Source organism: Melospiza melodia, chromosome 9, assembly GCF_035770615.1.
Source record: "Melospiza melodia melodia isolate bMelMel2 chromosome 9, bMelMel2.pri, whole genome shotgun sequence".
Classification (NCBI taxonomy): Eukaryota; Metazoa; Chordata; class Aves; order Passeriformes; family Passerellidae; genus Melospiza; species Melospiza melodia.
The window spans coordinates 15,015,895-15,087,983 of NC_086202.1; the positions used below are offsets into that span (position 1 = coordinate 15,015,895).

At 36.4% G+C, this 72,089-nt stretch overlaps 1 protein-coding gene across 4 annotated transcripts; it reads right to left on the reverse strand.

Annotated features, from left to right (window-relative positions):
• Positions 1-671: 671 nt before the first annotated feature.
• LOC134421946 (heparan sulfate glucosamine 3-O-sulfotransferase 1-like) lies at positions 672-41,473 on the reverse strand. 4 transcript variants are annotated; one of them, XM_063163439.1, is made up of 3 exons: positions 40,561-41,122; positions 25,209-25,346; positions 672-2,463 (listed from the first exon to the last, which is right to left on the reverse strand). In XM_063163439.1, the coding sequence occupies exon 3, from the start codon at positions 2,348-2,350 to the stop codon at positions 1,421-1,423; it is 930 nt and encodes a 309-aa protein (XP_063019509.1). In that variant the 5' UTR covers positions 2,351-2,463; positions 25,209-25,346; positions 40,561-41,122; the 3' UTR covers positions 672-1,420. The 4 variants fall into 4 exon arrangements, with proteins under 4 accessions (XP_063019509.1, XP_063019508.1, XP_063019507.1 ...); XM_063163438.1 differs by lacking the exon at positions 40,561-41,122 and adding an exon at positions 25,704-25,843; XM_063163437.1 differs by lacking the exons at positions 25,209-25,346; positions 40,561-41,122 and adding an exon at positions 41,183-41,473.
• Positions 41,474-72,089: the final 30,616 nt, after the last annotated feature.

Sequence of the window (72,089 nt, forward strand, 5' to 3'; positions counted from 1 at the left end):
CATAGAGTCTGATTCTATCCAGCTTCAGAGGAATACCTCTACCTGCCTAAGTAGCCCACTCATAAGGTATTAAAAGCCTAAAAATCAGCCCTGCAATACATACCTCTTAGCCTGGAAAATGGAAGAATCCCACGGTAGGAACATACTCTCCTTTAGGCTGAGCAGTGACTTAGGTAGAAGGACAGAGATGCAGGATCTTCATTGGGTTTGATGCTCAGAGTTGATTTTCTTCTTTGGTATTGATATGTAATAAAATGTTAACATGAAAAAGCAGAAAAATCTGCACAATACTGTTAAAAAATACTGAAAATAAAATCCTGATGCAGGCCTAGAAATGGTTGTAGTTCTTACATATAACCTGAGTATGTCGTGCTGAACACCGTCTGAGATATGTAACACAATAAGAGATTTTTTTAATGTTGAGACTATCCCATGATCTGCATCAGAAATGGCAAAATAAAACTACATCATGCTTCAGGGGCAAGTAAATAATTTTTGTTTTTAACAAGAACCGTTGTGCCAATAGAGGTATATAAACCAAAGTCAGGAGAACAATAGAATAATTAGTCAGAGACATAATAATTCATATGGTAGTACTAAGAGCCTTTCCATTCAAGAACAAAGTGATAAAATTTATGCAATCAAATATTTGCACAGTCACTCGTTAATCATTAATATTTTTTGGCATTGATTTTTATTTTAGTGTATAGAACATTAGTGTTCCTGGGATATTTTAATTTCTTTACATTCAGAACCCTCACTTTAACCTTCTTCCAACAGTTTATATTTTTACTTTGGAGATTTTTTGAAAACACAAGATAGTAAGAGTGTGGTTTAATACCCATGTTATATAGACAGTAGCTTCTAGCTCACCTATTCAAAATTACAGGTGAAATAGATTCCTTCTATTATTAATTAAGTACTTCAGCATATTAAAGATGATGATTTATTTATTGGAGCTACTATGTATGCCCCTATTTTAACATACAATTTAAACTTATTTTATGAAAAATTCTACAAATCAACACCACTATCATGTGGGATATAAAAAATACTAAACAAAAAATACAGAACAGTTAGAATAATACTATTTCCAATATTTACATCTTTTTACAGGTAGATGCATTTTTCCAAAACAGCAGAAATCTTGTAGAGATACACCTTTGCTAAGTTTGCTGAAGTTAATGTATTTGCATGTGAGACAAAGATGATCAGAATATGACTCCCAGTAATCATACAAATACATAAAACTTATTTTCGCCAACATAAAGAGTACCCTTTCAATGAGTAACAGATGTGTTGTTCCAATGAAGCATATAACCAGTGTGTTAATTCTCATAATACGAGTCTTTACAGTTTAGAAAGGTACATCTGAAAGTGTGTCTCAGGGCCTTTTAAAGAAACATTGACCCCTAATGTGTTAATGCCAGTCAAAGGAATGATTAACCATCCTGTAAAATTTTGCATTGTGCTCTCTGAAGTAAGAATAGAGTTGCTCTAAAACAGTGCTGTTAACAAGAGGATGGGGACGTCCTTTGGATTCATGTAAACATCTCTCCCTCCCATCACTTCTGATGCAGTAGAATCCCTTGGTCTGGTTAAAATAAAAATTAGAAGACATAATTCGGGATGGAAGATTTAGAAATCTTTCAACTTTTTGTAATTCAGGAAGAGGGTCCTTGATCAAAGTATTTCCATCCACTATGTGAATCTGATCCAAACTGAAATGCTTAAGCCACTTTTCCATATGGACATCATATAGACTTCTCTGAATAGCTTTGTATTTGGTATTAAGCACTCCATTCTTAATAACAATATCTTCAAAGAGCTGAACAGGCTTGTGACTTTCTACTCTGTTGTAATACACTTGGGTATAGTCAGATATAACTCTCTCAGTGGGATCTCTTAGAATGAGCAGCAGTTTAATGGAGCTATTCATGTCATGAATTCTTCCTGGAGCCTGTGGTGATGTAAAATAGCCTGGTGTTTTCTCAATTGTAATTTGATTTCCATAAGAAAATGGCATCAGATTTCTATACCAGTCTATTCCTTTTACATAATTTTCATCCCAGTCAAAGAAGTGGACTTCTGTAGCTGCCACCACAATGTTAGGATGAATATCCAACATTTCCAGCAAAGCTCTGGTCCCTCCTTTACGAACTCCTATGATGATTGTCTGAGGTATTTGTCTGCTCGTGCCAGGAGGTCTCACCTGTGCTGAATAGTGCTCACTTTTATTGCTGAATAATCCCACTTGTGACTTCAGTGTTTCCAGCAGTGCCCCATTCTCAACAGGAGCACCCCGAGCATGAGTCAGCAGAAGATAAGCTGACACAAGTAGGAAGGCCATGTGGAGAGGAATAATTATTTCAAGATAATGTTTTGCTCAATTAATGAAAGAACAGGTGAGTCCCCTCTGGTTGGCAGAACCTGTGGTAAACACACAGCAAGCTTCTGAAGCATCTGCAAAATAAAACAAGACAAATCAGTGATTCTAAAGTCATCATGAGTTAAAAAATTCAACGCACAATTCAATTCACAAAGCTAATCTGTGATACCAATAGGAAATTAAGAAGGTAATTATTTGTTTCCCCTGAGTTTATATCAGAAGGACAGGAAAGTCCCATGTGTTGGGGCTTTTATCTCCATACCATGAGTGACCATTGATGGTTACTAACCTTTCAACAACTTTTATTTCCTCTAAGCAGATTAGAATTTTTTACCTGATTTTGAATCCTAACCATTTGTTGCTTGCTTTGATTTTCCTAATTATCTTCCATATATAGCACATCTCTTCTTATAAATACTGTACCTCATATGATAGCAATAATTCCAAAGAATATTTGAATGTCAGCACCTTTCCTAAAATTCCCTGCTAGAATAGTACATTCTCATATAAATAACAGACCTGGATGATAGTGCCACCATCTGGGTTTTAGTGAGCTATGAATCATACAAAAATAATTCTGTTTTCTTAGACACAAAAAAGCCAAAACATAGATAGAGGCAAAGTTTTGAAATCTGAGCCCATTAGAGCAGAAAACTAACTCTGTCAAACAAAAGTAAAGTGGCTAAGTGGGATCAGTGTGGGAAAAATAAATGAGGCTGGGTGGATGGATTCTCTGTAACTATCCAAGTGTTGCGCTGCACAGTCATATGCGTGTTGGGAAAGTCTGGGCAAAATCAGATCTTCAGATAATATTCTGCAGTTCCTCCAAAGCTCTGTATAAGACATATCCAGATGCTTTCTTGTCACTGAGAGATTTCTGCAGGGAGGCAAGTCTGTTTGAGGCTGAACAGCTTCTTTCACTTAATCCACACTGCATATGGTCATTTTAAGAAGTGGCAAATGTTAAATATCTTCAAAATTTGCAAAAACTCAAAAACTTCAGGTTTGCAGGTATATGCATGTGCAGATGTAAGTGAAAGAAAACATCTTTGTAACTGTGTTACTAACATTTGAAATCTCCTGGGTAACTTTTGTACATAATATTTGAAACAGATTGTTTATGGATCTGCTATCACAACAACAGTCATAAAAAATTCAGATCAATGCAACACCTGCACTTGAACCACTGTGCTTGGATTGCCTGTTTTTAACTCTAAAAATCCTACAGGACAAATTCCCTTTGAGAGGACTCTTGAGTTTCACTCCATTTCTGAGCAATCACATGATTTAAAGATTTGTGGGATATATCTACATTCTTGTTTTGTTTTCAATGTAGCATGCAAAAACAAGGGGGTTTTGTACAGTGAAGCAGCAGTCATTTAATAAGCAATAACCATTTTTGGAATAATTCTGAATTATGGCACATATTTTAAAGTAGTCTCAGAAATGTTACAACCTTCTCCAGTGTTCACTGTCTCTTTCTTTTTCTGAACATATTGGTCACAGTACTTCATCTCTTAGAAACAACCTTAGAAAACACAGCTGATTCCCATTTGTCATGGCACTGAGGAGCATTCAGCATTTCTATTTAAAAATTGTTTACTTTGAGTCTTACTTTACAGGCTTAAAGACTTTAAATTTTTGATAATAACAGTCTAGGCAATGCAGCAGATTCATTAAATCTATTTTCTAAATTTTATTGAAACCTTCTCCAGCTTCTTGGATATCTAGGGAATGATTTTAGTCAGCCTCAACGAGCACTAAACTCACAGCTATATAGCAAATATTAACCCTAAAATTGTCATTTAAAAAATAAACTATGACCTTTAGTGAAGAAATCTGCAGAGAACATTCCCTGTTATGTCTGAGCAAGACTTAAAGGGCAACTGCTTCTTCAAAAAGAGCATAGTTTCAATAGGAAAAGTGAGTATGTGATTACTAAATATTGGAAAATCCAAGTACAAATTTGCTTTGTAATCACAGAGTGGAATGCTGCTCTTTAGGAACTTGAAAGGAAGTTTCATTTTAAAGATCACCATTTTTTTCACTAGGAACTTAATTCAGAAGTTCTGTTTGAAGTTCCCAAGAGGAAAGAATGTGAGAATTTCTATGGCAGCCACAGGAGGGAAGAACAGGTATGTTTATACCAAAATCATTTATAGTTACTATTCCTTTGGATGGCAAGTTTGGGAAGTGGTAACCATGCTGTTCAGTGCTGCTGGGGATTAAAATACATTTTACAACAATGGCAGCTAATGCTGATTTTGGAAAGATCTTTCGGATGCACAGCACAAAATGTGAAGCATCGCACCCCTGATGATTCCTGGAATGCCAGCTTTCAAAGAAGGGACTCTGCTTTAAGAATTTCCAGCCAAATTTTCCAGAATTCACAAGGTTCCTGAATAGTTCGATCTGAGGAAAGGCACAGCAATGCATAAGATGGTATCAGAAGTAGCAACATTTGACAGCATGGCATCTTCCCAGCCCTGTGATGCCAGCAGGCTGGGATTTGGGAGCAAGGGCCAAGGGAGAAGTTGATCATTCTTTTAACCTGAAATTAATTCTGAAATCCCACTGTTAGTTTGCATTCTATTAATCTTCATTGTTAAATTAAAATTCTTCCAGGAAGACTGAGGAATTGTTTTTATAAAAATCTTACAGGTTTTCTCAATTTACCACTTTCATGATAATACAGCATGTTATACATTATAAATGCATTTACACATCTATACATTAGATTACAAGTACTTTGAACTAAGGGAAGACCTGTCTGAATGTCTGCCAAGCAAGGGATTACTTATAAATACCAAGGTGAAGACTTAAATCAGTTCATTATCTGATTTTAATTCTGGAACTATCCCATTTTGAAACAGTTTCATGAGCTGATTCAAGACAGATATTTTAGGCAATTTTACTTAACTTGAAAGAAAACTATTTTTAGTAGTATTCTTGAGACTAACTAGATTAACAGCTTAAATTGAAAAAATAGAAAGGAAGAGGAAAGAAGCAGGAATTTCTCTGGAATAAACTAAAAGCAGAGTAAAAAAGAGAGAAGTATTTCATACTGGGACTCTGCACTAGTATAGACAGAGATGTGCTCTTCCTAGATCTGGTGACAGGTGAAAAAATTCTCACATTCACTTTTTAATTTTGTTTAAATAATTCAAACACACTAACATTATTTCATCCCTGAGTTTTCTAGTTTCATACACCTAAGAATCAGGTACAAATACTGAAACCCAAAGAAGACTGTAAGCTGTGTGAGAAAATCATACTTATCGCTGAGGAAAGATTGGTCTTCCAAAATATTCTCAGGTTCACTTCTGATATGAGTGAGAGTCTGCTTAATTTACCATCTGAAATCAGCAGTTCTGTATAAGACACATTCAGGCAGCAAGTAGCAGAAGGAATTCTGCATATTCTGTGGCCTGAAGTACTGTTTGAAAAAATAATTAAACTTAATTATTAACCATTTTAACCAGTTTTCAAATTAATTAGTTGTTTTAAAAATTTGTTAGAATCATTGCTAGGAAAAATCCTTACCCAGGAAATACTACAGAAAAAATAAAATTCAAAATGTGCTGTAAAATTGGTTCCTAAATAGATCAAAATTGCCTTTGGGGGCAATTCTATCACAACAACATTTCAGCTTTGGCCTAAGACATTTGATTGATTTCAGTGAAGCTCTGAGATTTTAGATCCTGTGGTTAGGTTATAATTGCTACACAAATGTAAAGGTTTTAAAGCAGATTTATCACATACAATTGGAATGTTATTAGAATAATTTTTGTGTTGTTTTCATGCCTTTATGCAATTACATTTTTAGAAGATATTAACTGCCTTTTATAATGAAAACAATATATTTTACATTGGTGCACTGCACCAATGAAGAATCTGAAAGTATTCTTGTAAAACTAACCCCATGACACATGATCAGAATTACAGTTCCTTACTACCATTTTCCCCTGTTATTTAGTTGTGTTGGTGCTGTTTAGTAACATAAGGAACATCAACAGATATGATACTTATTAAGCAGAAATGTAGTTCAGAAAGAAATTCGTGCTGCAGAAAGGACTAATTAAGTAAATAGTCCTTGGGCTGCTGTTTCTTTTATTTTTTAAAAGCTAGACTAGACTTGAGAAGCTGTTATGCTGGCTGAAAAATCATTTTAATATTACAGAACTGTACTAAACACCCTTAACTGCGGCACTGTATGTACTCTGAAAAAACTTCCAAGTGTCTTATGATTTATCTTGCTTTGGGGTAAAGTACAAAATCATTGGGCAAACCTACCTATATTATTACTAATTTATAACATTATTAGTTCCTAATAATACTTCCTGTATTACAGTGCCTGTAATGCTTTTCATTGGAGAATTCTGCAGCACTCTGTGTTAATGAACTGCCTGCACCTTATTAAGGCACCATTCCCACCTTGCAGGAAATTGCAGCAGACCAATGGATAGATCCAGTTCAGGAGTGCAAATGCTTGGGAAAGTCAGGCTAATCTGATCTGCTCAAGGTCACATAGCAGCTTTATAGTCCAACCAAGAATAAAAACCCCAGGGCTTCTAATTCTCCTTCCAATTCCCTTTTCAATTCTGACTTCGTGCCATTCCATAGCACCATTTCCCAACCCTTATGATAACTTATAGCTGGATTACATGCTGAACTGAAAAGCAAAGAGGTTTCTCATTGTTTCAGCATAAAAATCAATTTTTTTAAAAAATAAATCTGCTTCTTTCCACTTGCTTCTCACCAAAAAAAAAAATAAAAAAAAGAAAAAAAAAGAATCAAGTACTAACTACAAACTCAGGATTTTGTTGTTTCAAGGCTTTTGTGCAGAAATATTTCTGCTGGTGACTGAAAACTGCAGCAATGAGGGGTAGTCAGAGCAAATATAACAAAGCACCAATTTTTGTCTTGATTTTTAAAAATATAATGGGATTCAAAAAAGGGTACAGCTTTTCCTGTTAATTCCTATTAGATACAAACTTATCCCAACACAAAGATCAATCACTGAGAAAAGTACAATACAAACATGTTAAGGCTTACTGGCACACAAACTTGGAACAGCTCAATTATATCTCTATAATTAAGAACATCTCTAATGCTGACAATATAAAAAAACAATTCCAGCCTAAATGTATTCACACCCAAAGGTCAGATAAGGTGAACAGCTTCAGAAATTTATGGAAGGACAATCATAATGTGATGTCAGTTAGACCCATGTAAAGTATCCCTATACAGACTGGGTTATGTAACGAATAATTCTCAACAACAAAAATATAATTCTAAAAGTTTTGGAATCTGAAATTAGACTGGTGATTTTCCTTCAGTAAAACTAGAATTAGTTACATATCATAGCAAATGCAAATCTGCACTCAGTATAGCTTATACATCCTTTAAAAACAGGAAAATGAATTATCCAGAGCATATAGGACACGTTGCTTAAGAGAATCCAGTATCAATGTATTCAAATCCAATAACGTAATGACTAAGTCAATTAATTCTAAGCATTAAATGTTAGAAATAATACTATCATCAAAAGTCCTCTTCATAATACCTTAATTCTGATTATAATATAATTTGTGAAATAATGGACATTTGAAAATACTTGGCACATGTCCAATGGTTGAACAGAAAAGTATCCTTTTTTAATATTAATTCCAAGGAAACACAATTCAGCTACTTCTATCCACACATGTGAGATATGCCTAGGCAGAGTTTAGGGGACAATGAAAGCACATTTCTGAGTGTAAAAAATATAAAAATATTTTGGAAAAGTTTCCTGTGTAGAAACAATTGTGAGTCTTAATTTTATTACAAGCAGAGCAATTACTTTAGGTCTATGTTAGAATGACACCAATCAGGGCCAATTTAATAACTTTAGAGCTGTGCCCTAGAAGTGAGATTTCATTCAGAAGAATCCCAGATTACCTATTCCATGAGACTAAAGACTATGTGGGAAAGGAGAGTTATCCCAGAGAGATAACCCTTTATATGGCATGACACTTCTCTACCACACTTTTATGCTCTGCTCCAAAGGAAGAGTAAAGTAAGAGAGGGTAAAATACAACACTGGAGTTTTGTAACAGCTGCAAGTTGAGCTCACTGATCTCTTTTCATACAAGGAGCAGAGGACAAAGTACAAAAAGGACAACAGACCCAAGGCCAAATAAACATTGCAGCAGTTCGTATTGCTGATTAAGAGTCTTGTGGGGACCTAAGAATTTTGTTCACTTTTGTTTTACTCAGAGTATGGGTGTATTTTTGTTAGGGAGATGCACTAAGATTTCCTAAATGAGGTAGTACTTAAAAACCCATGAACCCACAGACTGTCCAGAAATGCTGCCTTGCTGTTGTAACACCTCTTTGGGTAATGAAAAAGTTTAAAGGTTTCTCTTTAAGCATCAACACAAAATATATGTAAGCACAAAGAAAGACAAAGACATTAACATTTTAAAGTCCTAATCTCATCAGTGAATTTATATGTGTGAGCTTTTTCTAATGAGATTGCAGTTTTATAACGGCCAACAGTTACTACCTTACAGAAATAAAAAAAAAAGGGAATAAAAAAGGAAATAGCTATTTGGTGTGTAATGGTGGGAGCTACAAAGTAGCAGCAGCTGGCTGCAGGCTTCTACCAAGTACACAGACTATAATGGATAAAAAGGAAAGCTAAGAAATGTTAGCATGAACTATAAACACCATTAAATCATTGGCAGGTGATATTAGCAGATAGGAGTTTTAAAGGAAGTTTGCTTCCCTAAGGCTAGCATTACATTTCCTAATTCCTTTTCTGACTGCAAATATGTAGCAGAACAGTAATATATAAAGTATAAACACACTAATAAATTTCTGAGCTAAATAAACCTTCTACAGCTATAGTTTACACACTTATATTTTATGGTATCTTTGAAAAATATCATACTCAAACCTTCCACATAAAAGTCACTGAATTACAGTTTCATAAAGATCTTTAATATGTTTAGCACATAAAACCAGGTACATTCTAGGGATACTTGTAAATGGACAAATAAAAATTCAGCCCTATTAAGATGCAAAGAGTGGATAGTGATCAGATTAGCATAGATGAGAAGGCCAATTTTACTTATCACATTGGCATATTTGAAATGGAATTGCATTAGCATTTTGTTGAATTAAACTTACACCTCTAATTGTTAATTAAGCATCTGAATTAATATAAATTGAGGTAACAAAGATGCCATGCCAGTTCTTCAGCCAAACAAGCAGTAGTCATGTAATTATAAAGCTGTAAAATGTAATGATGTGTGGCTGATAAGTAGCTTTTGTGTGTATTTCTACAGTACAGCAAAAAGGTCAAACTTCAGCCTCTCTGCCTTTGGTACAATTAATTGAATATTATTAATTTTCCCCCGCTCATTTTCACAAAGAATAACTTAATACTCATAGATATTTAGGAAATAAAATTAGAATTTGATGCAGAGGTTTTACTAGAGACCTGTCTTTTAAAGGAAAAAATTCCTCAGAGGGTCAGGATGGCAAATTCTACAGAAAGGACCTCATAGTCCATCTTTTCTCAAAGTAAACAAACAAGTACGACTTGAAGGGACCATAGAAAGCAACTTCTTACCAAGTCTTAACACTGATTAATAAATATATTAGTAAAATAAATTAAAACAAATCAGTAAAATAAATATATTGGCCAAAACTGTGCCTTCTATTGGTAAGCAAATTCTTGCTAATAAAGAAGGCAAATAGACTGCAATACAGAACAGGCAAACATATTAGAAAAGAAACAAATAGATAAAACATTTCTTGAAAAGAAACTTGATGCCTTCAACACATATCCATCATCAAGCTATGTGCACATTCAGCCCAGCAGATAGCTGTAGAGGTGCAGGAATGAAAGCAATTTAGGGAACATTTGGAAATGCCTGACAACTGGAATAAAACACATAAAACAGCCCCGAGTGCAACACTTGTGTCTCTCACACTGCTCCTCAGGCTGCTACTGGGAGACAAAGATGACAGGCTGAACACATGGAGTAAGTAAAAGACAGATTATTTTCTGGCTATTATGGAAAATCAGAAATCAGATCCTTGCTCCTTACCAAACCTTTTTCCAGGGCCAAAGTAGCACATTAAAGTACAGTAAAAGAATACTCACCAGTCTTAAGAGTCCGAGAGCAGACATCTAATACCACAAAATTCTAATTATTTTCTCCAGGACTTCTGACATTTAGTAGGGTCCTACCTGACTGTCTTTTCCACTTTTTAGTTAGGAAAGACAGACCTTAGGAAAGTTTCAGTGCAGTCCAAATTTTTCAAACTTTGATGTACAGCCCAAACCTGTAGTCATGTCAGTAGTACGACCAAAGATTTAGGTACATGTCAAAAACTCCTACACTTCAGTGGAAAACAAAGCAATTCCTTTCCTTCAGTCCAGACTGTTATGATGACTTCCCTGTGCAAAAACATCCTCTGCATCTACAAGTTTAAGGTGTCCTCACAGAAACACTTTCCATTGTTACAGCACTGCATTCCACAGCACAGTGAATTCCAGCAGAACACGCTCCTCAGCACACAGCATCACTTCTGCCCCATAGCTCGGTGCCATGGTGCACCCAAACACCTCTTCCACACCTTTCCTTTAGTGCTGCTTCATTTCAAATCAATTACAGCTTCTCAGAAAGGCTCTTTGATGGCTGAGAGTGCCTACAGCAATTTTTTGGCACCCTTAAGCTCTGTCAATTTTCACCTAAGTCTTAAAGGTAAAATCATATTTAGGAGCCATCACATACATTCAGGATGTGGACTTTAGGACCTCAGATTTGTGAGAATTGTGACAAATGGTGAGAGTTTGTCACATCAGAAACTTTAACTAGAAAGAGCTACAACAGATGTGGTCAGACACAAAATAAAAGCATGGTAAGAGTTGCTCTCAGACTCAAATACTGTGTTTGCTGTTTATGATAATCAATTTTTTTAGTAGCAATTTTTTATTTGAATATGTAGAATCAATTTGGAAAACATCTGTTGCACCTAGGTATCTTATAATGACCTTTTCATATTTTTCACCTCAAATCTGAATGCTCTTATCAGTATTCAGAGTGTTGATGTTAGGAATACCTATAGCAAAGAAAGAGGCAGAGGTAGGGAAGGGCTCTGATATATTCTCATAATTAACTGCATATTAATTAGAGCAATAAAGAGTTAGAATGTTCAAAGCCATTCTCTTAAGACGAGGTAGGCTGTACAACACATGTACTTTAATTGATTCTAATCCCTTGATTTTAGCTCCTCAAGTAGATACAGTCTGACAGCAGACTGGTCTCATTGTGCCACAATAACTGGACATTTCCCCAAGGACCAATCCATCAATGTAGCATAGAGGAGACAGGTACCTCCATTACCTTACATTTTCTCTCTCAGTCTCCTTCCTTCCCAAATAAAAAAGAAAAACCCTCAAAGCATCAAATTTTGTTATTTTAGTTTCAAACTTTACTTTTTCTGTAGGAGGAGATGATCAGTTTTGTGATCCTAGGTCCGTGTTCTAGCTGCAGTTAATTTTTTCCACTTACTATATAGCTTATGAGCCACATATTCCATACTATTCTAGTCCACTTATTTTTTCCCTCAGGAAATCAAAAAAAACCCGAAAAGTTGATGATCAGTACTCATTTCTCTTATCACTGTTCTCTATTACCAGTACAACACTGCTATATAAAGCAAAGATGTAGGTGTTAGTATGTGGTGGTTTTAAACATAAAATACACATCTTGTGCATCCTGATAATTGTTTCTTTGCCCCACGAATACCCTTAGCACTCCCTACCCATGGTGCAATTTTAAAGAAAATCACTATCTCACTGTACATTTTACTTTTGACTACATTTTTTCTCCTGGGGAATGCATTTTGAGTTTTTGCAGAGTTAACAGGACATTACTATAAGATTTTCTGCAGCATCCTTCGTCAGTGTCTCAGCTGCTACTTTAAATGTTTTGAAGAACAAATGTCACCATGTGAATACCAGTTAATTTACAAGTCCAGTGGGATTAATAGATAAAAACCAGAAAATAAAAAGCACCAAACCAACACTTTCACATCAGATTGCCAGAAACCACATAAAATCAGACCGATCTTCTGCTACTGTTTACCACAGAGAATAGGAGTTTATTCCTTTAATAAAATGAAGATGGAATTGGATAGTGCTGAAGCTGAGACTAGAGAATCTTAATTCTCTACATAAACTGTGGTGCAATTTTTAAAGATTTTGAGCACCTGAGGCTTTTTTTTTTTTGCATTTGAGGATGGCTGAGAACTCCACTGAAGGCTGCCTGTTCTCAGGCACTGATACAACAATATTCCAACTCAGCAAGAGGGAAGAAACATATGCCAGTATGTGTAAAGATTCTCTTGCAGACATTTGCAGCCTCCCTCTTTGCAGCTGAGGTTGTGTCCAAACCTTGTACCATTTCATAAGAACTTCAATATTTTGAAAAAGCCTCACATTCACACAGTAGTTCGGAAAGATTAATACGAAATATAGTTAGGGAAAGAGAATCTCTGGTGGAATCTCCAATTTACTTACACAACTATCCATCCTCCTGCTCTCAGGATTTGGTATCTCAGTGTTTGGCCACTGCCACATATAGTGCTTTGAAAATATAGCCACAATACTATTTCCTCCAAGCCCAGTTTGTGAGAAATGTGTATGTCTATTTAAACAACATCATGTTTAATTTCATGACAACAAAGGATTTTTTTTCTGCATTCTGATTATGAGTGTTCATTCCTCTTACCTTAAAATATGTGATCACAAGGGAAAATAAATCTGGATTTGAAATTTAATTTATAGCTATAAAATATGGAATAGTTATTCCTGTTTATAGCATACTAAAAAAGGTAGTGCAAGTATGCAATGTAAACTACTGGTTATTGATGCCAGTTCTGTTTTAAAGCACTGATAATAGCTTTTCCTCTCAAGGGAGGATAGTATTTCTTCTACAAACTGTAAATTGTATAGATTATTTCACATTTTTTAATGCTGAATTTTCATCTTAGATTTGTAGTTTGATATTTCTTAGCTAAAATATTTTCACATTCATGTCCCACTTATTCTCAACGGCATCTATCAATTTCAAGCAGAAAGAACATTAATATTAAGAGAAGGTTCAATTTCCCCTGGAAGGTTTTTTTGTCCAGGGAGGAGATATGGATACACTTGGAAAATTATTACAACTACTAATACCTTAAGAGGAATTATAGTCAACAGAAAAAGTGACTTTGAGTTTATAGATAATAAACAGTTCAGAACAAATTTATGAGATAAGAATCAAGATGCTGGGATCAAACAATACCTGTCAGTGTGTGAGAAATAAGGAATTCAATTACTGAATGTGAAAAAATCATGATTCCTATACTATGGAACTTACCAAAATTATAGAAATTAGGGCATAGCATGGAAAAAAGAAGTAATAAAATAAAGCTATTTCCTCTGACATTTAAAAAATGTAGCTGATATAACTGTCATTCAAGTTCTGGAAATATTTCTGTCAAATATAAACATACCAGGAGAAATAAATCACGAAGTCCAACCTATTTCATAAAACATCATGATCTGCTGTGTATGTATGAGTATGCAAGAGAAATTGAATGTGAAGTACTTTAAATTATAACACAAAACCATCTTCTAGTAAATGGACCACAAAGCCAGTAGTGAAAGAGTAAAGGATTGGAGAAAGCAAGGGAAGTGATGAAAAGCAAAAAATTGAGCATTTGTAGGAAGAAAACAGGTTGTTAATAATTTTATTGAGAACAGTTAAGTTCTATACTTGTGCAAAGACAAACACATATATACATACCACACAGAGAAATATAGAACAGACAGTAATAGAAAATAATATAGACAGATTAAAGAATTCAAGTCATGTAGGTTTATGAGCAATGCAACATATCAAACCTTAAGAAAATTTCGATTCTACTATAGTGCTGGTACAAAGGAGGCAAAGGTTAAGGATGGTATTGCAGTAGATTCAAGTGGAAATTGCATTAATTGGAGTTCAGGTTTCAGATTTTCTTGTGGGGACTGCATCAAACATAACTTGTGCAGTTATGCCATAACAAAGTGAGATGGAGTTTGAATTTACAGTTGATTTCTTGCTTTCCAAACAGAGCAACTTACTCAAACTCTGTTTATTCACATGGGGCGTTAATGTTCAGCAGCTAATGTGTTTTATAAATTACACCTCAGATTTCTCACAGTAATTTCCCCTTGAAGACAAGCCTTGAGATTGAAATTTTTCAGGATCATTTATGCAGGTCTCATTCTAGTCCCACAGAAGTCAGTCATAGTATTTTTTACTTAATAACAAAGTTAAGAAAATTTTGAAAGATTCCTCTCTCTTCCTGATCTTGTGCTTTTCAGAATTGTATTTCTCACCTTGTAGTGATATTACAAAGGCAATTTTAAACACCTTGAATGTCCAGGTGGTAGAAGAATGTAGGAAACCATAAAATTAATTCCTTAAGATTGAAATGCTGAGTTGCATTGCTACAGCTGAATAATAAAGGAAACATCTAATCACTATGCATGTTTAGAAATATATCCAGGTGTTCTGGAGAGATTTTAAACCACAGAGCTGAAAAACTACCAAGCAATATCAACCCACATGTTGAGAGATATTTTAAGCCTATGTACAATAGCAAAAATATCATGGTCGTTGATGTAAATTGAGAGAAATCACACTGAAATTAGTAAGAAAATGGAAAGGAGTGATGATATGCTAAAATTAAATCAATTTGTTTAGATTATGCCTCCCTCCCATATGAACAAACACAAATCCTACTTTGCTGAGCAAAATTTTTACACTGCTTTTGGATTCCATCAGTCATGCAAGCTAAATAACGTGGGGTGAAAAACAGGTTGACAAAGTTTATTTGGCCTTCTGACAAAGCGCTTCACTATTAGTTTCAGGGTAAAAAGGCAAATATTCAATGTGGATTAATGAAATCGCTCAGAAAGCAAAGTGTAGGAATGCACGGGAAATGCTCAACATCCAGCTAATTCACAAGCTTGCACCAGACATCTCTTTAGGAAAAGATACTGGCTGAGAGATTCAGAGCCCAAGGAGCTTCACTTACTGATGCATTTGAAATTTGAATTTCAAATTAGAGATGGACCTAGATCCCTTAGACTTCCTGGAAAGCCCTACCCTTAGGATTCTTTATGAAGCACCCAAAAATCTCAGTGAAAATTTCAGATGGATGCACAGCAGTGGACAAAGGCCAGCACATTATTAGTATGCAAAAGCAGTAAGAGAAAATGACAGCACAGTTTGAATGCATTTGGGTAAACTAATGGTTCAGAGTGACTAGAACAGCGTGTCTCATTCTGGTCAATCACTCTGAAAAGGAAGAGGGAGTTCAGAGGTGGCTGCCAACAAAAGATTGCAAGCATAAATAATTTGTCAATATAAGGAGATAGTAAAAAAATGCAGAGTCTGTAGTTTGACTGCTGCATTAGATAAATGGACTAAGATAACCCTTGCTCATTCCCTCACAAGTTCACAAAACATATTTCAGAGAAACAAAAAGGCAACAAAATTAAAACTGACAAAGTTATATGCTCTGAACAATGCACAATTAATCTAGGAGTGTCATTGCCACTAAATGTTACTGCAGATCTATATAATGCAAACAAAAAGAAAGCAACCACCAACAAAGAAAAAGGACATTTTAAATTGCATTTCAAAATACAGTATTGAATTTCTTATATAAAAAATCTACTATAAAAGTGGATTTTACAAGATTGCAGGTGAAACAGAGATCAATTTGAGAAAACTGCATTTCTAGCTTCATAATACCTCAGAGGTATGTCACACAGAGATATGACTAACCACTTACTAAAGATAATTTTCAAAGAAATTTCACATCAATAAAGTTTAAATAATTTTAAGTGCATTTGGACGTGTTTTCTGAGTTCTGTGGAGAGAGAGAGAGAAAAAAATCTCAATTTCCAACTAAATGACCATAGTTTCCACTCTTAATCTCAAAGCCCAACTTTTGCCTTTCACTAATTTAGTAAAGACTAGGAAATAAACAATCAGAGCATAGACACTGACATTGAAAGTAAAGGCAAATCTGGATCTACAGAGGACAAGGAAAACCAGAGCAGCATGCCAGGTTGGAGTCTCATTCCAGAGGGGAAAAGGCTGCAAATATAAAAAATGAAGCAAGCTAACACAGAAAGTTAGGAACTCATATGGTTCTGGTTTCATAGATGCCCAGACACAAAGTAACAGAATTTAATTTCAGGTTGTGAGTCATGTGTTCTAGACTCGGGCCATTCTCACTGATGGCTAAATTTTCTGTTGCTTCATATTCAATCAAGACACCAAATTCTAGGCCTCTTTACTCAGATCACACCCCACTAACACAGAGAATAACAAGATTATGGTCCATGAAAATACTCCTTCCCTTTTTTCTGCTTTTTTGCTTGGAGGTGGCATATATTCTTGAATGATTTCTATTCCATCAAATCACATGAAATTCTTCAGGGCAGAACTCTTATCTAGGCAAAAACTCCACACCTGGGATTTGTACAGTTAAACATTTATCTTATTTTCTATTTATACTTGTTTCTATTAAACTGCAGCCTATTTTATGCAAACCTTTTCTTGGAGATAGCAACAGCATTTTGACACAGTCTTGTTCTCCAGTATGCTTGAACCCTTCCTGTCTTGAAGTCACCCTTGTCTCCCCCATAACCCAAGTAATTAATAAAAGAAACCACCTACTGTGGTTTTTATGCTTTAAAATTGTGCAGTCTGATGTTGCTTTTTTGCCAATAAACACTCAACTCCTCAGCTTTCATTCAAATGTATTAAAAAGAAAGTACAGGAGTTAAATACAAGGCAAAAGTTTATATGTGATTAAATGAAGAAAAAGAGATATGAATATATGCAGTGAGAAAATTAAAATATAATTAGCCATGAAAGGAACATAATTTCATGTGACAAACAACAAGCATCTATAAATTCATCCCATTCATCTCAATGGAGATGCTAATTTCAGATTAAGTAAAATTAAAACAAACATAGAAGAGACAAAGCCAGCTCTCCATCTCTGAAGCTACAAGCAAATTGGAGCATGTTTGCATCTCAGCAGTGTTTTTAACTGAAACCTTTGTTAAGCTTCATCTCAGACAGCCTGTACTTGGTTGAACCAAGCATTTACTTGTCTCCTATCCCCTTGCCAGCAGTGGCCCTTCAGGGACACTTGAGGGACTGTACAAACCCAAGGCAAACATGCAGCGATTTTTCCAAGCACACTTTCCTGGGCTCCCATGAGTCTGAGCTCCAGTGGCTCTCTGAAACAGAAGTATGAGCTTTATAGTCCTTAATGGACAATATCAGTAATTCTGCAAATTTTACTACTTTTTGAGTGATTGTTAACACAGCTTGCATTGAGGAGTTCCATGGAGAACTACATGAAACTGTAAAAATACTTCCTTTGCTTCAACTCAAACACACCACCTGCTAGTTTCACCTAATGCCCAATGCCCTTGCTGTAAAGAGCCAGTGCACAATCACTCATTATCTATTTACTCACCACTCCTGAGTTAATAAACCTGCCAGAGCCTCCTTCTGTTTTCTTCTTCCCAGACTGAAAGCTTGTAGTTCTACCTGTTCCTTGTTTAAAAGATTTATTTAGTCATCCTTTACTCATCCAACCCATTCTCTCTTTGCCTATTCAAGATGCAGGTGCAGCACTGTGACACTGCTTGTAACCATGATGTTTTCTAATTTATTCTATTTCTTTCTAAAAATGTGTAATACTAAATTTTCTTTTCTTTGCTGCTACTGTTTTCGTAGCTCACAGTGAATACACCGTGAATAGATAATCTCACAGTGAAGTCCTTAAAAAATGGTTGTCAGTTTGAAGTCCATTGTTGTGCACAAATTTATATCTTTTTACCCTTTGAGAACCACTTTAAATTTATTGACAGTGAATTTCACTTGCCACTTTATCACTCAGTATTGCTGAGGTACTTCTTTGCAGTTTGTTTTCATTTCTCCTATTCTAAATAATTTACTATCAGCTGTAAATTTTCCTGTATAAATTTTCCTGTTCTAATGCATTTGAAATAATATTTATGTCTTTAACATGTTGCTTTGTAAGCTGTTTTGTAATCTACACTATTGTGGTTTCATGTTGTGTTTCTGTTATTCTTGAATAATGGAGTAACAGGCATGCCTTAATTTTGTACATACTGATTCGTTGGTGCATCCTTATAAGAAGACTTAGCCAAAATCTGATATTTAGAACAGACTAAATGAATCTCTAAGAGGTATAGCAAAAGTAGCTGAAGAGAGCTATTTAATGTATAATCAAAGGGACTAGAATAAGCCAATTGAAATTTTTGCATTCTAAAGGATCTTAATTTGTTACTGAAGTCCAAGACTAAAACCAGCCACACAGTTCAATATGCCAATACACTGCTTTGGAAGTGGCCTAGATGAAAGCATCAGTTCACTTGCTGAGATCTGCTGATGTTTTTGCAATAAACCTCCTCTACAATAAGCATACAATACAAACCCCACCTGCCAGTGGGAATTATTTGTACTCAGTTTAAAAACTTTGGAACAGCTCATAAGAATGGGTTAAACGTTAATAAACCAATAATGTTTTACACCTGACATTTTATTATTTGGTTAAGGCTATGCAACCTCTCTGACACCAAGCAGTAATTTCTGGAAGATCAGTTGTCAGTATCTCAGCTAAATTTAAGAACTATATTTTCATTTTTCTCTCCATTCAAGACATGATTGAACAGAGATATCAAATAAAGCTCTTAATCGTGTTCTTGAATTTAGGCACACGTTAGAATTCCTGGGGGTAAAAAGCACCATATTTCAGTCTAAAAGTATTTGCTTACATTATTTTGTAATCAAAGAAAACCAGGCAATATATATATATTTTTTTATTTTCCGGTGTCATGCTGCAATTTCAGCAACATCTCCTTCAGCTGGCAGATCTCCCACATCAAGTCCTGGGATATTTTAACGAGATCGTTGTGTCTGGTACTTGAACTTCACTTGAGCAAGGGTAAATCTTCAGGTTCATGTAAACAGCTCCCTTTCTAAATTCATTGGAAATGCTCACACATTCTTAAATACTTGATTAACTGTGACAAATGAGAAAGGAGAACGAAAACAAGCTAGAATAAAAGGCTCAAACTAGTAATTTTCTGTGAAAATTAGATTCTGACACACAACATTTCAAGACTCCATAGGCATGGAAACTTAGGGCAACCTTTTTTAGACATTTTCAGTAAATCTAAATGCATCCCTTCTAAATTAATATTAAAATGCATCCCTACTACATAAACAATCTTTAATATACAAGATTTTGAAGTACAAGACTTCTACAAATACAGCCCATATTAACAAGGGCAGTCAGGTACCTGACTGACACCTGATAATAACTACACCAAACACCTAAGAATAGCAGCATATATAATTAATAAATACTTCAAAATATGTGTGCTAAATATTTTTCAAGGCAAGAGAAAGTATTCTATCCCACTGTTACTTTGAAAGTGGATATTTGCACACGTGCTTACATTATCAGCACTTATTATTTTAATATGTCTACTCAGAATAAGAAAATTAACTGTGCATGTTCATCTGAGGTAAATAACAGCTTATGTTACCTTCATTTTACCAGTATTTAATCTTATTATGAAAAATTTTAAGTACTATGGCAAATAAAGGCAATGCTTTAGTCCTGGGCTGCAGGGACTTTCACTGACCTCTTAATTATTCCTGTTCTAAATTGCTACTTCATTTTTAATGAGTGTTCTATAAATGGTGTAGCTGTTTGTATTCTGAATCTGCAAATGTTGCAAAAACTTCTAAAAATGGGTCAGTTTCAAAACCCTAAAACTCTCAGTCTATTATTACAAGGTAGTATTTAAAGAACATTCTCAAGTGCTCATGTTTAATAGTAGGCATGCATTTTAATGACAGAAATATTAAATAACAATATCAAATAATGTTGACTTAAAAAAATAAGAACTCACTAATATTAAACCCAAAATAAAACCAAGTAAATAAATTAAAATAAATTACTTCAATTGAACAACAAAGAGCAAACACTGACAGGCATATGCACAGATACAAATTGTCATGAAGCTTGAAAGATGACTTAATCGTTAGTCACTGTTCAAGACTCAAGAAACCTGTTCTGTTCTACCAGCAAAACTACTGCTTCACTTCCAAAAGAGATTTAATTTCAGTTAATTCTAGCAAGCTTAGCTTTGCTTGTAATAAAAAGCCATGTTGTGTTTCTTATATCTTCTAAGCTGTATGAACTGTACCTACAACATGGACTGAAGATCACTACTGCAAAGCCACTTACATTCTGAAGTTTCCTAACAGATGCTCCTTCTGCAGAGCCCCAGAACTGAAACACTTAAATATTTAACAAGATTGCCACGTCATTAAGCTGTGTTTGAAGGGCTGCTGTTAGGATACTACTCTGGGCTCAGGGGGAGCAGTCAAGCACTTGATTAGTCTGGCTCAGATCTAATTTGCCATTAGACCAGACCACTGCAAGAGTAACACTTGTGTCCTCTCCTCCTTACCCAGCTTTTCTATCCAGAACGCTCCAACTCCAGTTTAATTAACACCTCCCTTAGGATTTCAGTTTTTGAGATTGGGAAATTGATAAGAAATTGCAGGTGCAGCTGCAGAGGCATGAACATTGTTGTTGTCATCTGCTGGTATCTATAGTTCTGAAGACTCCTGCAGGTAAATCTACCCTCATTGCATCACCAGGACAATTTCAGTCCTGTTGACAAGTGAGAGGCTACAAATGCACATTTTGAACAGCACAGAACAGTCTGAATTAGCATGTGATTTGTATCACCTGTTAGTAAAAGGTTAAAACACTGCTAAACATACCATCAGTTAAATAAGAAAGGTTGATTTAGCAAATTCCAAGTCTTCATCTGTGCTGCTTTGCTTATGTTTTCCTTCCATTCAGTCTCAAGGTAGATCTCAAAATGAATAATCTGATTAAATTGCAAAAATTTCCATAATTAATTAGGAACCATTCTCCTTTCTTTTCTACTTGGGGGTGGGATAAAATAGTAGAAATAAACTTTTCTAAGTGGGTAACTTCTATATACATATCTACAATTTGTGGCATCACAGTGCCACAGAGTCACAGAGCACTGAGGTGGAAGGGACCTCAAGAGGTCACTCAGTTTGCCACTCTGCCCCTAGGCTTGATCAGTACACTGAAACCATTCTTGACAGATGTTTGCATAACCTGAGCTTGTAAAATTTCCAGTGATGGAAAACACATCACTTCCTTAGGCAATCTACAAAAATATTGTTAAAAATTGCAGCTACTATTCAAGATAGCAAAAGTCCTCACTGACACTGGTCTGCAAGATTAATTCTTTCCAGTTTTAATCCACAATACAGCACTCTTGAATTCATGCAGATAATGACTATGCACATATATCTCCATGAATAGGGATATAAAATGTACATTGGATTCCAATTATACAAAAAGAGAAATTCTGCGTAACTGATCACAAATTATCTTAAATTAGTAAATTAGAGAATTTCACAACTAATCAAGCTACAAATACATTGAATTCTCCAATTCTCCAATAGTATATTTTAAATAAATTTATCTTACTTTCATATTATTTTGAAACAGAAGGACACACATTTTCATGTGTATATATATATATATATATATAAATATACACACACACATCCCCTCTGGGTAGACTGTGGATTAATACGAATTTCTAATGCAAACTATTCCCAGGTGTCTAGGTCTGTTGAAGCCAAAGGTTCTAATGATAAAGAAATTAGCACCTTCACAAATGAGGACCTATGGTCAGGCCAAGCCAGATGGCTCTTGACACCTGTCTGCATCCTGACTGGCACTGAAGGGTCAATATTACAGTTTATTCACAAGCAGGAGCTGGGAATCCCTGTTGGTTGCAGTAAGGATGGAGAATTAATTCTCTCCTAACAACACAAAACCCAGCACGATTTTACTTGCAAAGGCAACAACTCTTTCCAGAATATAATACACATTAACTAAGGCTTCTTACTTTTTTCCTGCAAGGTTGTATTTTTTTTCTCCTTTGAGAATAATTTTACTAGACAAATTAAAATTTTCATGGTGGTAGACAGCAAAAGATCTTGCAGTGAAGGGAAAAGGACAGCTTTAAGGCTTTAGTCCCAATATCTGGGAAAAAAAAGAGTAACAAAAATAGATCAAAAACAACTTTTAAAAGTGGAAAAATGGACAATCTCTTTTTTGATTTTATATCCCCTAGAAGAAAAGTTTTGAACTTACTGAGTTAAATATTGACAACATTGTACCAATAAGTGTGTGGGGACCTTTGCAAACAGCTGGAACATTATAGATTTTTGCAAGTTCACAAGCCCTGTGCTCACATTTCCAGTAAAAGCTGCTGTCTAATACAAAGCTAAATGCCCCAGGGACATTGAAGTGAACATATTTTTCTGCTGGTTTAAGCACACCAGCAGTCATTTGTAGAGTTTACATGGCTTTCTTGTCAATACCTGCTGGTCACAGTTGGTGAAGAAGCAGTTTCACTTAGGATCTGCTTGCTAATTAAGCATGGCAGCAGCCATTCAGAGTGAAATTTTCAGCAACCTGACACACAAAAGGAAAGAATCAAATGTATTCTCAGAAGACTTCAATCTTTAAAACATTTGGATTCTGTAGGTACTGGAACTGAAAGATAACAGAAATTACTTTGTCAGATTAACATGCAACTCTTCTGATAAGCTATAATATACTGTATGTAGGATGAATGCTTTAACCCTGATGTTCTACAACAAAATTCTTTAAGAGAAGGAAAATTGAAAGGATTTGAAGTAATCCCAATATAGGCCAAAATTGTGTATAGTCTTCTGCTTCTCCTCATTTTCTTCAGTGGTTCATAATCAATCTTTTCTGTTGACATCTTTCATCATCTAGCTGTCCTTCATGTCTGCTGCCGATTGCTGTCCTTGCAGGAGGATTGCACAGCTGCTGCTCTTCTGCACACAAAACACCCTAGAAAGCATCAGCAAAGCCACTTCATTGCTCTGCTTCAATTCTTTACTTCCCTGACCTTCAAAAGCCAGTTGCTTCTTGCTGAATGATGATCATCTCACATCTCACTGCTGCCTTACATTACTCCTCCTTCTTGGTTTGTATCCATGTGTTGTCTCTTAGCTCATGCTTGTATTGCAAACTTGCAGGCAGAAGTCTTTGACATTTGTACAGCCCCACCCAGTGGTCCCTGGCTTGAATTCCAGGACACATTGCAATATAGTAAATAAAATAACCCCTTAAATATTAGTTTCCTTGAGAGCTCACTCTTATGTTATGCCCCTTGTGTGCAGGGAAGACAAATCTGGAGGGGCTGGTAACCAAATCTTGTAATGAAATAGAACACACCAGTAGAAGTGAACCTTTTCTGATAGAAACCTCAGGATGGCAAAAGCATAAGTGCAACTACCAGAGGTGACTGAAAGGTCACTTCCCACAGAGCAAAAACCGACTCCATAAGGAACACTATCATATCCCAGCTTATTTTTAAGCATTTACAAGCCATGCTCAAATTCTTCAAATAAAACACAATAAATGTTTAATTATATCTAGTTTGCAATTGCAACTTTTCAGTTCTTGTCCACCTATGCTTTATAATTATCCTCTCTAAAATTAGATATTCCACATAATTGAAAAAAAGGGTGCCTTTTGCAATTTTGTTGTGTTCCAAAGGAGTGTTCCTGGTGAGGAAGCAAGGCAGGCAGAGAAGCCCCCAGCCTGGAGCAGGCAGTTTTTAGGCAGTGGCTGTGGTGCCCTGTCACTGTCAGCAGGGATGTCCCTGTGGGTGCTGCAGGGGAGCAGCAGCTCTCCTGCCTGGACACTCTGCAGTGCTCTTCATGTCTCTATTCTGCTCAGCATAACTTCAGCAATAAACTTCTGCAAGGAAAAACATCTGATAGTGTAACTGAAAACCTGCTTTTGAAGAAAATACTTGGAAAACTAGACAGACTTTATTTTGAAGCCTTTTTATCTTATTAGAGACAAACTAAAGATCCTCTGGTGAGATAGTAGCGGGGGGGGAAAGGATTCAGAATATATATATGTAAATTTTAAAGACTGATATTCTTTGCCTGACCTTTGGCCATTTTTCTTTTAGATTCTTAATAACAAATGAGGTTGAGCTATTAAACTCTCTAGAGATAATTCACAAAAGAGCTAAATAAAGAATCAAAACTGAGGCACAGTGAAAAATACATTAGAAAAATAAACTACCAACATTTTTAAGTAAAGTAGTCCAAAGAGTTAGAAAGCCTCTAAATTTCAATTTCATGATGTTGTACTGAAAGTCATCCCTGAGTCCTAATAATTTTCATGCTTTCTTGTTTTGGTTTTTTTGTGTTGTGGCTTGTTTTTCATCACTTCATTGGTATCTATTATTTGAGATGCAGTTCTTGACTAAGATTTTGGCTGCACCTATAATGAAATATTTTCTCCTGTGGAATACTTGCAAAGTGCTGCCAATAATCACTAATAATCAGAAAATGTCACAGCAGGCAGTGCTGTCAGTGCATGAGTAGCCTCACACATGAAATTCTGCATTGGAGAACAAAGAATAAAAAGTCTTTGAGCTTTTTTCAATATGAACTGCTACTTATTAAATATCAAGATTTTACTAAGCATACTTTTAAGAAACACTTCAATGGAAAAAAGGTCACAAGAAAGCCACCAGTACCTTTTTTGTTCAGTTGGAGACTTTTGCGCAAATGTTACTCCTGTGCAAAAATCCAATTCTGTCTATGATGATGCAAGGATGACACAGTATTGTCTGTGAAGCTAGTTCTGCCCTGAGTAAGAACCTTCTGGCATCAAACTAGATTAAAAAGAACAGATGGTTGCAGAAATATAATTAAGAAAAAGAAAAGGAAGAAGAAACAGATATCAAAGCATCAGCATCTCTTTCCCTGAATTTTCCCTGAAAGAAGTAGAAAGGAAGTTTTAAAAAGGTTGGATCATCTAATCCACATAAGATTCTATTCAAAAATTAATATATCAAACACTTGAATCATAAAGAAGAGCCAGATGCTCAACATGAACTTGGACATTGCTAAATGGTCACTATAGGCATTCTCAAGAAATGAATATAGTGAAAAAGTCTTTACAGGTAAATTACCATATTCTTATTCATTAGCATAGAAAGAATCAAACACAGGTTAGCTTTAGGTCTCACCTTGCTGTGTATCTGCCCTGAAGACATGGCACTCCTTGTATTTGATTAAATATGGAACTTTCTGGAGCATTAAGAAAACCTAAACCACTGCCCCAAAAAAACTCTAAGCAAAACAATCCAATCCAATCCAAAGCCAACTGCTAGGCAAAAGACAAAAAGTATTAATAATGAGCACAAAAACAAATGTATTTTTAAAAAAATACAAAGTTTAGGTATTCAAGAGCTGGTTTTGTATAGCTATCAGACAGCAGTGCCTCAGGAGACAGTTTGGGATTACACTTGCCTTCTACATCTTGGCTTGCTGAAAGCTGACATCCTCTGCTAGTGTAAGATACAGTTTATAACCAAAACAGCCCTGAAGAGTCAGAGCTACAAGCACAGCAGCACAGGCAGATACACATGAAGCTGCCAGATCTTCTCACAACAAGCTGCAAAGTTCTCCAGCATCATCTTCAATGCACCCTACACATGAATCTCTCTGTGTGTGCAGGTTCTTTCCTGCAGTTTAGTACCGAGTTGTTTCATATGCACACTCTGATCATGAAGGTTATGCTTAGTATTCTGCAGTAAAACATTTTAATTACTTTAAAAGAATATAAACTTCATTCTAGTCTTTGATGCTCTTAGAAACAACTATAAAGCAGCAAGAATTTCAGAAAACAACTGTTAGTATTATTTAAATTTAATCAGAAATCAAAGTTATGAGAGTAGGTAAAAGCATCAGAAGTTGCTGGGAAAGCTGAAAAACCTCTACATCTGGCTCATTTAAAGTACAATACTCTACAACTCCAACCATGTGCAATATGGACACCTCCAGTAAAAATAGCCTTAGTTTATAATCTATTCTGTGGCACATATTCAGGGGTGCAAAACAACAAAGAAGAGGTACAGGTGTGGGTGAAGGTGTTAATAATTAAACATATTGACTCTTGTTGCTTTATAATAATGAGTCAATATTTTTAATTATTGTTCCTTTATAAATTTATTATAATTGATAATAACTACCTTTAAAGTCCACTTGTGCCACAGGAGTATCTGTACAGTCACCATAAATGGGAGGAAACTAAGAAAAAGGAAACTTGTGGATTGGGATTGAAGAATGTGCAATTAAAGCACGTGTGACCTTTTTGTTTGGCCTGCTCTGAGCCATTGCAAAATGCTTCAGTCTTAGTGAAACCAATGCATTCATCAAGTTCTATCAACTAGATATTAATTTGAAAGTTGAAGGTGTATATATAAATACAAATGAAAGATTACTGTGTAGTGCCTAAAGGGTAGCCTTGTTTGTTGAAACAATAAGACTGCTCTTTAACACCACTGATATGAAATCTTTTTAGCAGCAATGTTTTTATTCAAAATTAGCTATGTGCCTGAAGTTATAAATTGCCTTGTTCTAAGTACAATGTTACAAAACAGATCACTTAGTGAAGCAGCTCAGAAAATGGATGTGCTTCTGACACCTTTAATGTAGGTCCTTTTTCTAAAGAATAAAGAATAAACCCCAAAAACTCAGAATACTTAAAAATTTCTATTTATCAGACAAGGAAAAAGAGCCTACATATATTACATTTAGGCTGTCAAAAAGGTTCATTATAGGAAGCTTATATATTTATTTACTTGTAGAACTGGTAGGGATCACTGTCTGTTACAATTACTGACACAACACTTCATTCCTGACAAGACTTTACCGTGTCTCTGTTAGCCCACAGCACGTCTGTGGAACTCATGGTTATCAATCTGATAAATCTCAATGTGCTGTGTCAGTTTTAAGCACCCCCAACTGCTCAGGCACATAAACATCAGCAGCTACCAGGTGCTCTGTAATACTTTATATCCATGCCCTACACTGTCCTTCCTGATATTCAGTTTTAGAAATCCATTTTCAGTTTCATTGCTCTGGTACCAATAATCAAATGGCAAAAGGTGTTGCCTGAACTGCATCCAGTGTCCCAAAAATATAATCTAAGAGGGCTGAACTAAAACCAATATAAGATATTTAAAAACATTTTTATGATTTACTTGAAACAGAAAGCAACATGACAAAATTTAACATGCTGCTAATAAGAAGGAAGATATATCTCTAATATGAGTTTCTTCAGTTCTCCTGAAAACAAATCCTAAAATATAAAAAACAAATTATGACTCCAGGAGAGACTTTATATTTTTAAAGATGAGATAGAATTAAAGCATTCTTTAGACCTAGTTGCAGGTATAAAAATAACTAAACCAGATGATGAGATACAGGGAAAACAGAACTAATGATTTTATTGTAGTCATGGTTTTTTTTTTTTGGTCTTGTTGTTGTTTCTAAAAATATGTTTACAAAACAAAATTGAAAGAAAGATGCCCATAAAGAAAAGTGGTTTTTTCCCCAAGGACAGTCAGGCGTGGGAACAGGTTGTCCCAGGAGGTGGTACTGTCTCTGTCCTTAGATGTTTTCCAGACCAAATTGGGAAAACCCTGAGTAACCTGGCCTGATTTCAACATTTCTTGAGCAGAAGGCTGGACCAAGATACCTCCTGAGGTACCTTCCAACATGAATTTATTGTATAAGCCTATAATCTGTGAAGTATTTACAGAAGTATTTACAAAAGTATTCATAATTCATTTTAAAGGAACAGAATAAGGTCAGAGCTAGCCCTACCACTGTTAAACAACAACAACAAAAATCCAAACAGGACATCATCTATCTTCTAGAAATACACACATTTGTACGACCACAAATAACACACTGTATGAGAATAAGAAAAAAAGATCTTAGAGTAGATGTAGGTAAGAGAAAGAAATGTTAAATGCTAATTCTGTAACAAGTTTTACACATACAGCAAGAGACAAAACAGTGCAGGAAGTAACACTTTTTGGTGGGCTCTATCATCTTACACACTGCACTTGCTGCAGATTACAGGTTCTCATACTTTTAAGCAAGTGTGGATAAAAAAACCTCTATTACCCACAGCATAAAAAAATCAACATTCCATTCTAAAAGAATTAATCTCTTTCCAGTTCCAATATGACCAGGTTTGGTTTCAACAGTTATAGCTGTTGTTGCTCAACAGCTGTTTAACAAGTCAGGGGCAAGATGTGTGCTCAGACCTCTCCTCATCCAAAGCCCTGTCTGGCTTCTCAGACATTTCAGTGGAAGCAGGTGCAAGTCCTTCAGAAGTGAGTTAGAGTGCACCGTGCAGATTTAATAACTCTTTCCCCAGCTAGAAGACTCAAGTGCTCTAAAAAAATATAAATAAGAAAACTGAAGTTCTCTAGCAATCCCTTGGGCCAATTACACAGACCAGAGATGGAATGATGATCCTGTCTTTTCCATTCTTTTCTTGATTATTTTAGCACGAAAAGAGTTGGTTCTTGCTAAAGGTGGAATCAGCTCAACTACATCTTACCTAGACAGCTGTACATAGAATTACATAGTCCTCCAAGTTTTTTCTGATTAAGAAAAGAAACAGATGATGGAACTTGGTGTCTGGTGCAATCTTGCTTATTTACAGAGGTAAATTTCTGCTTTTCTTAGCACAACAAATCACAAGCAAGCAAGCTTTCTGTTACTTACTATTTTCCTTCATCTACCATTCCATCTAAAACCTCTCACAAAGTAGTGTCTGAATTCACACTTCAAATAGTCATTCACAGAAGGTCACGAGCATTTGCTTCATTTTTCACTTCTGTGGCATTTTCTCATTTCTTCTAAGGTTTATTTCAGCAAAACCCCTCAGCTGCATGAATGAGAGACAGTGGCTAATTCCTCCAGCATCCTTGGTTTTCTCCAGGAATTGGCTATCACTGCTAGAGATTGTTAATTTCTAACCTGAGCTATCTGCTAACACTTGGCTGCAGATGGATTTCAGACACCAATTACATGGATGATAAAGCACTGGCTTTTCACAACAAGGCTCTACAGTTGAGCCCTTTCCACACACAGCTGCTGGCCAACTGTTGGGTTATTCAGAGCAAAAAACTCAGCTTTTCCACTGACAGCCAATCTGAGCCTCATCTATAAAGCCAAGCCCTGTAGATCAAAACAGACTCAGTTCTTGAGTTTTCTGTGCCAAATGAAGAATCAAAGAACACCAAATGAAGGGCAGAGAAGGCTGTACTTGGAAATGCAGTGCAGTGTACAATCACTTTCTGCTCTGCGAAAGAGATGAGCAGGACAATAAATGGCACTGGTCTCTGCAGGCAAAGACAGTTCTCTTTTACACTAGTGTCATATGGAGAAATTGGATTACCACACAATAACAAGTCCAATAAACACAGATTATGAGTGTAGGATAGAAAGTAATTTACCACTAGATTAATCCCAGGCATTCCTCTTACCTAGGCTGCATTAAAACGGGAGCATTTATCTTTTCACCCTATTGTTCAATGTGTTTCATATCCTCTGCTACTCCCAGAAAGAACAGTACATGATTTTTTTAATGATATTCTATTTACTTTTTCTATTCTATTTTTTTATTATTTTCTATTTACTCTCTACAAAATAACAGTTCCACATGCAGCAGATGAAATCTAATTGGCAAGACAATATAACAGTATTTTTAAGTTGCTTGCATTTTCACTGGGAGAAAATGTGAATCTAGGACTTGAGCACATGAAGTAGCTACTCTCAGACAAACACACAGGGTACACCTTACTTTGCCAGCCAGGATCTGAGGTCACATCAATATAAGAAGACTCTGAAATATAAGGCCAAATTAAATCTAAAATATTGATTTGGGTGTACAGATATTTCTTAAAAAATATAATGGCCATTCAGTAAAATACACTGAATGGAGAGAAGAGAGAAGTGTTATATACTTATTGAATTAATAAGATTTTAAAATTATTAAAATTTTAAAATTCTTAGTTCAGTTAAACTTTGAAAGGATTGTGTAGTTATCTTGGAGGAAAACCATTTATAGCTCCTCCCATTTCACTCAGCCTTCCTAAACCCATGCTCTTGATATTAAATAGGAAGAAACTAATGTATAAAACTTCAAATAGAGAAAACGTTTTCCTTATTACCTTAACAATTTGATGGCAATCACTTTTCAGAGCCATTCCCCATTAAACAGGAATGTATTAAAGGTAAGTAGGTATTTACTCAGAGGCAAAATTCAAATAAGTTAGATATTAAAAGGTCAAGATGAAATTATTTCATACTTGAATACTTATCTAATTAACTGGAAGGTAGAATTTGTATTCTGAGGAATTCTGAAGCTCCAGTAGTACAATAAATTAGTTCGTTTAGGAAGCAAAATTCCTCAGGTCATTTGTAGAAAGGTCTTTGTTAAAAAAAAGAAAAAATCCTATTATGTTAGGTGAACCAAACTCCGCTACTTATACAGATTTCCTGCTGCCCGCATTGTAAGCTCTGTCCTACAGCTCAGCTTCCTGAAACCTGTAGTTCTCTTAAACTTAGTTAGGAGTAGGAAGTGAGTAATTCTATTTAAACATAATCAACATTTTCTCAGGTAATATTATGTTGAAATAGTGTGGACAGGTACATTCCCTCCAAAAGTTTCTCACCAAGCCTATGTCAATACCTAAAATTTCTTCATGCCTGACATAAGAACATTTTAAAGCACTAAGAACAAATTCACCTCAATTACACAATACATCTAAACCACGGGACATGGGACACATTCTCATACTGAAAATGTCTCATTCAATGGCTACCAACCCAGAACTTAATTCTGAATCTTACCCAAAGCTTCCTATGTAACGACTCACAGTCTAGGCTTGGTTGCTCCATCTGTTTAAGAAAATGAGATTATAACAAGATGGAAAAAATAAATTTAATCTTGCTATCCACAACAAAAAAATCAACAAAAGAAAAATTTTAAAGTAACTATTGCTATTAATTGCTATGCACAAATAACACATTTCATGGGACCAGGATCAACAGCACATGGCTGAACAGACAGAGAATGTGTCAAAATACTAATGCACTTACAATACACCATATACAGAGACAACTGATATTTTTTGACTCATAATTTAAAAAAATTACTCTGTAATTTGAACATTCTTCTTTTTCTTAACCTTTTAGCAAGGAATCATTCATACATAAATGCAAAATCATCTTAACTGAAACAATACTTGCAATTTAAGACCTATATCATTTTTTCCTTCCATATATATATATATATATACACACATACATAGACACATGATATGATTATTTCCATTTACTAAATGAGAATATCCCAGGATCACAAAAAGTAAAGTAGAAACAATAGAGTAGCCCATATATTTTATTTATAGTATAAAGTAATATGATCAGCTTGTACAGGAATAAACATGTTAAAACATTTATGGTATTATTCCACAATTGGCTGAACAGTTAATTGCCTTAATCAGTATATAGGATATTATCTGACTTTTTTTTAATGGCAATTTTACACACTGAATATTAGAGTTCTTAAAGAAACAAAACAAAATGCTTTAACAGCATTTCCTTCTAGTGCAAGCTAGCACAAATTTAAATATCTCCCAGCAGGCTACAGAGAGCCCTGTTCGATGCTTGTGTATTTCTATTGGCTTCCATTTGATTAAAGGAAAGTGCTTCCCTATAGAAGCAAAGTAGAACAATTCCTTGGAGTATTACAGCACCATGTTCTGTGCCTGTGACCACACAAGGATTCAAAAGAAGAATGATACAGTGTTCTTTTCGGAATAGCAGATTATCTAACTTTGAGTAATGACTATTTAGTCAAGATTTATATTATTTCCCTTTTCTAAAGCTCTATGCATAATTATCATAACAGTTCTCTTTTCAAGATAAATTTAGTTTTGAAACTTTTTCTATCACTGGCACTACTTATACTCTCAGAATAAAGGAGATGAAGTTGCAAGCATAAAAAGCCAACCATTAACCATTGAAATAACTGTCCTAAACTTCCATAATTTTGCAGAGGAGGGATTAAAAAAATAATGAAACAACACAAGTGTTCAGGTCTCTAACTTGCTAAAGAGGCCTAAGTTCTCAGGAGTGTTTGCAGTGTGCAGGCATGAATCTTACTTTAGGATCCAGGAACTTAGAGCTAAGGTAAGAATGCAGCAGAATATGAAAATAATGAGCCTTCTGTTCTTTTTGTGCACATATCAGATTTTGAATTTAGAAAACTCTAGAAGCACGACAAAGTCTACACATAGTAAGGATATTTCATTACTCTACTATAGGAAAGGACGGAAATTACCATAGCCAGGAAATTGGTGATGTGGTTGCTAAAACTACTGGAAGACTTGACATTGTATAGTACAGAACAAAATCAAACCCATACAACAAAATTCTGTAAATTAGGTAGATTTTAAAAGCCCAACAAAACACCATCTAAGTAAATGGAACTATTTATTTACAGAATAAGCTGAAGGTAGCATGTGGTGCAAAGGAAGCTGAGTCATAATTTGTGAGACTGAAATAGCCTAATGTTTGGGGATCAGGTCTAAAAGATTTCTGACTGCAGCAGTCTAGAAAAAGAAAGCCCTTACATGTTTATTTTCATATTGCATCTCAAGAATCTAGCATTAGAAAGTGTCAAAGCTGACAAATGCAAATTATTTTCCATCTTAAACTTGACAGTATTTACCTTTATAAATGGTGCAATGGAAAACACAGTGCTGTGAGGATTAATGTGAGCCAAGTCTGGAAGATGCTCAAGAATCTGGCTGTCATAAGACACAAACTTCTTTCATCCTGAGAATTACCTACATGCCCTTCATATGTGACAAGGTCACCAAAATAAATATTTCATTATAATATCTGTGTAAGGATTATTTTAAACACTTAGTGTATGTGTATGTAAACAATAAATAACAAATTCTGAACTTCCAGTAAAATTTTAATTTTTAGAAATTTTGTGTTACAAGCTATTGTTTGCAAGGCTTGACTGCCTTTATTTAATAAGGTCTGCTGACTGTATAGATTGCAGTGAACAGCTTAGCTGAGTAATATGGCATTTTTGTGGCTATGATTTTAACTAGTTAAGCCATGGAAATAGATGACAGCTACTTTATTTTTAATCTTACTGTTGGAGAAAAGCTGTAAACTTTTTCCTTCCAGAAATAATCCGCAAACTGATTGCTGTCAACTGCTTGCTGGAGGGAAAGTCTGTCAGCCAAGGAGGGTGGAGACAGGAGAGACAAGCTCCCTCTTTCCATGTGTAAATACCTTTCCACAAAATGGAAGCAGAATATTTTAGAATCTTTGTAAATTAGGGATCTATTCTGTGTGAACCTTTAAAAAATGTTCTTTGTAGTATCCAACACTTTTATTCAGAAAAAAACTATGTCTGACTAGACTTTGTTATCAAAGAGACATGATGCTATTCAAGTGTTCTCAATGAAGCCTTGTATCTTTGTTCCTTAAAAATGAAAGCATATCTTGTAAGAGCTGATTCTGGATTCTGAGAGATGTAGTCTGCCCTTTATAAACTTCAAAAGCATTTATACCAAAACTCAAACTCTTAGCAGATTTCTAGGTCTAAAATATCTTGGTCCTATACCATTAATTTGCAGAACACCTACCTGGCTTCAGGTGTAATGAAGATCATTAGTATCTACAAGGAGTTTTTACCTTGTGAACACTATACAAATGCTAAATTATGACAAGGACAGAAGTAGCCCAGTTTATCTCCATCCAGAAGCTAAAATTTTTTGCTTGTATTTGAATTACCTTATTAATTCATGTCTAAAATCCAGTATCTCTACTAACTGATACTTTGCCATTCATCAAAATAATCTAAATCCCCAATATCTCACTTCAATTTTTTTTCAGCTATCCACTGTAAGATCCCATTGTAAATAAATACAACCTCAGAACATATTTTTCTGTTGCCAATTTCATGGAAAAAAAAAGTCTACTCCTTGCAGTTTACTAAAAGTAGAACATGTTTTTTACCTCTCAATTTCTGAAACCCTGAGTTTCTTTTCTTGCAGAAACTTACATGACACAAAATGGTTGGTTAGCAATCTGGAGAACTGTAGTAGGACAAAATATTAAATCATTTTCTCCATTGTTCTGCAGGTAATGTGTAACATTTTACTTAATAACTATATCTGCACCTTTTATAACCTCAGTGGAAAAGGATTTGCTCTGCCTTTCCAAGTTAAACAGATGTACAGTGTTAACAGGAAATTATAGACAACAACAAAAAGAAAAAAAACTAAAGCAATTATTTTTCTGAAATTCAGATGATTAGCATTTATGCACTTACATTGATTTTGGAAATAAAAGTAAAGGCTAGAGCTGCATACTTGCACAGGTGCCCATTCACAATTTTTCAATTCCCACCTATTCACTGCAGCTTGGATGCCAAGGGTCACATCTCTCCAAATTCTGGAGGCCTTAATACCACACAGAGAAGGAAAATTCTCCCATTTTTCTGATGGATTTACTGCAGAATGTCAATTCAGAATCAAACAGCAAAGACTAGATTGCTTCTCAAAATCAGTTTCAAGGTACTAAGTTGTAAGTACAATTAGCTCATCACTGTCCCTAGGACACTATATCCTCATTTCATGGAGAAAGAAAGAGAATCATCATTTTCAGTATTTTAAGTGCTATCATTGCAGTATTCTGTAAATGGAAAGCCATTTGATTACAAAGTTCCTTTTTATCACTCTTCTATATGCATACACACAAATAAAATATATCTTTTTTAGCTAAAAGCAAAAGTATCAGTCACTTGCTAAAGAAACAGAAAACTCCTTCTCTTCAAGCAATATTGAATGAATTTTCCCGCAGCAAAACAGCTTGATCCTAGACCAAACTTAAATATTTCGAGCCAAAACACAGAGCCCTGAGTCTCATCCTAGAAATCTTAAGCATTGCTTGACAATGAGGGTAGTTCAGTGTCTTTTCTCACTGCTGCTGGCAAAGCAGGTGAGTGTGAATAGCAAGAGAAAATATGGAACACCGAAGCAATTTTTCTCAAAACATTTTTTTGCTATTTGAAGGAAACATAAAAAAAACCCTTGCATTTTTTAACATAAGGCACACAATTTCTTCACCTGAATGAAAGACCATTTGGCTTCCGAAAAATCAGCTACAGAGCAATTAATTCACCTGTATTATTTTGCAATCAATTTCAAGTTCACATTTCAAATTCCCTGTAACTATAACAAGCCCAGAGGTTCATTTGACCTATAAAAAATGAGGTGGGGAACTAAATCTAATGCAAAAACAATTGCAGTGCCTCTATGACATGTAAAATAGTATCTTCCTTGTGTCAAACATATGTTATGAGTAATTCACACTCATACACTCAAACACAGACAAACAGACAACTGTCAGCTGGTGCACGTGTGTACACACACGTGCCAGTGCTATGAAACCAGAGCAAGGAAAGATGGTGAAGAGATATTTTTATCTGTTATTTTCCTGGTCACACAGCAGTAGTAAAATTATTACTGATGTTACTAACTATTATTACTAACAATTACACAATTATTAATGAAGCATGAAAGTGAGGTGAAATGGAAAGTAGTGGAATTACTGGGCTCAGAGGATTGTGATCAGTGCCACAAAATATTCAGCTGGGAACATTACTAATTGTGTACCCCTGTTGATATTGGGGCCATTTCCCTTAAAGACCAGAATAATGGGACTGAGGGCACCCTCAGCAAGTTGGAGAGTGTGTGAAATAAGGAGCAGTTGTGCTGCTGTTAAGTGGGACCTCAGCAGGTTGGAGAAATAAAGCTCGGCAAAAGAAAATACACATTCTTCACCCAGAGAGAAATAATTTTGTGGACTGGTAAAAGTCTTAGGACCAGCCAGGGGGAAAGAACTGAGCACTAAAGGATGGGGAATGTCCTAATGGACAAGAAGTTAAACATGAGTCAGCAAAGTGCCCATGTAGGAATGAAAGCCAACACTTTCTGTGTTAGGAAAGGCAGGATGAGAGAGATGACCCTGACCCTCAGCACCAGTGAAGTCGTATCTGGAATATTGCCTCCTGTTCTGGGCTCCCCAGTACAGAATAGACATGGACATGCTGGTGTACATCCAGTATGGCCATTCAGGACACAAAGATAAGGGTCTTGGAGCATCTGTCATTTGAAGAAAGGAAGGGAGAGCTGAACTACTTTTTCCTGGAGAAGGCTCAGAAGGGATCTTAATCAGTATTTATAAATGCTTGGTGGGAGGGAGGGAGAAGCCAATCCTTTGAAAAGCAAATATTATGAGAAAGAACATTCAAAATCCAGTCTCTCCAGATTTCATTAAGGAATTTGACATAGTATCACCCAGCAATTATTTACTGGGTTGGAAATATAAGCATAACACAAAAATAAAGTTGACACAAATGGTAACTATTGAATGATAACTAATGGTAACTATTGATGACTAATGGTAACATATTGAATGGACTTCTTTGAAATCGTTCTTCACACTCACTTTACCACGTCTGTAAACACGGTGAAAAGCAGAGGTGTTTTAATAAAAACTGGTTACAGGAAGCCCTCTTGATACTGGGGAGGTTCTTGCTAACTTACAGAAGAAATTGGAGGAGCATTTGCACAGGATTAGAAATGGGAAAACCTTTAGCTACTTTTCAAAGCCACATGATTACGAATAGCAGAATTTCTGATTATTTCTGTGATGGTCTCTTATAATTTATCTCTCTTGCATTTGAAAGCAACACAAAAAAGATAAATCACCCGCCCATGTTTACTATTAACAGATTAAACTAACCTGGCCTATCTGTAAAACAAACTTGATATTCACCAGTGTCTGACAAAGTATTTTCAAAAGACCAAGTGGAGTATTAGCAGTCTTATTCAAGACTTTGAGCAAACACTTCAGGTACAAGGTTCAAATTCAGGAGAATCAAGTTACTAGCCTCTGTATCTTCCTATTTATTCTGTTTTGCCACACAGACTAAAAGGTGCTTGCTCTGCTTGTTTGATCCTAGCACATAAAAGCTGAGAAGACACATGATCGATGTTTATAATTTATTGAGGGCTACACGCCGAGGAAGGAGTTGGTTTAAAATAACAATATAGAGAGATTAAAAATTAGGAATCAAAGAATATATTTATGTTGAAAGTTCAAAGAAAGCTCTAAGCATTAGGAGAGAGGTTTTGAAATATCTTTAAGATAGAACAGAAAGAACAGAAAGAACAACAGGGCAATGCACTTAAAGGTAGACTGTGATGACTTTATAACTCAAGTTAGATAAGATTGCTGTTTAGCTCAGAAAGGTCTTTTCTTCAGCCCGGAATTACTACTGTGACCAACTGTTCCTGGTTCTGCTCCCCCTGCTTCCCAGACTTCTTGCTTCACACTATTCCCACTAAAATTCAACTAGGGCTGTGAGAGAACCTCATGCCATTTTTATCCTTAAGAGAAAACAATCTTAAGACTTAAACTCCTACCCCTCTAGCTTAAATGTTTTTATGGAATATTGCATCAAAGCAGATGATTAGAAAACCTCCTTGAGATCAGAAGATTTAATCAGCACCTAAACAGAGCAGTGCACTGCAAACATACAGAAATGATATTACCTCTTTGAGTCTTCATTAAATATTTGTCCTCCTGGCCAGTTTAATGGATTCCTGCTTACTATATAAACAGTCAAAGAGAGAATTTGATTGTACTCCAAGCAAATACACCTCAAACGCTGTCACTATTCAGAATCGTGTAATTTAACCTGTCTGTTAAGACATACAATTATCCCCACCCTTTATAACATGGTAACATGTTAATCATTGAACAACCCATTCAGAGGATTTCCATGGCAGTGGGTAAAGCAAAAACAGCTACAGAAAAGAGAGAGGGCGTATTCACATGTCTCTAACTACTGGCCAGTTGTCACATAATCATTTGTGTAGCAGCAAGTGAATACTGAGCAATGTTGCAGACGCCAACTCTTCTCCATTCAGCTCCTTTCAAAGATGTGTCCATCACTAAACAAGCAGCACTCTGCTTTCCTGACCCAAAAAGCATGCTCGGCTTGTTGCAAATATTGAAAATGTAGGCGGGTCTGTCGTTCACCAATCCCACAATCCCCAATCACAAGTCAGTACTGTAAGGCCAATAAAATCTGGTATGACCACATTTCCCGACCTCCCTCTGGCTGACAAATGATTTTTTACACTTTGTTTTAGAAATGGAGCAAATGTTTTTCACATATAAGTGAATCCAACGCTTGACAGACAATTAAAAATTTACACTGGACTGAAATTTACATAGTGACATATATTGTTCAAACCCCAAATCAGAACTCCCATATTTCATTTATGACTTGCAAAGCCAAAGCACTGCCCAGAAGAATGCCAGTTACACAGAAAAAAAGTATTTCTATTTTATTGGTATCTCAGAACAAGAAATGTTCACTAATTAATGAATTTGGACCACTTTGTAGACTGGTGTCCATGACAGCATTTCCAGTTAGACACAGAAGATTTGGAAAAGAAAACAAATTATTCTCCTGTTCCAAGTTCAAAGATGAACTCCACTTTTATTGACTGTCATTTGACCACTACCATCCCTTATTTGGTGACAAACCAGATTCTCAACTACTGAATCTCTTTTAATTGGTTGGTTATAGTCTAGACACCAAGGCTTCTGCCTTAAATGCTATAAAAATGCTGTGTATGTGAGTATGGTTTCATTTAACAATGACCTGCACTCTTGGATCTGACAGAAAGTCTTGATTTCCAAATGTTTTCCCCCACCTGACTAGTCTTCTTTTAGATTTTTGTCTTTATTTCTGGCTTGTGCTTATTTTTGTCTCCCTTATTTTGTTGCTGTAGAACAGGGATGTGAAAACTACTGCATCCAGGCTTGCTTTCAAAGTAAGCATATTGAGTGGCTAGCCTGGCTCATATGTTCTTGCTTACCTCACAGATTTCTGTGTTATTATTAGTTTCTTCTACTAGCATAGCAGTCTTTTGCCACACACATACACATATTTTACAATAAGCTCACAACTTATGAAACTTGCAAATCACACATTCTGTCAAAGCACACAAATTCCTTAGTTTCCTCATTCTGAAGCAATGTACAGGATCCATCTATAACACTTAACATCTTCTTTATCAAAAAGCAGTATTTTTACATAAGTGGAACAAAAAATTTAGTAATATTTGCCATTCATAGTTTGGTCAAAAACATGCTAGGCTACTAAAGCAATTAACCCCAATCTAAATCAGTTCCATTTGAAATGACAAAACCTCAGTCCAGTTTTGCCAGCAACAAACCCAGTGAAATATATGAAAAGTCACAAAATTTAGTATTAATAACTTCTACAATATAAAACCATTATCTCATCAGGCTAAAGCTGTCATTTTGTATTTATGATGAAATACCTGGCACATGAATAACACAAACATCTTACTGAACAGTAGGTCTCCCCAGTTCATCTCATTTAGCAGGCAAGCGTCAAAAACAAATACTGTATTGCCTTAGGGACAGTAAGTGAAATTCTTGGAAGTAGCTTATGACATTTTTAAAGTTTTTCAGAAGGTGGAAATAATAAAAAAAGACATCACACAGATTTTAGTTGCTGTAGTTGAGAAAGTCAACATTTTCAATGGAAGTTGTGCTACCCCTTGTCCAAGTTTTCCCCATCCTGCATCTCAGAAAATACGGGTTTGTGCAGACTAAAAACAAGGTAAACCAGCCTGGTTATTCTCAGTCTTTTCATGTGTGGCAAAAATAAGAGGACACAAATGTGGTTCTAAAGCACCATCCTTACACACCACCACCTTCAACTCTGCAAGAGATTTCAGGCTGTAATGTGTAAATCATTACTACATGCTCTAATAGTACTTTCTATTTAATCAGGGGAGAAGAAAAGCCCCCTCTAGAATTACAATAAATAACTACAGTTTTGTTTTAAATGAAATGATGTAGTTTATATCTGACCTGAGTTTCAGTCTTTTCCTAGTGGGAAATATAAATTCAGCATTTGGATACATAATCCTACAGCTCTCAGAAGAAGCCGACTCCACCGCGAACACTTTACATGATTTATAGCTCTCCTCCAGATTCAGATGACAAGTCTCGGCGGAGCAGGTGCAACGGGGTGTTTTTTCCTTCCTTCAGACATCATTCCCTCGTATGTAAATTAATTAGCAAGTCTTCCTCACTTTCGCGTAAGCGGGGAAGATGAAGCTGATGGAATATCAGCGTTCGGTTCCTCAGGAGGAGCGGGTGACCCGGCGGAGGGAGGGAAGGAGGGAGGGATGCGGGGAGGGGGCTCGCTGTGTTACTGCTGGAGCCACAGCGATTTCGACAGCGTCAGCGGCGATAAAGTGAGCCCGGCTCCCGCGCGCTTGTGCCAAGAGAGCGATTTTTAAACCACGGGCAGGATTTGGAGGAACCTCGGGGACGCGAAGCGAACACACCCCGCACGCCTCCCGCGGCAACCCGAGCCTTCCTGTCCCCCCTGCCGGCAAGTTGGAGCCGCCCTGCCCGCGCCCCCTCCGCCCTGCCCCTTCCTTCCCGGGCTGCCGGGGCACGGGGAGCGCGTCCCGACTCCCGTTACCTCCTCCGGAGCCATGGAGAGCCGCGGCCCAGCGGAGCGGAGGGGCCGGCGCTCCCCGCGCTCCCTCAGCCGCCGCGCCGCCAGCCGCTGGCACAGCCCGCTCCACATAAATGCATTAACAGCAGCCACATCATGATTAATTCATCAGTCCCAGTGACCAGGGGAGGAGGCAGGCGCGGGGGCTGCGGAGAGGCAGGGCGCACGGGACGGTCCCTTCTCCCGGAGTTCGCCCCGGCTCCGGGCCCCGCCGGCGCGGAGGGACGGATGGATGCCGCGCCCGGCTCCCAGCGCGGTGCCCGTGCCTGCCCGGCCTGAGGGAGGCGGGGTCTCCCCTCCCTGGACAGGGCACGGGCGGCGGGACCGCGCTGGGAGCCGGGCGGGGATGGCGCGGCGGCCGTGGGAAGTTGGGGAGGCTCCGCGGCACGGAGCGGGCGGGCTGCAGTCCCCGCTCAGCGGGAGCATCCTCAGCTCCACGGGAGGGAGATGCAGCCCCTCCTGGTCTCCGGGCTGCCAGCGGCCCGCCGGGTGTCCTGGCGGCGGAGCAGGGCCCGAGCTGCCGGCACGGAGGGGCCACCGGGCAGCACAAGCAGCCCGGGCATCCGTGCGGCCGTGATCACGGCAGCAGGACTAAGCTCGTTTGCACAAATGTGTCCAAACCCCTCCTCAGCATCGGTGAAAACAATTGCTCGGCCACGCGCCAGTTGCTGGAGCCAGGTTTTCCCGTGCCACACATCACTGGTGTCCATGTGAGCTTGCCTCGGTCTGCTGAGGCAGCGAGCCCGGCTCCTTCCCCACTCCTCCGGCACAGAGCTTGGCTGCCCCGTCTTCTGAGGGCAGCGCCGACTTCTTCAAACACCACTTGCTAAACTAGCAGTACGCTGGACTTTGAGTTTCTTCACAGAAGTGGCACAATACCACTGTGATTTTAAGAGTTTCAGAACAGCTGTTAAACGTAGGAAACCCTTTGCATTTCTCTGCCTTCATTTTTCACTCCAAACATAGGTAGAAATCCTCTAAGTCCACCATCCCCCTCCAATATTTAACACAAGGCATACTTTGCAACACCAAGTAAGATGCCACCTTAACTTCTTAGTCAGGTAGGTCCCTAGTCAGGAGATGAAATTTGCATAGAACTGATGACTTATCACTTCCTTATCACTGCCTCACTTGATCTGTACAACCATGTTTGCCTACCTATTGTCATACTCCAAGGGAACGTATTTGTATAGGCTATTACCATGGTTTAACAGTTCCTTATGGATCGTGTGCCAGGAGCAAAAATCACCTCTTGTGGATTTTAGATTAGCAAAGAATCTCCAAGCTGACATAGCTATATATAGAGATTGCCAAGTACCAGACAGAGTTCATAAGCTTTACATAGAGAGATCCCCAAATTGTCACAAGCCCTGATAGGTAATCATAGGCAAAGAGGTTTAAAGCTGTGTAAGGAGGAAGCAGAAAATAAATGAAAAAGTAGAGCAGTTTTGTGGGAAAAATTAATTTACATGACACATTAATTTTCCTTTTATATTATGCTCTAGATTTGTGTTGCTCATACACAAAAGAATAATTAACTCCACAGTTAAGGCTGTGTTGTGGTTTCCACTTATAGCGGGAGTAAAAATCTCTAGGTTCAATACTTGAAAGCTGCATTTAGACTACATAGCGCAATAGCACATAAGAATTACAGTTGAATTTTCTTCTAAAACATAATACTTACTTGCCTTCTACAGAGAAAAATCTTAATTGTCCTCTTTTTCGAGATTTTCCCATTTTCATCTGTGAATTCTGAAGGTTCCTGTGCATATTAGAAGCCATTCATCCTGTAGGAAAAGAACACAAATAAAGCTGATTTTGAACTTTTAAGTAGAAATAGGGTAACACAGACTATCCACTATATTATTTCATTGCACTTGGTACTGGCATCCCAAGATAATTACATAATAGCAGATTGAATTGTTCTACTTACTTTTTGTTTTTCTTTTAAAAAAGGATTTTATCAGAATCAAATGTTTCCTGCAAAAACTAATGTACTCATCTGAAAACATAAAAACATGGAACTTGATTAAAACCTCTGAATCATCAGTCCAAAACTCTGCTTTTTAGCAGACATTACCTAATGTCTACTGTAATCCAGTGCTTCATCTTAAAATCAGTTCATTTCACTCTTCTTAGTGAAGGCAGTGCCTGAACATGCACTGGCTCCTCTGATTAGAAATTGTCCCATTTGTTTCTCTCCCCAGAACATTCTAGTATTATTCTCTTCTGTTCACCTATTGCTATATTCATATACAACACTCATGTTTTTCTTCAGTTGAAACAGATTCTCTTTCAATCTCTTTCCATAAATCAAGTTCTGGATTTCCCCTGATGATGTCTACGACCTATTACAATTTGAATTAGTAATTTTTAAACTCTGACAGATGGACAGAGCTTTATACAGGACATTCCAGTAAACTCTTATTAGTAATGCCCACAATGGTCTCTTCACCCTCATTTAAGCACTGATAAAGGTGGGCTTTGCCTCACTTTCTTTCTTGACCTTCCCATGTAATAGCTTTTGGTTTTTCCTGTGCTCCCTACCAACAAGTCTTTCTCATGCCATACAACTTTTGGCTCTCTAATCACCAGATTATACCAGAAGTTCTTATCAGGTTCTGATGCATAATCTTGAATTTTGTTATTGTATTTCTTGGCTCCAGTATTTTGTGTGTGCTATTGACAAGCTGCAAATCAACAGCAAATTACACATTTTTTCATTTTCTATGATTATTAATTAATTTATTAGGGGATACAGAAATAATAAGAACTGAACAAACCTAGCAAATTCCATTTATGCGTTGATCTCTTTTCAGCATAAACTGTCTTCCTCTGCAGGTCCTTACCCACTTCACAATTTTTATACAGGTTTTCTTGTCTTCCATTTCAATAGCTGCCCACACACAGGTGACTGCTTCCAAGTTAAACTCTGGAGAAAGCAAAGGTGTTAAATGAGATGGTGCATGAGGTGTCCACTGTTACAGAGTTTGGGACAAAGATGTAGTACAATTAAAAGCAAAGGATAAAACCACTCATAAGTAGCCTGGTAAAAGTCATCTATCTGCTGTGCTACATTTCCAACTTAAAAATGGCCTAGTACTACAGTTCAAAGAAAAATCACCATGGCTGGAGAGGGGGGAGAGTGGACCTATTCTCTATACTGTTCACTCGTTTCTTCTATTTCTGGAAACTCTCCAGGTTCTTTATTACAGAACTCACTTGCCTGGGCAATTCTATTCACATGTCATCTTACTGAGAGTGGTAGAACTATGTAACTATCAAAGTATGGAAAACTTCAAAGCTGGATTTCTTTTATTATTGTTATTTACTGAAGTACAAATTTATGTTTCTATGAAATGATTAACATCCTTGCTGATACCTTATTGGTATGAAAAGATGGATGCATAGTTCCACTACCACAACATCTCAAGTTATATGGATACAGATTCATTAAAAACATTTCAAGTAGTATTTATTTTTATATTGTGAATCAAGTCTCAGTGCTGCCACATCTACACATTTGGTCTTGGTGTATCTCTGCCTAAGTCTTGGGACGAAATCTCAATCACACAAAAATAGAAGAAATTCTTCTAGTTAATTCATCAGAGCTAGGACTGCATTCACTGATTTTTCTCTGAGGGTCCACTACATTTGTCATGAAATCCTTAATTACAGCAGCTTATATTAAATATAAGCATACATGTGTCTAGGTTTATTTCTAGAAAATAAATCATATTGAAGGAAGAACACTGCACGATAGAATCAATCCTGATACAGTAAAACTAAAAGCAAATGATAATAGTACATCTCTATGAAATATCCCTGGCCTGAAGGCCATATGACATTTTCTTGATTCAAGGCCTAATATTCAAAGCTTGGTCATAGTTATTCATCTGTTAAGGTTCATGCAGTTGGTCTGATTTATGACTAATTCTAGCTACTACATGGAAACTGTGGATGCAGATGAATTATGATTATTTTTTTTTCAGTCTGAGGCACAGACTAAAACTCAAGGCATAAAGAGTGTTTTTTGCCTTGATTTTAAACTAATTTTCAGTGAATTACATATCTGACAAATAAGGGGGCAGGTCTACCTTTTGGAATTCAAAGCACTTGTGTTAATTAAGAGTGAGTTTGACTCAACTTTCCTCATTCTCCAAAGAACTTTTCTTCTCAGCCTTATAAAAGTCAGATTATGTAGACAAATGTGGATTTCAATATCTATAAAACTTATGGGAACTATATCATATAAAAGCTCAGGGCTTGACATAGGCAACCTCTGTTATTCAATAAAGTAACAACTCTGGAATATTCCAGAGAAGTGCACCTTCTCTCATATTTATCTGGTCATTGAGGGTTGTAATTTCTGACATCTTAATTTTCATGAAATGACTTTTTCTTACTGAACTCAGAAAAGCTGTTAGAAATCCTTAGTAGCAGTAAAGCAATAGACACAAAATACTGATAGGACACCAATAACGTTGAAAGATGACAGACGTATTTTCTGAAAGAGGGGAAATTCTGTCATTCTTGAAGGAATGCTGAGGCATTCCAAAAAGTATAGATAATTTTTGAAACGGAAACATTTTGCTATATACATTATTTCTGATTTTTGAAATTGCCCTCAGTTTTAAATACCCTCACTCATATGTCATATGTGCTACCTCAAATTGTGGCACCAGAGGCAGTGAACTGAAGAAAGAGAGAAAATGGGAAAAATCACAGCAAGAAATAAGATGATCCAAAAAACCATATTACTCCAAATTGCTAGTCCAGCTGAGCTGTACCTTTTGCAGTCTCAGAGCAGACTGTAACTAAGGTGCAATTTCTATTGTAGTTCTCTCACCCTGAAAACAGTCCAAAATGATCTATACAAAGCTAGGGCAAGCTGCAGACAAGGCTGGTGTCTACAGTGTACACCCTCTGAGCATCCTCCTGAAGCTGTGCAATTTGCTGAAGAGTAAAGCATGTTGCAGGCTTGCCCTTCAGAACCTCAATGCATTTCCTGCTCCTGAAGGAACAGACATGAAATCAGTGGAAGGAAAACTCACTACACCACAATACTGAACCAAGACCATTATTGTTTTGCTAGCTCTGATGTTTCAGCTGAAATGTGGTTTATAATGCTGTAAAATTATGGGTCAGGTAAACCTCATTGCAGCTCTTGGGTATAGCTGTCCCTCTTCATTTAAGATAGATGTAAGAACTCATTATGCTCCTTTGCTGAAACAGGTAACTGAAATGACTTTAGTCTCTAAACCCCAAACACAATTACACATCTCTGTACAAAACAAAAGCTTGAAAAAGTCAGGTCAGAATGAGAATGAAGTGGGTGGAGTGGTTTTGCTGTTTTTTAAGAAGGATACAAATGAAAGTGACACAATGTATGTAGGCTATGCATGTAGGACATGCATAAATATGGAGAAAGAGGAAATATGTAGAAGCTCATGTCAAATTAATGCCAAAGAACAGGTACCGAGGAACAAATCTAGACAGATTTTGGGCTGCTGGCACAAACTGCCACGGGTTGAATCTCTGAAAAATAAAAAGCTTTTTCAATATGCATAATTTCTGCTATGCTCAAAGAAAGATTTTTTTAATGTTGCTTCCTAGAAATAGGACTGCACTGACAAAAATCAATCTCTATTAACAGCTCCTCTATCTAATGGAAATAATAAAAAACTTCCAAATTTTGACCAGCTGTTGGGCAAAGTGACAAAGCTGTGTGACAGAGTGACAGATCTCAGATGTAAATATACATGCTATTATGAAAGATGTAAATCTCAGCTAGAAATATACATATCATTACTAATTGATTTTCAGAATTCCCACCCTGTATTTTCAGAGATGTGTCTTCCCTTAAGTTCCCTAAACATCATTTACACTTTGGGAGCTGTGACTGCTATATCCAGCTTTCAAATACCCCAAGGACCTGCTAAATCAAAGACATTCCTATACAGGAGAAAAATATTTGAATTCTCAATTTCTATATGAAGATTTAGGTGTCTGTAACCTCCCCAACACAGTTACATCCCTTCTCCAGCAAGTTCAGGAAAAAAATAAAGAGAATGTAGGCAGGTATCTGTCGACTTTGCCCCCAGGTGCCTTGAAAGAAGCTTAGAAAAGGAGAGAGTCTTTTGGGGTAGTGGAGTGAAAGTGGCTTGGAGCAAGAAGTGAAGAAATACTCCAGTGCCTTGTTCAAGGAAATCAGATTTTGTAGTTTTTTGTAAATAAACAGCCATACAAGAGGACCTAGCTTTACAAAAGCCATCAAGTTTTGACCCACTGTTAAGCTCATCAAAGTATAAGTGCGCTCCTGACTTATAAAGACCAGGAAACAGTTATCTCAAATTATCTTTCCCAAAGGAAACTCTGAGAGTAATCCACATAGTGCAAGTGATTAATTTTCTCAGTGCACATGTTACTTCTGACTTCATTATTAATCAGTGGCTTTTTTCTATATCTGCAAATCAATGAACAAACTTAAGTGGAAGATGCAACACAGTCATGAATGAAGCAAAAATATTTAAAATGTCCACCTCTGAGCTCTCTAAATCTCGCAGTATCAGTCAGGACTTACAAAATCCTTAAGGTTAACACCTAAGATTGGAATGCATTTTTTTCACTTTGCTAAATAAATGCACAGTACACTGTAAAATGGTCACATAAGGACAGTTTAAAATAAACACACATTCATATCATGTGCAACAGCAAAAAGAGACATCTTGCAGAAGACAACAGTGATTGCTCAAGTGCTCAATACACAAAAATGGAATACTTCACATGCTGGAACTGATCAAAGGTCCAGTGCTCTGTCTCTGGTGTGCAGTTCATCTACATTCCTATCCTTGGCCAGATGGTTAGAGGCTGTAAGTGAGTGTGTGTACAAAGTGATCCTTTCAGAACATCCTCCTACCTTCATTAAAGTATTAAAAGTATTATTTTCTGAAACAGATTTTCTGCACAGACCTGTCATGTTTCATAGCCATGCATGGATTCAATGGAGGAAGAACAACACAGGCAATGATTTACCCTTTCTGAAGAGGAACTGTCACAGCTCCTGAATCTTCTGTGCACCACATACAGCACCCTGGGCTTTCCTGAGAGGTCTCCTATCTAATTACTCACCGAGTTCAACCTGCTTAGCTCATGAGGTCTGACAAAATCACAGCCTGATGTGAAGCAGCTGGGATTTAACTCTCATTTATAAAATTTAATTGGGAGATTTTTTTCTTTCTTTCCATTTTTTGCACTTCTTCACTCTTAAAATCACATAACATCCCCACATGCACGTACAAACACACAAAACAAAGAGTAAAAGCAAACCACAACAGTCAGTGAAGTTACTTGCTATAGAAATAGCAGTGCTGGAATTAGCACTTCAAAGTGAAAAGCTATTTTAAAATTTAACTGCCTGGCAGATGCAGCAGATATAGGACAGGGACCAAAGAGAGGTAAGGAGAGAGGGAGAGTAGGAAGAGGAGAAAATAAGTGGGGAAGGGTAGGCAAACAGATGAATGGTGCATTAATTAAAGGTAAAAATAGCCAAACTCTATGCTGGCAGTGACATTTTGGCAATGTGGAATCCAATAGCAAAATTCCAATTGACTTCAGAGAATTCTGTTTTTCACTGTGCTTCAATAGTTTTACTCTCGTGTACTGCAATGTGTCAACACAATTCCTCAATGTATTTAGTTACTTTTCATTCATTCTTGCCAGTAATTTATTCTACAAATGTTGTAAAGGCAAGAAGGAAACTAACCTTGACCACTGAGTTTTCAGTATTACATTGGAAAATCAGGATAGTTACAAGCCTGTTAGTTTTTATGGCACAAATTGCTATTCACACAGATGGTATTATACAAACCATAAATAGTCATTCATCATATATTAAACTCCTGTATTTTGAAGGAGCAGCTACAAAGATTCATCCCCATCATTCCTGGGATTTGTTATCATCTTCTACACTGTTGAACTCCAGAGGCCATGATGATTTCAAAGGGAGGGATTTAAAACCATCTGTTTAGTCTGTAATGCAAGATATATGGGATGGTTAGTCAGTCTATACCGATGCACAACTGATTATTACTGAGGATCAAAAAATATTCATGGAAAAGTGTTGTACATACAGTCAGTCTGATTGCTGTGGTAACACTGAATAACCTGAGCTGGCTCATTAAATCCATCCATGATGGAACTTTTTCTGTTTCAGTTCTTTAACAATAGTGGTAATAATCACATAGATAAGTCATTAGTCTATTACAACTCTTTTTAATTTGCTCTTAGATCCATTCTGAACAGAGTTCAGGCAGTGCTGTTAAAAAGTTACTATCCCTGCCACTGTTATTCCAGGAGATTTTTCTGATAAAGGGCATTACAGCAAATATGAAGACATATACTCTTCATATATACATCAAAATAACTTACAGGACCACCTTTGCCTTGATATCAGCAGCCCATTGTGTAAGCACTGTGTGACACCACAGGTTGCTTTGAAAGAAAGGAGATGGATCCTTTCTCAGAGCTCCTAAAAGGTGCAAACATTTTACAGTGGGGAATCAGGCTCCATGAATCAAAGCAAAATTTTCTTGGCATATGGACCTCTAGGATCAGAAAAAAGTTTATAATTCCAAATGTATGACCTTGTGGAGAAGCTCTGAATACAGGGAATACCAAAGGGTAACCCATAAACTTATGGGGTCATAGTTGAAGGACTGTGCTTTGCACTTTATAAGGACTGAGAAAAGATGATGGGCACAATTCCAGGTTAGGGTTTTTTGCAGATGATTTTGTGAGAACATAGACTATTAAGAAAATGAGAACATAGTCTATTAAGAAATAAGAAATTCCTTATCAATTTAGTGTGTTTTCTGAAAGTTGCATTAAAGTTGCATAAAAAAGGAAACTTTCTTCCTATAGGTGCACAAGGAATGTTGCATGAGGATTTTATTTAGCCAAACATTAAGGAATGGTTAGCATGTTCTTATCAGGATAAAAACTGACTATGGCTTTAGACAGTAGAAGAAACAGAAGAGACTAACACTAAGAACTGAGTAAATCTACAGTTTCAAGTGTGTAGTCATACCAATCAGCCGTATGAAACAGAGACTGAGAGATGATTACATTAAAAATAATCATAGAATCATACCTTTATGTTACTCACTCCATCTTTTATGTGTTTTCTTGTACTTCTCCATGTTGGTAAAGTTCAGACCATTTAAAATTCCTTTATCCATATGGCTGGGTTAACAGTTCTTTAATTAGATTTCTAAAAAAATCTGTGGTTTTGCTTTGTGGCCTCAAACTTTGAATTCCTTGGCTGAAAAAAAGGCTTTGTAGCAGATAAGTTTCAGGGAAAAAACACTTAAAATAAAATGTGCATGGTTAGAATAAAGAAATTTATCTAAACAGCCAATTATTTAATGCATAAAACCACGTGGCCTTCATTTTCATATATGTAGCTGTAATCATTCTGGATTAAATAAATCTGAATGAATGTAGAATGTAGAATATGTTTATTCTAAAAATAAAATTATGAAAAAATAATACTTGCAAGACTTCTAGGTAAGGTACTTACACTTTGTTCAGCTCTCAAACTTCTTTATAGGCTTAGTCCATGTTATGGTAGCCTAGAGACTGAATCTGCCACATTTCCCTAAATGCACTGCAGGTTTCAAAGCTAAGAGTTCTCAACTCTGGAAGCCTTGCTTTCACATTGAACACATTTTCATTTGTTTACATGTATATCACATCTCTGTCTGCATTTGTAGAAATCAGCTGAGACTTTTTCATTGAAACCATTGGTCACTGGAGGTGAACAAGGAAATACACACATTTTATATTGAGGAAATTACAGTAATTTTAAAAAGTGTGGCCCTTGACTCATTTAGGTTTTGGTATTAGGTCTCTGCAATAGTTTTAATGTAGTTTTTGAGGTTTCAGTTGGATTTTTTTCTTGGTAAGTATATGCAGTAATTGGGTCATTTTAACACTTCAGAGCACTATGGAATATTTTAACTAAATAGAATCCACCCCTCTTGACCTCTAAGCCACCAAAGACGCTTACTCAGTGATGATTTCAGTTTTTAAAAGAGCAGGTTAACCTTAAAAGAACAACTTACCATACTTGTCAAAGAAAAAGAATTCACTTGAAACAAGAAAATAATGGTATCTCTTTTCTTTTGATGTTAATTATATGCTTTGTTGTTGATTCTACTGTCAAATAATAAACATAATCCTTAGAGACCAACCTGGCTTTCAGTTTGGGATACATAGTTCATGTTACAGTCGATTCTTTAACATCTGTGCCTGTAACAGTGGAGACCTGCTTAATTAGACTCCTCTCCAAAAAACACAAAGAATAATTGCATTCCCAGGTTTTTAGGTACCACATAGTGTTCTGGATGCAAAACTAAACTCATAGGAGCAAATAAACCCTCCACTACTAATATTTCGTAGGTAAAGGCTACCATGCATATTAACACAGAAAATAATGGATCTCTTTGCCTCAGATTCTTTTGCAGACAGATTTAATTGCTTATTAACTCCACAGGTAGAGATAATTACAAAGATTTAAACATATGCCTTCAATTTTGACATATCCAACCTAATTTTGACATATCCAAACTCTCATTTTTCAGACTGGCTAGTGCCTCAAAACCCAGCTGATGTTGAAGTGGTAACTGTAAGTACTCATCCTCATTTAATAAATACATTAAATAATTATTAGAGCAATATTCTTATACTAAGGTAGTTTAACTGTATTAAGCACACATAAAAACTATAAATATAAGTAGTAAAGTTTTAATTTTACTTTGGTTTTTTGTTTCTTTTGTTTTTTTTGTTTGTGTTTGAGAGTTTTGGGTGCTTGAGAGTTTTGAATATGCAAGGCTGTTGTCTTGTGTATTGACAGATAAAAAATCTCCAACAAAAGTAGAACTCTGACTTGAACTAACTAAAAGACTGAGTTCAAATGAACGACTAAATGGCCAAATGAATGACTAAATGAGATTATATTGACAGAGAATATATTGACCCTGTGTTTTACCAACAGACACAGTGTCTGTCTCGTGTGTTTTGAGCTGAATAGAGGAAAGCATCTTCCCAACAGGAGCTGTGCACTGCTGTGATGCAGAGTGCTGGAGCTGCTGAAGCTCTGCAGCTGCCTCATGGCTCATGTTTGGCTCATCTTGCTTCAGAGAAAGGGCAGGAAAAAATCATTTTTGCCTTTAAAGGCTAACATTCATTTATCTAACAGTGGAAGAACCAGCCTCAGAATTTTTGCTGAATATTAATGACCAAAGCTTATTTTTTAATGACGGTTTTTAGAAAAATTATTTATATCCTATTTTTCTGTCTGCTGAGGAAGATGATGTTTTGTTCAAGTAGTAATGTGGGTAATTTAGCTCAAGTTATTCACAGAAGTTTATTTCATGACATATGCAAAATCATGATCTAAAAAAATACTCAGACACTTCAAGAGAAAATTTTTAGGAGTAGATTCCTCCTCTACCCCCAAATTAGCCAAGTTACCAAGGATAAACTGATTATTTCTCCTTGAGATGATATATAATTTATGATGCCAAGCACATATGCCCTGGGGTTGACAATGACTAGTAATATGACATTTTCAGGAATATAACAGCAGTTAGACTGTTACCAAGATGCATTGAATACAATGGGCAATTATGGTAATTATGTAGCTAATCACTAAAACAAAGTGTACTGAAGATGCATTAGTTATTTCATTTATGTACGTAGAATCTGAACAATTTAGAACTCTTGTCTATTTAGAAAATGGGAAAACATTCTATCACTCTGATTCTCAATGCATATTTTAGAACAGTGTCTAAATTTTGTTGGAATATGAAGGAAAACAGGAAGTACTTCCAAATATTTGCACACCACATTCTATAAACAAGTATCTCTAAATTTTCATCATTTCCTCATAAGTGCAGTAACTTTCAATAGGATAGAATGTGATCTACACTGCAATTCACATAATAAGACAAAAGGAACCAAGATAGAGGATGCTGGAGTAAAGCATCTAAGCTGAATACACAAGGCCACTGAAGTCAAGGCAAAAATTGCTTCTTGTACATGGAAGCACCAAGGCTGCTTCTGGACCACGGGGCCTATCAATAACAAATTAAATCTCTTGGGTTTCCACACATATATGTATTCCATATATTTTTCATAGCAGTTTTGCTTTTTAAATATTTCATAACTTGAAATAACTCCTTCTCACTCATATTTTATATGAAAGAAAACCCCTAATAGAAGAGTTTATATAAATTAGTATGTCCCTTTTAGGTATTTGTTTATTTTGCAGTGTCTAGAAGTTACAAAGTACAAATTAAGTGCTTTTAGAAGAGAAGGGTCTGCATCTTAAAGCAGTAATAAACATTCCTGAAGTTTAGGGGGGAGAAGGAGAGGCTTTTTACTTATTTATATTTTTGTGGTTCAGCTAACTAAAGAATTCAAGTTCCAAGGCTGAAGTCTTTTTCTATTGTTTGCGTTTTCTTCTTAAGACTCCTGGGATCTCTAGGAGGGATCTGCACCAAGAAATCTTGCTCACTTCTCAAGGAGAGATTTAAGGCAAAGTTCTCAAACATTGGCAACACTATTCTGTGTTCAGGAAACACAGGAAAAAGCCTGTTTGGGGCACGAGTTCCTCTGTTTGATGGTCTATGCCTGTGGCAAGACCTCATTGTCAGCTGCCTTCTCTGTAGCAGGTGGTGCCAGCAAGCACACTCTGCCTTCCCTTCTTTCACCTGGCAAGAGTATCTTGTCAAAACTAGTTATCTCAGCTGGATTGTCAGGTCAGGGTAGCACCTTGGGCCTGATGATGATGAAGGAAGCAAGATAAATGTTCATGAGGAACTTTTAATAGAAAATTCCAAATACCTTTTACGATATAGCATGTCAAAGCTCTGTTCAAATGATGTTTCAGGAATCTGTCACAAAGCACTCAACCTCAGCAGGTTTTGAGGTACCTTCAGGTACTGTCCTGGCACAAAAGCTTAGAGTAAGACAGAACTTTTGCAGCAATTATTTTTGGCTTTGTAGAAACAACACCTCAGAAAGACTCCCTAGAGTGAGCTGATGATTGTGTGGCCTTTTTTTGTTAAAGTCAGTCTCAACATTTTAAAGTTTTTAATAAGAATTTTAGCATAGGTTGCTAGCATGGAAGCTGCTCATTATGAGCTAATTGTATCAAAGAGTTGCTGAAAGTGCTTGAATGTTAAATATATGCTATTGTAAGCAAATATTCACAAATCTTTCAAAACAGATGTTTGAAAAATAGTAGGCTGTCTGCTCATGGTAGCAGTACACAAAGGACATGAAGAAGAGGGATTTAATAATATGCTCACAGCTACATGGATGCTAATCCACAGTAGGGTTTTTTAAAAAATTTTCAACTAAATGTGTAAACCAGCAGTAACCCAAATACTTTTTGTAAGCAAGTTTACTGCAAACAGGAGTAATTCTTGGCTTTTCTGTGTTCTCCATTCACTTCTCTCCACTGCTTTCCTACCTACCCTGGCTGTGTATGGCCCTCCCAGTCCCAGCACCTACTCACAGCCCTTGTTTTCTTCTGTCAGCTGGGGCTCTGCCTATTTTCAGTCTATGCACACACTCTTTGTCTTTCATTCTTCCTTTCTCTTCCTTCCTTTTTCTTCCTCTTTCTCCCTTTCTTTATGTTTCTATTTCTTTCCTTCTTTGAGAATAATTTTGGTGTCAAAATGTCTTAAATTCTCCAACACAGAGTGGCAAGGTTGGATAGTATGGCATGAATGTGCCACTCATTATGAACTACAGAAATACTAAAGCTGCCAACGCACATATAGCACATTCTGCACCACTGTCCCCTCTTTTGCCTTTTGTTCTTGTTTTACCTCATATATCCTCAAATCAATAGCATTCTGTTGACTGATTCCCGATATTGACTACCTGGGACATTCAGCAGATCCTACTTTACCAAAAATAAAAAAGAAAAAAAATTACATTGTTAAACTGGTCTTACAAATTTAAGTACCGGTATTTCTTACTTTTCTATTTTTACTTTTTATTCTTATGGGTGTCAGCTGTTTTCTTGTTTTACCTTGGATAAGGACAGTTTTATTCAGCAATCTGACATCTGAATAACATATGGTTATATGGTAATTCATGGGGTTTTTTTATGGTGGATACATTTGCTGATATTGAGTCATATCACGTCAAAGTACTCGGTGGTCACTAAAGCATCTGGGGGAGAGATCTCTGCACTAGTGAGCTCAAACAATCAACTGCTACATGAGTGTCACATTTTACTCATCAAACAGAAGGGATTTCTGACCTTAAAGAACTGAAACCCAGATTGAAACAGAACTAATGTCACAAAATTCAAATAAAATCCATTACTAAATAAATACATTTACACAGCATTATACTTATCCTCAATTTATTTTTCTACTTGCTGAACCTGGAGTAGTTTGCTTGGTTGGTTGACACTTGTTTTGATTCTTTTGTTTGTGTTTGTGGATTTTGTTGTTGTTTGGGGGTGAGTTGTTTTGATTTCATTTTTTAACAATAATTTCTTGTTTCTTCCTTCTATCCCCTCAGAATGTTTCTTAGCTTTTTATTATATTGAGTTGGAGCTAAGATGACCCTCCTGATCTTGTTCCAAGAGTGAATTGGAGGCAGCTTTGCACTGACAAGCAAAACCTGACCTTCATCCTCCCTTAGCTATGTTTTTCTGTATTTCTACATTTTAACCAGAATCACTCTCTTACTATAACCTCCTATAGCTTTTGATGCACCCAGAGCTTTTCAGCTTGTCCTCACAAATTCTTCCTGACTCTCTACTTCTGTTCACCAGCATGCCACTGTAATTTTCTACTATTATACCTCTTCTCATAGTGAACCGTCTACAAACTATGCCAGAAACTCGAAACAGGAAAGGGAATTTGCAGAATCAGCAAGTGCCTTGAAAAATGCTATTGGAAAATACTTTGCTGCTAGGGCAACAAAGGAGAGAAGAGTTTCTTCCTTGCCCAAATGTCCAAATTATACTCCTTTGATTCCTTTTCAAATTCACACTCTGGTTTTCTCTGTTTAACACTTACATTAAAGTACACCTTGATCAAATATGCCTTCATTTAACTCTTCCTGGTATCTTTAGAAGATGGGATTATACTGTTACAACTTAATCCTATATTTGATGATTTGTCTTCTGCAAAGCTGCAGAAAACGAGTCATCTTTTGCAGGCAGAATTTACCCATCACCATGACACAGGAACTCCTTTTTTTCCTTAAATTTGAAAATACCAGTCTTCAAAGCACAGTTTGAATAGCAGGGATGAATCAGGAACTCCAGCCATTTTCTCCCTATGAGCATGATTCCATTAGAAGCTAGGTGAGGAATTCTGCATCTGCAGAGCTGAACCCTTAAAACTTTTTATGGTTTTATAGAGACACCGTGGAAAAGAAGAGAGACAGTGTTGAAGAAAATCTCTCTAATCATTGCTTACTTTATCAGCCTGATCTGCCACAAGAGGGCAGAGGCTTATGTCACTCAGCTTCATCTACTGTCAGATAAGAATGTCAGGGATCTTTAATGGGAAAATTCATCATGTTTAAATATATCAGGGTGAAAAATGAAATTCCATTAACTATTTTTAAATGGCTTTAGGCCAAAAAGCCAAATGCAGCAACAGAAATCTGTCATCTCTGTTGCAATGACTACAACTACCATAGCTTGTTTATAAGGCATTTATTACTGCGCAATTATTAATTACGCAAAATGCAAAGAAAAAAAAATTACCTATACACACACATGTATAGAAAAATATGTATATGGAGCAAGGCTTTGCTAGTTTGAAAAATGTGTCAAGCCAAGATACTGAAACCTTTGTGTAATTTCTCATTGTAATAAATGGGTAGATTTTGAAGTGGGAAAATGTTAGAAATCCCAAACCATTATGCCCGTCTTAGAATAGTTTGAACTCTCTGTATTTTCTGAGCAAAAATGAGTGAATCAGCTGCTAAGGGCATAAATAGACCTTCTTTTAGGAGATACAGTAAAAGAAAATGTGGACACTGCTGGCTTGGTGCTGAATGGGGAGCAGAGAAACTCAAATCAATAATGTGTTATATTCTGCACTGCTACAATAGTTTTGATGGAAAAGTGAGGGAATGAAAAAATCCAGCTCAGTTTTTACACTGGGGTATTTTACATTGCATACACTGACTTCCACTACCTTAAAATTTCTGATAAATTGAAGTTGATGGAACTATGATTTAACAATTTGTGGGCTAAGTTTCTGACAAATCCCACTCCTATTTCCTACTGCTAAGAATTGGTTATAATCACATTCACACTTTAAAAAAGTTTCCATAGTTTATCAGCTGATTCAACTACTGAAATGAAACCCTCAATACCACTCACTGATGCATTTGTCATTAACAGAAACTGCCTAAAAATCACAGGAATTTCTTTTTCTTCTTCCTAATATTGCAGCTGTAAAGCAAGAGCAGTTCTTTCCCCTGTTGGGTTTTTTTCCTAAGCACCAGCTTAGTAAAAAAATACATTACGGAAGCAGGAGAGGAAACGATAATGCTCTTTTCCATTTTTGTTAAAGCATATTTTAACTAAATGCAGACTTCTTTATAGTGAGACTGCTACCATGCTCTCTGTTCAATGCCTTTTTAAAGCTACTGTTAGACACACTCGGTGGGAGGAGATACAGCAAAAATCCCTGCACATTTTCAAGTTCACTAAAGTGATAGTGATGATTGTAATTATAAAGGACAGCATGAAGGAGGTAGTTACAAAATTCTGATAAGATAACTTGGCTAGCACAGTGCTCTGTCAAAAAATTAAAACCTATCTATAACGGGGGTAAAAAAAACCCAACAGCCTTTTCTCCACCCTCAAGAATTTTGGGAAAAAAGAAAAGAAAACAAACAAACAAACAAAACTGCAACCCCCCCCCTCCACCCCTGAATGCTCCTCTAGGTAAAGAGATTTCATATTCCAGAATCTGAAATATATCCATTTAAAAAGATTTATGTTGCAAAAAGTATTCCCATTGAAAACTGCTGGAGACTTAATTTTAATTTTAAATGGGGATTTTTGCTTTTATGATTGGGAAACTAAATATAGTCTGTTATCTGGGAATTGATAACCCAAAGTTTCTCATTTTCCCAACAGTCCCTGGGTCTGCAATTTCCCATGGGCTACCACAGACACAATGAGGTCAGGTGAACTCTTGAGAAACTACACCAGATTTACCAGAAACTTGTCTGGTTTCATTAAAAAACTGAAGAGAATTGCTACATTTCCACCCTGTCCTGACAAAATAATGCTCTCTGATAGAAATGTTTTGCTAGAATTTTTCCAACCAGGCCTAGTCTCTGTTACAAATGAACTTGTGACAGCACTATTAATGCAGCTGGGACAAAAATCAAGGGCTGATTCCAGTTTATTTTTCTAATTTTAGACCAAGACTTGGACAACTCTTACTACCACGTCAATTGTGATTATCAAGTTCATCTGACTTACTTCCAGCCCCTGCAAGAAAAATAGTATATAAAAATTATTTACTTCTTTTTTTAAAAAAAACAGATGTAGCTATAGACAGTGAGAAAATAATTCCCTGAAAATCAAGTGTATTAACTTAGGATGAAAAGAAAGGGGCAAAAGTATACACAGTTTAAGCAGCAGCAAAAACTTAGGTGGCTGATTCTACTAGGTTGATCCAAGGAGTTACAAGATGATCCAGGGAAGTTGGGCACCCAGGTTCCCCTCAGAAGTAAATAAAGACAGAAAAAGAATCTCAATAAACTTACAGAAAAAACCCACCCTGTGAGGAAGGGTGGGGAGTGAAGATATCCAGTTCTAGCCAAAAAAAATCACTGTGAGCATAGCAGGTGAGCCAAAAGTGCCACCAAATGTAGCAGTGACAGTGCAGCATTATTAAGGACCTACAGACATCCATCCTCTGCACTCTGGAATAAATTATCTGAAGACAGGCACTTAATTAGCTGGGACTCCCTTCTTGTGAAGATTAGCTGGCTGATGATACCTGCCTTTTTCAAAACAACTCATAAATTAAGCTAATCTGTTCAAAAGCATAAAAACTGTGGGGCTGCTCTCCTTAGCCACTGCAAATTCAAATGTATGCCTCCCACTTGCCAGGCATACATCCTTGGAACCAGAGTGTGGGAAAGCTGCTTACAGCAGTAACAAAAAGCAGCCCCAGTATATGTTGGTTTTGTTAGAATACATCAGGAAGTCCATTTGCATTCTTTCCAAAAATAAAACTCTACAGACACCTTAAGCTCTTCTGTCAGTCTTTTTCTCATGTCAGGAGATGGCACATTTTGCTGAGTTAAAATCAATTGTAAATTCCCACAGATTTCAACTGAGACAGGTTATCACTGCAAAACAGTAATACCAAAGACAAAGAAATGATATAATGTGTTTTCCTTTTATAACTGGAATTATCTGTACTTTTTAATAATTTTAAATGTCATTTCTATATCCAGAAGGTCAGCTATCATTCTCATACCCTTTAGAATAAGACAGCTGTGAAGGGGACTGATTAAAAAAAGCTGTCATTTTAATGAAGTTTCCATTCTCAATTGGTTTTCTTAAAAAAACTTGCACATGCATAAAACCTTACAGCCAGGCCTGACTCATAGCCATTAGTTCTGCCAAGTACAAAAGCATCCATAATCCTTCCCAACAATGTATAAGACACATTTCTGCTGAATAAACTTTGCCAGTGTTATTAATCTTTTTGCTACTTAATATGCCTTTATAATGCACATCTACTTTTCACACTATTCTCTTCAGAATTTCTAATTTCTTTGGACCATTTTCAAAAATTTGAATTGGAATATTCTTCCCCAAATATTTAGTTTCAGTGAATCTGTAAACACAGAGAAGGATCTGAAAGGACTCACCTGATACAAATTTAGGATACTACCACAGCAACTAGATCATTACAGTAAATTGTGAAAGAAAGTGCTGACAAACAAGATTCAATTGTTATAAAATGGTGATTTAAATGAGAGTCAAGTGAAATTCACAAAAGGAGCTTGACCTTGTTGGGAGAGGACAGAAATGTGATTAGTAAAGGGATATCTGTGATTGGCCCACATCCACACTTTCAAAAATGTATGTGACATTGCCAATTAAAGGTTTGATAAGAAAATCACAAGTTATTTGGTGAAAGAAATGGAGAAAGTTGTTACCTTTTCACAAGTAATGCAGGACTCATGAGAGGAAGAATGTGACTGATCCTCATCAGTTTCAATGCAAAGTGACTTAGGCTCACTGGAACTTAAGCAAAGAAAGAACATGGAAAACACAGATTCAGTGGTGAATCTCAGCTGAGCCACCAATAATTTCCTGCAAAGGGAGTGAAAAGTAGTAAAATTGCCAGACTTTTACCATTCCCATTCATCAAGCAATACCCTAAACTCATATTTAAAATAAAAGACCTGTGCTACAATACTAATGTGATCTAATTTCTTTAAAGAATTGATCATAATGCTGTGGACCAACAGTGAAAATGATTTTACCAAGAACTGAAAATAACTGGGAGATCCTGTGAAACATTAAAAGATGATAATTATATGGCAAAGGTCACAAAGAGACAATAAAAGCAAGACACGAGAGATTTCACCCATCACTGAATTAATTAAAAAACCCCACAAACCCAAGGAATCATTACAACAACTTCTATGCAGTACAGTTCAGAGGGTAATGTTTCAGCAGCACGTGTACTCATCACCCTCATTATAAACTTCCTTGGAAGGATATGACCTTCATTAAGGTTACTATGCTCATGTTCCTAATTACAGAAATTCACATCTCCATTCACACTGAGCTTTTAGCTTTCTAGCTGTCATTTCAAGCAAAGACACAAACTTGGTTATATTTCCTGAATTCTGACGCTAGCTGAAGCCACAGGATCCCTGATATTACAAATAAACATATACCAGAGTAATTCTATCAAAACAAAATTCACCATGAAAGGCTAAACTGGGACCAAATCTACATTCTCCTGCAAGATTTAAGAATAATTTACCTCTGTATGCACTGCAATACATCATCAAAAGACAAGTTTAAATATTTCACAGGGCATATCTGAATGCCTGACAGTAGAGATTTCGGCCCAGTGAGCTGTGTTACTGCATTTGGAATATACTTAAATATACAGACAGTAGCTTTTGTTTTAAGAACAGCATAATCACAATTGTGTGCTGAGGCTGAGGACAGTATATTACACTGCTGCTTTCTTCCTGGAATAGAAATGATATTTAAGGGACTTCTGTCACCCATGATTACTGGTTCAGAACAAGCACAGATATATAATGAGCCTTGCATTGTGCTGTGTGACCCATCCAAAGTTACTCAGGGAGTCACCCATACATTGCTGAGAAGGAAGCTTTCAACTGATCAGCAGAAATACCAATGTGAAGTGCTTCTTTACTGAATGAAAATGCAGTTGAATGGAAATGGCAAGAACTCACAGAGAAACCAACACCACCACAAAACCCAAAACATGTCAGGGCATCATATTTTAGAGGAGAAATGGGAAAACAAAAGCTGACTAGTATATTACCTTACACCTAGACTTTCAGCACATCCTCCTAACTGTGACTTCTGCTATACTGTTGTATATATTATAGGATCTGTAATATCCTGACAACTCAATTTTTATTTAAAAGTCTCTCTGCCTCTTGTACTAAGAGCTGTAGCAAATTTTTTGGATAAGGTTCAGTTCACTTAGAGGAAACAAAAGTTACTTTACCCCAGCTGTAATTTGCCAGCCCAGCCTTATTACCCAAATACCCTGCTGCAGAAACTCAGGAAGGATTCAGGGCAAGGGCCCTAGGTCTACCCTAGACACCAAAAGGAAAAGACATCAGTCGTTCTTCAGACCTTCTACTATACCAGCCTCTAGCACAAAGCTGCTTCATAATTCATTCCTAATCTCACCACAAACTAGGGAATGCCAGAAGAGTTGTATCTACGACACCTCTTGGCAAAACTTTAGTCAGCTAAGGATCTGACCAGTTAGTTCAGCTCTCCATTTCTTTGCTGCTGCCAGAACAGTGAAAAAGGTACAGAAGCAATCCCGCTCTCTTCATATTTCTTCTAGGAATGCTTCCAGGAATGATGAGAAAACAGATAATCCAGGACATTCCCCCAGTGGGAGACAGAGGAACATGGTTAGTCCTGTAACTTCCATACTGCCTGTAGCCCTCTCCTCTGGAACAGTGCGTGTCTTCATCATCTCAGCTTCCTATTTCATCTTCTTTGATTCAGCTAAAAGTGGTGAGGGAAGAAAGCCTCAGTGAACTCTACTGTCTCACTCCAACACCATTTCTCTCCTTTCACAGGATAAACACAGTTCCAGCAAAGGAAGTAGAATTTATTATTGTTTTGCTCTCAAAAATGCTTCCGGATGAAAGTACAGGTGTGATTTTAAAAAAGTAGTAAAGATTAAAAGCAACATTCATAAAAAAATCTAAACCCAGCCCTCTATGAAATAGTGTCACATTCCTTTTTCCTCTCATATAACAATTGTTTACATTCAAAAAATTTAACAGCATTTGCAAGATGAGATTTAATTATCAAATGATGAATCATTATGATTGTAAATGAGTACAATAGCCATAGTTGAGATGAGAGTGCTCATGTCTGCATTTCTCCACTTTGACCAAAGCATTTACAATCACAAATTCTACTTTTCCCCTCATCTTGTTTAGGCTTCTTCTGTAATTATAGCTGCATAGATAAAGGAAACCTTTCAGTGTGAAACCATTTTTACAGCAGTTCCAGGATGGAGTTTATTAGAAGCATGAGCTCATATTAGAAAATTCAAATAAATAAATTTATTTGCATTTTCCTTATGGAAAAGCAAGTGTTTTATCAGTTTCTATAACAGAGTTCTTGGGGATTTCTCAGCTGTGTTAGATACCTAATTGCAATTGCTACCTTTGAAACTCTTCCAGTAAATCCTTAAGTAATCTTCCTAGAGACCAGGTATCACATGTAAACAGGTGGAGAAAGTAATTTAGTAATCATCTCTCCATCTCTGTATGAAAAACAAAGCGCATTGACATCTCTGGAGAAAGAACGAAATTAAGCATGTTGGAATTAAATTCAGCTTAGTTTACAAAATTATAGCACACTCCATGAAATACAAACAGATCTACCAAATGTTTCCTGCCCCCTTTATATCAGTGTCCAGGGCCAAACTAGTGGAATAACATAAGCAAGACTGTTGCTTTCTTAACAATTTAAATTTTAAAATTTTTATTTCTCCAAGCTGACTTATTATTGTAGACTAGAGCTCTTTTACCCTGCTGTGTCATTAAGGAATCTTTGGAGTAATGTTAAATTTCTTCTAGCTATATCAATTGTCTATAGGTATGCTTGATTGATAATACAAAAGAAAAAAAAAACATTAAAAGTTGGCATATCGGGCCAGATGTTGTTTATGTAGCTATAAAAAGTATCAGTCAGTGATTATTTAGTAGACATTTCTTTTTTATTACTAGTGATCAATGGAAATGCAGACCATTACTTCTCACATTTCTTACAAGACTGTATATTCACACACAGGAGATCCATCCATCCATCCATCCATCCATCCATCCATCCATCCATTCATCCATCCATCCATCCATCCATCCATCCATCCATCCATCCATCCATCCATCCATCCATCCATCCATCCATCCATTTATCTATCATAAAGAAAATTTCAGTAATGAAATAACCAATGTTGTGTGCATCATTTTTCCAGCACCAAAATTCTTCTTTAGAAGGAGACAAGGGGGGCTTGCTTTCTTTGTTTCCTGTTAGGTCTAACACTCAGAGCTGTGATGGCAGTGAGTGCTGCAGGGTGCTTCATTCCTTGTCATGCTTGTGCTTATTCCTAATTGCCAAGGCTGCCTAGGGCTCATCATAGGCTTAGCACCTCTTCATCTATTTGTATGAATCTAAATAATGCATAGCTCTCACAAGTCTGTCTTTACACTACCCCAAGAATTTCTCCCTCTTGTCCTTTATGAAATGTGAATTCTTGTAAGCATAACTCAGGATTATTTTGCCTGTTTGCATTAGTTTGCATTCTGCAGCAGTCTGTCAATTTAACTTAGCTCTGAAGATGTCTCTATTTAAGAGAACGTGGGATATTATAGAGAGTATTATTTACACAATGTCTCCATGGCTTATTTTGGCCTATATGCTCTGAGGTAAGATGAGAATCTATAAGGAACATTAAAGAGAATGAGATATAAAGATAGTGCCTCTGATTTTCCTTATATACATGTTATTTTCTATGGTGGAATTATTGAAAATAGGTTACTCCTGAGCTTCTTATGCCTCCACAGGAAAACTAAGGACATGTTTTTTTTTTCTGACCAAAAACAGGATTTTTTTTCTTTCAATCAATTTAAAAATAGTCATATAGATTTTCAAATTGTAAAAGAGATCCTGAAAACTTGCTGCATGGTGCTCAGAGGAGCAAAGTCCTATTGCAAAGCATAACTGATCACAGTCCAGAAGAGACTTCTCTATCTTTTGAAGCTATCCAATATGACAAAGTGAAAAACTTCCTTGTAATGAACATTTTGGAAGGAGCATTTCAGAGCTGAAACAGAGTGGTGGAGATGTTTGCACACTTTGCATTTCTTTTTTTCATCAACATTTCATTTGTATTCTTCTATGAGTTATTACATTTACTGCTTCCAAAGTTTCAGACTAGTTGAGCGCAATGGACTCATTGCACACCTACCATGTTTATGGAAAAGGAGAATAGAGGGCAGAGCTTTACAGAGAATGCAAACAATGAATAAAGAATCAAATCACTCTCTGTAGGATTATAGCACAATAAGAAGAGCTTAAACAGAAGTATAAAAAAATAGTAAGTATAAAAGCTTAGGACATCACTCCATCAAAATTTAAATCTATTAGCAGCTTAGATGATGAAAGATTTTTTCTGTTTAATTTTAATATAGATCAAGTAAATGAGATATAGAAGATAATTAAATAGTGTTTCTGTTTACTTAAAAAAAATCCCCCACAAAAATTAAAATTCACACAGTGTGTTGTTTTGAAGTTGGGTATTTCAATGATTGCCTTACTTTTGGGGGCATATGCCCATGAGTATCACCTAAGAGTTCTGCAGTAAGGCCTAGAGCAATAAATGAAAAGAAAAATCAGTGTAGGAAGAGACTGCAACTAATAAATATTTGATCAGATACACAAATTCACACAGTTTGATAATGCCTTGAGGAATTTGCCATAAATTATTAACTCCTGCAATGTAAATGTGTGGTATTATGTTCCTTAAGAAACAGCAAGCCAATAAAGAGCTATTAATTGTTTCAGGCAATTTTTTTTCCAGAAGTACATATATCTAAAATATTATAGGCTTATATAAAATCATGTGAATAAAATAATGTGTGAATAAAAAATGAAAACCATAAAATATAAAGAAGGGTGCCCCAGAAGCATAGAAGCTGTAGAGTCATTCCCACTTTTCTGAAGAATTATACAATTTTAATATAGGAACTGAAGGTGTTTTTAACAATTAAATTACTTTAGGAAAAAAAAAAAAGCAGTCCTAAAGTAAAAAGTAGCTGGAACAGAAACACCTCTTGACACTTAACTCGGCTATTGAAATGCCAAATGTTACTTCAACAAAACACATTTGGAGTAGGTTTTACGTTTAACTCAGGAGCAGCTGCAAGAGTAACATCACAGGATTGGACTGCACAGCACAAAATATGCTTTTCAGTTCTTCTACAGTGCAAAGAGATCCCTGTAGTGACAGAATCTTTGTACAGTTTCTGTTACTGTGGGTCAGGCAGTGCTCCTGCACATCCTCCCTTGAAGGCAGTGATCACAGTGAAATCCAGGGACCTGCTAAAGGCAAAGGTGCTCCCTGCCCCTCTCAGAGAAAGGTGTGTGAGATACAGATACATCAGGGCAGTGCTGCTAACAGATGGTGAGAAGTGGCCAGCTGCTAGGCAGCAGGGTGAGCTTAAAGAGAGAATTTTCCATTACTGTTTCATTGGAAATGGAGGGAAAATACTTCAATTGTTCTCAGGATGGATTAGAACTTCAGAGTTCTCACTACCAAATACAGCAACTGGGAGAATCTAGGCAGTCTTCATCTTTCACGAGGATTTTTCTGTATTCGTTTGAAGATGCCCAGCAGTCACACATACAGGGATATTTATTAACCATACCATGTCACCCTTTGCCCTTGCAATTATTCCTTTAGGGGGCCTCTAAAAAGGAAAGATCATTCTTTTTGATCACTCTAAAATGAAATAATGAACTGAAATGCATTTCAGTCTGAATAAATTAATCTGAAACCAAGCGTGAAAAGCACATAAAAAACATTCATCATCTTCACATTTCTGCACAGTAAACTCTCCTGCCTACGAACTCTGTATAACTCATGTCTGCAGGAAGCAGCATGGAAAATGTTCTGCTTCTGCAAAACTAAAAATGCTGTATATAGATGGACATTTTACACATCAGATACCACTGGGAAATCCTAGGAAAAGCTGACTATATGAACTGGTGAATGTACTAGAGAGTTTTCATACATTTCAAATTGAAGTTTGTGCTGATTGATCCTAGTAAATTACATAACATTTTTTAGGGAAAAGAAGGAGTAAGTTTTTCTTCACAGTGTCTTAATCATTGAAACTGTCAGGAAGAGCACTGTAGTCTGTTAATTTATAGTCTATGTATTTACAGGAATGCATTGAGTCCCACAATGAATTCCATGCAATTTTTTTCTACAAATTGCACCTTTGTTAAAAATAGTTTCGCACAGGAAACCTTAAAGTTATTTTGTTTCATTTTATGGAGGGCAACTATTCAAGTATTTAGGGATTAATAATAACAAAAGCAAAGAGCAAAAACTTGAAATATTTCTATTCCTATTAAACTTGCAATAAGAAAAACCAGAAATCTCTCTATCCATGATGAAATAAAATCCCCACAAATCTGGTTGGATTGATTTTCATGCACAAAGCTAAGGAAGCATTAATGTAGATAAAACATTCTTACTTGAGCCATGTGAGTTTCTTACGCACTAATTCTCACAGATATTTATGTTGGGCTGTTTAGGGTGCAAGTAACCCAAATGTTACATACATTTTTCCTTTGTTTTAAACTCAAAGTCTCCATATGCTGTCTGAGATCAAAGTTTTTGCAATCATATTCCATGTAAACTTTGCTTGATTTCATAAATGTGGAGGAGTTTATAATTTTTGACAAACAGTTTTAGGTTCAGGAATCTGCCTCAATCTAAGAGTAGATTACTAGAGTAATCTCTAGTATAAAGTGCAATGATTCAATGTTTGAAATCTAAAGTAATTAGATGGGCAAAAAGAAAGCCAGTTTAAATTAGTTGGAAAATGTAGTAGTTTATAAACTCCTTGTTAGTATTTTATACAAATAAAATATATATGCACATTTAATTTTCCTAAAGTATAAGTTTTAGTAATAAAGACCTTGTCACATGTTAATATTTAATTCCTAAATTTATCAAAAGCACAGGAGAATACTGGCAAAGACCTTTACAGATAATTCTGTGAATGAAGAGTTCAGCTGCCACTGAATTTAAACTTCTACTATGTACTCCTTTTAATTCCAGTGAAGATTCTTTCAGAACTAAATGTATATTTCAGCATTTTATACAGAGAGACAAAATCCATATGATAGTTTGAATCTTTATACAACATTTGGTCCTACAAGTTAATATTCAGCACTAGAAGAGGCCATGCAAGAGTTTTCTAAGGAAATACCACATGAAGGGGCTAATATATTTTAAATTTATGTAAAAGATGCCATTGCAATTAAGCCAGAGATGTGCCTTTTATGAGCCATAAGAACATGATGGTTTAGAGAGATCCTTTCACCTTAATATGGGTGGTGCAAATTTTTCTGTGCACACAAAGGAATTAGTCAAGCTGCGGGGGTAGGAGGTGGATTTTTTTGTTTTTTGTTGGCTGGCTGTTTCTTTTTATATATATATATATATATATATTCTATCTTAACAACTATACAATAGAAAAATTAAACAGGTGATAGGCAGTGACACAACAAATTGATTGAGGACTTTTTAAAGGTTAGTAGCAGTCTCAAGGCTCTAAAAACACTCCTTAAAAGTCACCGTACATGATGTGCAATTAGGTGGCTGAGATTCTGCAAAATTTGGCATATGTCAGAGACAAGATTCCCTGCAGTGCTGCTCTGACTGCAGAATAGATGTGACCTTTTAGGGTCATAAAAAACAATAGTAGAGTTAAAAATCATGTATTCCCAAGTATTTAAAAAGAGTTCTAAATGCTTCAAAATACGTACATTCCTTGTCCCAATAGCCAATCAAGTTTAGTCCAGAGAAAAACCCCACAGAATTAAACTCACCATGGTGAACTTGGTTTTGCAAGGTCTCCAGGGCCCTTTATCTACCCTTTGAATTGGACAGGACAAGGCAATCCCATTCTTTCTTCTGACTGAGCTTTCAATAATGCTTTTCCACTATAGCTTACTAGAACTCTAAAAAGAAAGAGAATACAAGAAACTAATCATTATCCTGCAAAATTCTTTATTTTTTCTCTGAGCTTGAGCAAAGGGCATAAAAAAAGTGAATTTAAATTAGCATAAAATGTTGTAGAGATATTAAGTTAATTCACTGCCTTCATTTGCTTGTCTGGTAAACTGGTAGATTTTCAGAGGAAAAATAGTTTTTTGATTGAGAATTCAGAATTCTGGTCAAATAAGCTTTTGTAGGATTTGATCGCAAACATTTCTCTGCTTTGTTCCCAAGGTATTTCTCCCTTCCACTGACTTAAATGGATCAGACACCTAGGAACAGAAAAACAGGATAGAACTGGCTGAAAATGTGGTAGCAGAGGTGAACTACCTGAAAACTGGACATTGCAGAGCAGCTGCAGCAGAGATTGAGCTGTACCCAGGGGTTTGCTGCAGGACTTGCTGTGCAGGGCTGCAGGACTGATAGGCAGATACTGAAATTTTCAGAACAATGAAGTACCAATGAAATAGTTACAAGTGAGGAATATCAGGTGAGGAAATCAGTTTCCATCTGCTATCCTGTATGGTCTTAATTGCACAACAGAGTAAACAGAACATATCAAATATGATTTTTTTATGGTTACTATCAGAATGAGAGTTTCTTTTGGAGGGTTGCCTTCTTTTCCCAAGCAGCTGATGACAGGAGGAGAGAAAACGGCCTCAAGCTGTGCCAGGGGAGGTTTAGGTTGGACCCTAGGAGGAATTTCCTCGCAGAAAGGGTGATGAAACATTGGAATGGACAGCCCGGGAGGTGCAAAGTCACCACCCCTGGAGGTGTTTAAGGCTGGACTTGTCACACAGTGCCATGGTCTGATTGACAAGGTGGCATTCAGCCATAGCTGTAACTTGGTGATCTCAGAGGTCTTCTGCAACATAATTGATTCTGAATTGCTTCTGAATTGTATTTTGGCATAAGAGTAGGCTGATAATTATTTTAACTACATGGAGAAAACAAATTCACTGCCCTTCCCACCCTGCTAATGAGAAGTGAATGAACAGTGAAAAGGATTGCCATGAGATGGGCGCATTGATCATCACTCTACACATAAAGATAGTGAAAAGCAAAGGGTAAATTAGAGGAGTTGAGGAGCTTCAAAAAATGCTTTAACATCTTTGGTGCTGCTTTGGAAAAGATATCACTCCCTTAAAAGGCACATTAAAACTAAGGAAGTGACAAGACATAGAAGGTATGTTTGGCCTCAGGGCAAGTACCATCTGGCACTCTTGTTTAAAATGAGAGCGAAGCAGTTAGAGAGCTTTGGAAGTGAATGTTGTAACAGGAAAAAATGTGATACATTTCAAGAGAAGGTCTAAGAGTGAGAGACTTTAGATTTTTTTTCTTGTTTTGTTTTACAAAAAAGTACATTTTTTAAAAGGCTAGTGCATGATTTCCAAATATCACTGCACATCCATGCATGGGTGCATTGTCTCATAAGCCCTGGTCTCTTTCACTGTTTTAGTGACCTATCAGTGCTGGGAATCTCCATCTTCAGAGCTTTCTGAACAGATCTGAATAAGTAACTGAAATGTCTTTGAAAATTACACCATGAAGGGGAGAGGATATGTGTTCAATATCAGGAAAGATTTTCTAGCAGTGAAAGTATTGAAATTTTACTGTTACTTGGGAAACTGGTGTGAAGTAGAAAGCTTAAGTTTGTGAGCAATGTTCTTGTGAGATGATTCAATCAGCTGAGAGTGAACTAAATGAGCAGTGTTCTGAAGTAAGGAAGCAAACAGAATACAATCCCAGTTTCAGGTGATCTCAGATAATATCTGAGTAAAATAGCCTAAGCTGAATTCTGAATTTTATGCTGTAGCAACTTGACAGATGTTGACACCCAAGATAGCTCATTTGCAGCTAGCTTGGTTATCAATGTACTAGATTTAGATCTGCACCCTCATGAATAAACTAAACTGATACCAAAAAATCCCAAAACCCACAAAGTCAAAAGATGACATTTTTCAGTTGCTAATGTACAAATCCTATGAGACTCCCTAATGACTCCACAATAAAAGGAATGAGAAATTCTTATTGTGGAAAATAAATTGAACATAACTGGCATTCCTGAGACTTGATGTGATGATTCATGACTTGGATGCTAATATAGCTGGTTGTTGCATACTGAAAAAAGATGGACCACGTGAAAGATGTGGTACATATTCAGCATTCTACATCTCTCTCTCTTAGAGCTCCTGGCAAATTAGGAGCATAGGCTTTAAATGCATCTAGAGAAAAATGTTAACAGTGACAAAGTAGAAAGCTGTTACAGACTATCAGATCAGATGAGTTTCTTTTAAAATGCACGTCAATAATGTGTTCAAATAAGGAAGGAAAAGCATTTTTACATAAAATAGAAGCTATACATTTGTAGTTTTGTGCATGTGGTGATGAAGAAATGTTTACTGAATAGATCAAAAAAACAAACAACAACAAACACCCCAAACAAACACTGCAGGACAGATATTGACTGATAAAGGCATGGTAGTTATATATATCAGCGGTCAAGTATTCTGTGTGTGTGTATATATATATATATATATATATATAGTATATATAGCTGCATATATAGATTCCAAAGCTGATCCAGTCACATAAACACATAAGACTGGAATAAGACTGGGACTAGGCAGATACAAAGATCCATTTTCTATCAGTTCTGGGAAAAATGGATGAAAATATCTGCATTTTTATCCTTTCCCAAGTGTGTTCTTTTCAGAGACAAAAATGCCATTTGATTTTGATATACATAATGTTTAAAATACTCAGCTGTTTTGATATTACTTGGTTTTGTTGAATTGAAAATTGGAAGTATAAGATGCAAAAGTGTGGATATAAAATCTGAAGCATTTTGCATGGGAATAATCCAATGTTATAATTTTTTTAGAACATCACTTATGGAACACCAATTTTACTTTCCACAAAATGCTCCAAAGTTTTCTAATATTGTACAGCTAAAAAACTGCAAACCTTGAAGTTCAAGATTCTAACTTAGAGTATTTCTATTTCACACAAGACTATTTGAGGACCATTAGTGCTGCCTGGGATTTTTACCTTCTGCTGTTATTCACTTCTTGTCAGCAAACTCTGTTCTCCCACTGGCTGCTGCTCAGCAGTGTATCTGTATTATTAGACATGTGACTTCATTTAGTTTCCTTCAGAGTGAGGGATGGAAGCTCATGTAACTGCTGCTCCAAAGTTTCCAGAGTCTTTTCCACCTGGGGGAGAAGCATCATTTATCT

Bases quoted from the DNA above. Each gene is read 5' to 3' on its own strand.
- LOC134421946 (XM_063163437.1), bottom strand. From the start codon at position 2,350: ATGGCCTTCCTACTTGTGTCAGCTTATCTTCTGCTGACTCATGCTCGG.